This window comes from Artibeus jamaicensis, unplaced genomic scaffold (assembly GCF_021234435.1).
Source record: "Artibeus jamaicensis isolate MK-2021 breed Jamaican fruit bat unplaced genomic scaffold, CSHL_Jam_final contig_402, whole genome shotgun sequence".
Lineage (NCBI taxonomy): Eukaryota > Metazoa > Chordata > Mammalia > Chiroptera > Phyllostomidae > Artibeus > Artibeus jamaicensis.
The window spans coordinates 4,511,819-4,583,907 of NW_026521818.1; the positions used below are offsets into that span (position 1 = coordinate 4,511,819).

A 72,089-nucleotide genomic window follows, 5' to 3' on the forward strand; every position below is an offset into this window, starting at 1 on the left:
AGGAATCAAGAGCAAAGCCTTGTTTCCAGTGTGTGGGGGCAACTTTGTCTGCAAAGTCCCCCCGTCCACCACGGATAAAAGTGAAACTACCAAGATGTGATCTGCTTGGGGAGGAAAGGTGGCCGATCCCTAAAAGGAGAAGGGCCAAGAACCTTTTCCTCAATGGGCTTTTACTGGGTTAGGTTGCACAAGAATACAGGTAAGGATCAAACAATAGATAGCATTCAGAGAACTATGAGGGCTTATTCTCAGTCAGAGTCAGATAGCTAAAGAGCCATAAAACTTTGAGGAACAAACTTCTTGCTTGGACCCTTATTGTTTAAATGAGAGCATTCTAAACAAAGCAGGTTTCACAGGATTTTACATCTTCTTTCTCAGGCCTGATCACCCCTGAACCCGCTCTAGCTGGCAAAGGGCTGCACCACCTCCCCGTCATAGGTTTTTAGATTTAAGTGGATTAGAGCCAGGAAGCGCTTCTCCCAGATGGAAATGGGGACTCGGGCTATGTCAGAATAGCCAGGGGGCAGGGTCCATCACTCCCTCTTTGTTGCAGCCCCCCCAAGTCCTTCCATGATGGCCTCCCAAGTGATCATGTCTGGCCTAGGTTGCCCCCCTCCGAGGGGTCGTACCCATCATAGACTAACTGACCAAGCATCGGGGGCAGGAGACAAGCTTTGTCTCCTTAGTGGCTCATATTCTGGAGGTCGCTCACTCAGCCTGAGCCATGGGAGGCAGTTACAACTCCTGGAACCAGGCAGAGCGGTTCCCAGCACCGGAGTGCGTCGCTGATACACGCTGTGTGGAGACACTGGGCATGAGTCCCACTCTGATACTGAGATTATTAGCTGCTTGACTTCAGACAAATCACTTAACCACATTGTCTTAGTTTCCCCATATGTGAAAAGGTGGAAGAAACACTATGTTATACAGCCTGCAGGGTTGTCTTTACCAAAGAGAAAAGGATGAAAGTGATTAATACATTTCAGGTGGAGAAATGCACAGCAAGGGTCCAAATGAGAGCTGTGAGATAGAAAAAGAAAGAGAGGTGGGTTCTGAGGACATTTGCAAGTAACGAGCAAAGGGGCCAAACGTAGTGATGAGACTGAGGGGGGTGGGCTGAAAGAGGAGCCTCAGTGAGTCTGAGTGGAGAGGAGCTGGCAGGAGCATGGATAAGAAGACACTGTGGCAATGGGACCGTGGAAGCACCAGAGGGAGGTGGGTGGAGTTTTTACCTCCACTGTCTTTGCAGTGTCTACCCTCAGCTGACTGTCCCTGCTCTGTAGGCAGAGACCGTGGACTTTGTCCAGCATCCTCCTGTGGTCAGGGCCAGGGAGAGAATCAGTGCTAGTAAGAGTATTGTGTTGATGGCTGAGTCCCTGGACTGAGTTCCCTGACAAGCCTGCTACCTGGGAACAGCCCAAGTAGTGGCTGAGAGTAATGAGATGATAATTGAAGAGACAGAGTAAAAGGCACAGAAAACCACTGGTTTTTCAGTGCTCAGAGCTCCTCAGCATGCTAATCTATCCCCAAAGAAAAAAGGATAGACAGAAGTGATTGGCTGATGGTCTTTCATTTGTAGATGTACTTGCTGAGCTGCCAATAAGAGAGGCTGCTTGCAGGTAAGTTGCCAAAGTGAATAAACGTGAGTTATGTTAAGAAATTAACAAAAGATGAATTTCAGGCAACTTTCTGGAAAACACAATTTGGTGATAAGGTACACTGGAATGTGAAATAGTCTTTCAGTGGAAAGAGGAGAGAATGCCATCATTTAAGATATTTAAAAGAAAACCAGCAAAAGCATAGGCTGAAATCTTATCCAGAAGGGAAAATCCAGCCTTGGCAAGAGAAGAGCTAGCTGATGTCTGAGAGCTCTCACACCTCTCATTCTTGATTTTGAAAAGTTGTGATCAAATCCCTGAACGTTTTCACAGGCACATTTCAAACTGGGGGCCACGTGATTCATTAGTCATTCTGGTAAATTCTAGGATTCGGCGCCAGCTGTGGAATTTCATGCAGATGTGGCAAAACAGCGAAGACTACCATTCAGATTCATATCCTCTTTGTCTCTCACTCTGGATTTATCCCTGGAAGAATCTGAGCGTATTTTAAAAGGGCAAGTTAGGTGGTAGCAGAAATGGAGAGGAGGGAGGAAGAAAAATCTGTTTAAGAGGGAAAGCTTCCAGCTTCATAGTTTATATCAAGGGGAGAAGAATTACAAATGCCCAGATTTAAGTACTGTAGACTGTGCCTTGGTCTGGCCATGCTGGGACTGTGCCCAACCCAGAACAATTGTCACTGTTAATTATGCATTTGAGCATCAGGCCCAACAAATTGGTAATTCCAGGCCATCTTTCCTCTGCTGTCTAATATGTTTCTAGTCTGTCCCCTGGCTGTTTGCTAGCAGAATAAACTTTATCCTTGATAAGACTACCATTTGAGAGGAAATGCATCTGGAAGGACTGGCAGAAGAGAAGGGATAAGAGTGCTCCCTTGATAAGTCGTTACGGACCATCTGTCAGCTCTGAGTCTCTGGGTGAGGCTGATTGGGGAAGAGACAGGTGCAGATCAAAGTGGAGAACACTCATTTTAAATGAATTTGTCAAAAGTTTGCCTTACTTAATTTGCACAAGATATTAAACCAGTGGCTTTAAGTTTGCTCCTGAGAGTGGCATGTCCGTTGCATGTCACTGATGCACATGCACTGTAGAAAAGCAGAAAGGACCACGGTGGGGCCCCAGAGTCTTGGAGTGTGAGTCCTCCTGGCTCTGATACTGGTATTAGCTGTCTGAGTTCAGACAAGTTGCTTTGCCATATTGTCTCAGCTTCCTGCTATGTGAAAGGGGAAAGAAATAATACCTATTTTCAATAGATAACCCACAGGGTTGTGTTTATCAGAAAAGAAAAAATGGAAGGATTTAGTACATTTATTCCAAAAGAAAGCACTTAGTTTTGACAAATTGGTCCTATTGAAGGGATTATCCATAGCGACTCCTCTACCTGTCTAGGAACTGGAACCTGTCCTCTTTACATAAACTCCAGCAATTCTTCATTTTCCGTCCTGCATTGTTGTAGTCAGTTTGAGTTGCTATAACAAAAATACCGTAGACTGGGTGACTTAAACAACAGACATTGGTTTCTCACGATCTGGAAACTGGAATGTCCAAGGTCAAGGTGCCTGCAGATTTGGTTCCTGCCGAGAGCTGTTTTCCTGGTTTGCAGATGGATGCCTTGCTGTGTCCTCATATGGCTGAGACAGATCACTTCTATTCTCCCTCTCTTTTTACTTTTATTGGTCTTTAGTTTATGCTGAATTTACCCCCAGGTCACAAATGTAAGTTTTGTTTCTTCAGTTTCGTCCGGGACATCTTTTTCTTCTGAGCAATCTTCTCTGGTTTGGGAACAATCTGCTCTTTTTCAGTAAGGATCATGTCTGTGTGGCAGGGAGAGCTCGTGCCTGGGTTACCCAGCCCATGAGCTCCGTCAGTTCTAAGCCGAATCTTGGGAGCTTTGTTCACCTGGATGTTCTTAATGACCAGAGAGTCGACATCTAAACCTTTAAGTTCAGCATTACTCTCTACATTTTTCAGCACGTGCAGCAAAAATTCAGCACTGTTTCTAGGCTACCAATTCTGTTTCCAGCCCCACTGTTTGTCCTGGGCACACCTACCAACTCCACCATTGTAATGACAGAATGGCGCATACTGCTTCTGTAAAGTGACATCCTTTAGGTACTTGGTGGCTTTTCAAATATGCATACTCTTGATGCTCGGGATTGTTCTTAAAGAGAACATGAAAATTTGAACCTCTTGATTTGCATGACATTGTGGGGTTTACTGGGTCAAATGAATAGCAAACAATTCTCATAGGTTACCTCTGGCTGCTTTCAGGAAGAGGAAACTCATGTCTCCTCTTTCAAGGGCACTAATCCCATTCATATGAGCTCTATCCTCATGACTTAATCACCTCCCAGAGGGCCCACCTCCCAATACTATCACATCGGGAATTAGGGCTGCAACACTGGGAGATAGACATTCAGTCCATAGCATCTATTAATTTTCTCCTGTCTACCAGATCGAGGGCATATATACTCAATATTTTTCATCTTAAAACAAATTACAAATACAAAAAACTTCTTTGACCCCAAGTCTTTTGTCTCCCCCCACATGTTGTCTACTTTCACTGTCCATCTTAACAACAAAACACCCCAGTAAAGTTGTCTGTACCCTGTTTCTACGTGCTCACCTCTGGATCTCTTTTTAACTTGTTCCCTTGGGTTTTGTCCTCACCACTCCTTTGAAACCATCCTGGTAAAAATCAATTACTTCCCTATTGGCAAATCTAGTGACCACCTTACAGACCTCATCTTTCATGAATTCGCAACATCATTTGACATAAATTTTCACTTCTTGTTTTTGAAATGTTCTTCGCGTGGCTTCTGGGTCATCACAACTTTCTGATATTCATTCTATGTCCTCATTACTTCTTGGGTTCTCTGCTGGTTTCACCTCTTCTTTCTGACCACTATTTTAGGGTGCTCTGGGGTTCACTATCGGATCTTCATCTTCTCTACATCCTCAGGTGACACCACCTAGTTTCATGTCTTTAAACGTTATGTGTATCCCATGTGTCCAGACTCAATACCTCTTCTGCACATCAAAGCATCTTGTTGCATTTCCAACATCTAATACATTTCTCCAACTTAGCATATTAAATAAATCTACTCAAAATTTATGTTATTTATGTCAAAATTATAGAAGTTACTTTTAAATTTTTGCTTCATTCATATCCTAGATCTTATCCATCAACAAATCCTATCCATCCTTCAAACTACACTTCGAATTTGATGAGTTCTCAATACTGTTGTATCACCATCATTTCTCTTCAGGATTAGTGCAAACGCCTCCTCACGAATCTTCTTGCTTCTGCTTAAAACTGCCCCAGATCCAATCTCCACGTAAGAGCCTCACTAATCTTTTAAAAACCTTAATTGGATCTTGTTTCTTCTCATTCAAAATCTTCCAATATATTCCTATCACACCTATAGTAAAATTCAACTCCTTTATTAGAACGACTCCTAAGTAATTTAGCTTCTACCTACCTCTCTAATCTAGTTTCTTGTTTCCCTTTCTAGTTTTTTGTTCCCATTGCACACTCTGTTCTGGTCACATGAGCTTTCTTAGGTTCTGTGAACAGGCAGGCTATTACCTCCTCAGAATCCTTTCAACGACTCCCCCTCAGTCTGAAGTATCTCTTCCGGATCTTCCAAGGACTTTGCATGAGGAGTCTTTCCCCAGCCATTCTGTCTAAAACAGTCCATTCCCCCTGCTCTCTCACTGCAGCCCCTTAACCTGATATTTTCTGTGGAGCATTTATTAGTATCTGAAGTTACATCTTTTATTTTTTTATTATTTTTATTTTAAAAAATATTTTATTTATTTATTTTTCAGGGAGATGGAAAGGGAAGGAGAAAGAGTGGGAGAGAAACATCGATGTGTGGTTGCCTCTCATGTGTCCCCTACTGGGGACCTGGCCTGCAACCCAGGCATGTGCCCTGACTGGGAATTGAACCTGTGATCCTTTGCTTCACAGGCCCATGCTCAATCCACTGAGCTACACCAGCCAGGTGTTTGAAGTTACATCTTTTATTTTAATTTTTTTCTTTTTACCTGCTTTTCTTTGTCTTCCTAAATAAATATAAGGTTCTGAAAAGCAAGAGCTTTGTAAGTTTACTGTTGTATCTTCAATACCTAGAATAATGCTAGCATATAGGCACTCTACGATGGTCTGATTGGGTCTCTGCCACCTCCCCATATTTATAGGTTGATATCCTGACCCCCAAAGGTGATTGCATTAGTGAGTGAGGCCTTTGAGAGGTAATTGGGCCATGAGGGTGGAGCCCTTCTGGATAGGATAATGGGAATACCCTTATCTTAAGAGTTCCCACAGAGCTCCTTCACCCCTTCTGCCCTATGAGGACATAACAAGAAGATGCTGGCCATAAACCAGGATGAGGGCTTTCACCAGAATGTGACTGCACCAGTGCTTTGATCTTAGATTTCTAGCCTTCAGATCTGTGAGGAAAAAAAATTCTGTTGTGTATAAACCACACAGTCTATGGCATTTTGGAAAGTACTGAGACATGCTCCGTAATGCTTTTTCTGTATCTTAGTAACCCACCATGCCTTTTAAATTTCTTTAGTGTGCTTATATTTTGGCGCATAAGGACACCAGGTCTTCTTTATGGAGTAGGAGAATGTCAGCTGTACTGGCTAACTCCAGTGTGCTATTTATTCTCATAGTGAGGCTGAGTACCAGTGTTTGTTTAGTGGCTGATTCGTTATAACTCCCTAAGGAGTCCTGGATGTGTCAGTGTATCATAGATATCGAGGGAAATTAACTATTTGAATGTGCTCTGGAACTGGCTTTTGGTAAAACCATAAAAAAAATCTTGTTTCTTCTTTTTTGTTAAGCTTTTTGAAACACAGATGTGTCAGTCTAGGGACCTGAAGGTATTGAGCCTGAGAATGGAGGAAAGTGAGCTGGCAAAAGGGTGAGCCAGGTGAGGGGATGGTCCCAGAACATTGAGGAAAGCAAAACTGGGAGCCTGGTGCACAGACTGATAAGATATCTCCAGGCAGAGTGGAGAGGCCCACTGGCTGGAAGGTGGGAGACTACTGATGGCCAATGGAAAGATAAGGGAAATGGTCACAGGGCTGAGCCACGGGAGTACATGTCCTTGTGCAGGAGAGAGGGCACAGTGGTAACAGAGAGACGAACTGTCACTTAGAGAGACCCTCAGGTAATTCCATCTGGAGCATTAACCACACTCTTTATTCAACTTAATTGATTATTTAGGAACTGTTAAGTGTCACATCCTCCGAGCTTTCTTCCAGGAAGCAAAAGTCCCACCCCCTGAGCTCCCCGTGCGCACAGACCAGTGTGCTGTCTGTGCTCAATACACTTAAGTGCACAAGAAATCTTTTTTAAACCAAATGAACTTGGTTTGACTTCAGGAAAGATAAGATGAGGGAAAGTGGTTGAGGTTAGGGGACAAAAGGAAGGTAGGTTGAACAGAAAAGACAAGACTTCAGGAGGTAAGCTGTCTCCTTGAAAATGAAGAATTCTTGTTTTTTCATTATTATTTTAATATTTATCAAAGCCTTCATCCATCAGTCTTACTAGTGCTTTACTGACAATAGGGGATTTATTTTCTTTTTCTCTTTGGCCTATGTAAGCCTAGAAGCATGGATGATGAAATAGGAAATCTGAAGTCAGTTGAAGAAGCATATTATTTCCTAAAGTGTCTGAAAACTTTTACACAGGGTATTTGAGTGTACGCAAACATTTACAAACGCTGTTCTTATCTTCTATGCTCTTCTTTTTTTTTTACTACGACTCCTTGGAGAAGTTTGCTTGACATTCTGTTTGATATAAAATCAGCATGTGTCCCAAGTAAATCAACAGCAGCTGTTTTAAATATCAGATTGTGTCCAAAAATATCACAGGAACCAGGGGAAGAATTTCTTGGATGCTTGTGATTTCAGATTGAGCTGATGGAACCTAGCATCTGGGCACTGTGGCCACGGGCAGACAGAATTGGAGTTGGCCGAGAGATGGGGGCCTGTTTAACAGAGCCGTGACTCTTGGGGGACATTTCAGGGAGATGTGAGAGATGCCAACAAAGAAAGAAACCAGGCTACATTCAAAGAAATCATGCTTCTGTTGGTTGAAGCTTTCACTCAGAATCCTAGTGATTTCTCCAATCGGGCCAGAAAAGCAGTTTAATACCAATTCACCCCCTTCACACAACACTCACAGAGGTGTTCTAATCAGTGATCAGTACCTTCCTCTCTTTAAGGGTTTGTAGTACAATATGATGGACTCATTGTATTATTCAGTGCCACTAAGAAAGTTTTGGTTCTGTGACCTGCAGATTATTTTAGGCTGAGGCTAGAAGCAGCTCACCTGCAGTCACTGGCTGAGATTTCTTTGGCAATACCTGTGGCACTGCCCTCTGCTTGGATAGCAGGCCTCAGGGGAGGGTTTTGGTACTTCCTTCACCTCCTAACAACTGCTTCTTTGAGCAATATGCTCCCCTTCCACAATGTGGCTAACTGCATACCAGTTGAAACTATTCCACTGAGTTGTAAGGCGACAGCTTCAGACTCCAGGTGGCACTTGCATATTTCAGGAGCTTCAGCGTGGACCTGTTGTGCCTGTTCCTTCCCTGGGGAGCCCCCCTTCTGCCTTCGTTTTCAGGTTTGCTGAGGAGCATCATTATTTTAGGGAACTAAAACAGCACCATTTCTCACGTCTAATAACACCCTCCTTTCCCAGGCATGTTTGTCCACCGTATTCAGTATAAGTCCCTATGCTACCTTATACACATTAGGATGGCCACTTTCAAGAGGCAGAAAATAACAAGTGGCAGAATGTAGAGAAATTACAACATTTTTGCACTGTTGGTGGTAATGTCAAGTGGTGCCATTGCTATGGAAAACAGTATGGTCATTCCTCAAAAAATTAAAAATAGAATTACTGTATGTCCAGTAATTCCACTTCTGCAATATACTCAAAATAATTGAAATCAGGGTCTCGAACCAACCTCAGACATACTTTGGTCATGAAACATTCCTTAGCTCCATCAGGCATTCCCTTACGCTCCCCTCTATTGCTTCATAACATCTAAACAATCAATTGTTCGACCTGGCCTGTGAGTCTGGTTCCCCCATTATGCCATGAGCTTATACATAAGGACTATGTCCAAATTAGCTCAAACTTTCTTTACACTGCAAATGAAGGAAACCTATTTAAACTAACATCAACAACAACAAATTTGGGGCCTTGAAGAGACAACTGTACATTCATGTTTGTGGCAGCATTATTCACAATAGACAAAAAGTGGAAGCAACCCAAGTGTCCATCTACAAATGAATGGATAAACAATATCTGGCACTATATACAATGGAATACTACTCAGCCTTAAGAAGAAAGGAAATTCTGACATAAGCTATAGCATGGATGAAACTTGAAGACATTATGCTAAGTAAAATAAGTCAGTCACAAGAAGGACAAATGACGTATGATTCCCCTCCCATGAGGTACTTAGAGTAGTCAAATATATCCAGACAGAAAGAGGAGGGTGACTGCCAGGGGCTGAGGGTAGGCAGGCAATGGGGAGCTGTGGCTTAACGGGTATAAAGTTTGTTTGGCAAGATGAGTAGAGTTGTGGAGATCAGTTGTATAATAATGTGAATGTGTGTAACACAGGTGAACTATACATTAAAAATAATCAGGATGGGAAATTTTATGTTTGTATATTTTGCCACAACTAGAAATTAGAAAAAAAAAAGTCCCTGTGACCCATTTCAGTATCTCAAGGACCTGCCAGATTTGACCTTGTGCCCCAGATGCTAGTGTGACAACACACCTACTAGTTCTGTACTGACAGCTCTGGAAAGCTGGACTGTTGGCCATGGCTAGTTGACCTTTCCTGCGTATACTATCAGCCCGAGGGCAGTCCCTCCCCAGGCCCCCACTCCTATCCATAGTCAGGGCTTTGGGCTTCCTACTACTCTGGGGAAGGAATTTGAACTTACCTCCATTGGTTATATTGGATTGGCCACTACGTTCATTTTTTTTTTCTGTACCATGGCTCCAGTAGCACTTAGTTGTCTCTAACTTCATTCGAAGCAATTTTGTTAGGTTGTGCTGTGACAGCTGTCATATCAGTGTGCATTAAAAAAAAAAACTTATCTGTCTACAGCCATACTACTCTGAACATGCCTTATCTCATCTAAAAAAAACTTATCAAAATTGGTGAAATTTTGTGTAGCCATTTTAATATTGAGGATGGAAGAAAATACCACATTTTTTGACATACTATTTTTGTTATTTCAAGAAAAGTGGAAACACAGCTGAAACGCAAAAAAGGACTTGGGCAGTATGTGGAGAAGGTGCTGTGACTGATTGAACATGTCAAAGTGGTTTGTGAAGTTTTGTGCTGGAGATTTCTCGGTGGACAAAGCTCCATGGTTGGGTAGACATTTGAAGTTGATAGCGATCAAATTGAGACATTACTTGAAAACAAGCAACATTATACCATGTGGGAGATAGCTGACATACTCAAAATATCCAAATCAATAAAGTCATTGGTGATGATGAAAGATGTGTCTTTGGTTTTATGGAAAAAACTATACAGACTTTTTGGCCAACCCAACACATCCCCCGGAGGCATTACGGAGGACATCTATTTCTATCACTTGTACACAGTTTTACATGGTGCAAATAAAAGTGTGAATACAGATGTTTGTTCGGTGCCCTTTTCTTTGAAGTGTTTTGTGTAATACATCAAATACTTGTTTGTCCCAGACCTCTCTTGCCATAGAAAAATTTTATCTGAAAAACAAAATCACTTATTTATTTTTAAATATTTACTGTTAAAAATACAGGAAAACAGCTTTCAAATTTCAGTGCCTTCAAAATGTTTTTCAGGTAGGTCCAAATCATACCTTCCCTTTAAGACACAGCTCAAATGCCAAATTATTCTCTGAGTCAGAAGTGATCAATAACTTCCTCTTTTGAATTTCTATAGCATTTATATCTAAAAGTCTCTGAAGACATTTATAATTTTTATCCTAGATTATGGTTATCAATACATATCTCTAGTAATGCCTGTACATGAAGGATGTTTAATATATGTTGGCTGAACACAGAATAGCAAACTCCCTGAAAACGTTAAGCTAACTCTGCAAAAATCAAATTGAACATGGGAAAATTTCTGGCCCTGCAGCTCCTGGGTAGTGCAGGTATCTTTGGACAGGAGTAGTGGGTCCTTTCTGGTTCTTCTCAGATTACCATCCCCAGGTAGCTGTGACTCACAGGAAGCCTGACTCCAAGTGTGAGATTGTTAATGAAACAAATGCAAAGTGATTTTGACTACTCACACAAGGCACCATGGAATCTAATTAACAAGTGTGGTCTTGACCAACATGTGCGAATAAGAGTTCACAAGCATGCTAACATTGCCAGGGAGACCTTCCTGAGGACAAAGGAGTGTCATTGAGGGGCAAAAATAGTCATTTCACAGACAGAAGCAGCCTGGCTGTTTTATGGAGCCCAGGCCGGGAGATCTGTTCTGCCCGGGAGATCCAGACTTAACTCTTTCAAGTGAACAACAAAGGACTCTCCAGCTTTTAAAATGCATCTCTTTTGTCTGCTGCTTTCTCCTTCTAACTCATGCCAAAGGTCAGAGAGCAGATGAAGTACAAATGAAGTTAAGAAATAAAAGTATTACCAATGCTGCTACTTTCTCCCCGAGGTTAATTTCTGTTCAGTATCCTTTTCACCTAGAGAGAAGGCAAAATAAAATCAATGGAAACAACATTCAAAATTGCTCTTTCTCTGGAAAGAGATCTTGACAAACCCTCCATAGGACACTCCACTGAGCAAAGCACTCTTTCTCTTCATGCTTCGTAATTAACACGGTTACGCTCCCCTGAACTCTTAGAACCAGGCATCTTACCCCACACTTTTACCCAGATCCTGAAGTTATTTCTCAGTGCTTACCAGAAACAATGACTATGGAGAGCAGTTTGTCTGCACCTTCTGGTTTATTGTAATTACTGTGTAACCTCTCACAGCCAGGGAGTATGTGATGAATCCCCATAACTGTACCTCATAAGTCCTGTTCCGTGTGGCACGTATGTCTCCCCCTTATTAGCCAACTGTATGGTGATTTTATAGGAATAACTTTGATCATTATTCAATATTAATTTGAGAGCCATCAAAAACCAAAGTACAGAACATAAATATGTTTAGATAATATTTTTCCCCACAGGGACATGCATAGTGAGTGTAGAATGAAATGATTAATAAAGTAACGCAGTACTTAGAGGGTGAGGGCGCGTACCTGGGTCCGCCCTATTTCCCTTTCCCTAGAGGAACCTGGCAGAAGGCTTCTTCTCACTTGGTCTCCTCCACTTCCCACCCTTCCAGTCCAGCCCAGCTTCTGCTCTCACATCACACTGGCCTACAGACGTGGGGACTGGCTCTGGCTCTTCGGAATTGCCGAACCATATGTCTAATTCCTTTCTTTCGAAAGGTGTTTGGGTTGTTCTACCAGAGATACTGACACACACCCAGACCTGAGAGTAAGTTCTCCCTGCTTTGGGAGTAGAAACAATGATGTTAAGAGAGATTAAATGTCACCTGAGTGTAAACTGATCATGTCATCGTCGCAGAGCTGGAAAGGTGTGTTCAGGTATGTCCTATGATCGAACACATAGGGGGTGATTAAAAGGGTCTTGGGGCTTTCTCTATGGAAAATATAGAAGCTTTGGACCAGATTTATGTGAGAACTTCTATTTCTCCTTTTCAAGTCCCTTTCCCCTCAAAATTTGATCTGTTTCCCAAAAGTAAGACAGTAATCCTGGATGCTTCATTCATAAATGCATATTTTAAGTAACATTCATTGAGCATCTGTTAAGTTCAAGTATGGAAATTAATAGGGATATATGTATGTATATAATAAGGTACTAATATGGGATAGACAGTACTAATAGATAACTAAGAGAATCTATCATCTATCACTCTACACACACGTGCTTGCTATAAGGAATTGGTTCACATGGTCGTGGAGGCTGGGAATTCCTACCACATGCTGCATGCAAACTGGAGACCCAGGAAAGCCAGTGGTGTGAATTGGAGCCTGAGGCCAAAGGTCTGAGAACCAGGAGCTTCCTGATGGAGTAAGTCTCACTCTGAGAAGACTGGTATCTCAGTTCAAGCTGCCAGGCAGAGAGTGAATTCAACTCCCTCCTGCCTTTTTGTCCTTTTGGGGCCCTCGAAGGGTTTGTGGGTGCCCACCCATATAGGGAGGGCAATCTGCCTTACTCAGTCCACCAGTTAAAATGCTAATCTATTCTAGAAATATGCAGGCACAACCCAAACCAATGTTTAATCAGATATCAGGGCATCTTGTGGCCCAGTCAAGTTGACACACGAAATTAATCATCACAGCAGGCCTCCGTGCTGGGGCAAACAGGTAAGAGCTGGGACTGTCCTCGAATTGCAAAACTGCTAAAACTGTTTCTTCCTTACGGAGAGCCAACAGTGGTCTCTCGTCATCCAGATCTTACTTGCACCCTCACTGCTACTTTTCCTTCTCACCAGGTAGGGGCACCAGCTTGAAGTTCCCCCAGTGAGCGGTGCTCTCCCAAGCCTCCGCCTGGAGCACAAGCTGTAGTCTCTGAAGGGAGTGGCTTCTCAGCGTTTGTATCTCTTAACACACACTTACCTTCAAATCCGAGCTCCACTTCCCTCCACTGTGAAGCCTTCCTTCATTAATGCAGACAAATTTGGATGCTCTTTCTTCAATACTCTTGTAACACTTGGCTTGCAGTTCTATAAACTTGCTAAGAAATAGGCTGTACCCCATAATTTATATGTGCTTTGAGGGCAAAACACATGTTTTTATTTTTCTCTCCCCATTAACTTTCCCAAGACTGGATTGGTGCTCGACAAATATCTGGTGATTGAGTGAAGAGACAAATAATTAAATGTAGAAAATGATTATTACCCAAACAGAGGTATTGTATGTGGCAGCTGTCATTTCCTGAGGGCTGACTCTGTACTGGGCACCGTGCTGCGCTTTCCATATTTGTTATCTCACTGTGAGTTCTCCTGTCTCGGATGAGGAAACTGCACTTGGACAGATTAACCAACTTGTCTGATCTGACGTGGCTAGAAGGGATGGAGTAAGATTTGGATCCAGGCCTGGCGGGTTGCCCTTAACCGACTACCATGGTGCTGTCCTCACTGAGCCCGAGCTGCCCTAGGAAAGCGAGCCTGTAACTTAGAATGTTATGGCTCTTTTCCAAGTGTGTTATTGTAAATGTGTTGCCCATTACTTCTGAGTCTGACCTATCACCTCAGCTGATGGTTTTAGGGCAAACAAAACCCTGGAGCTGAACAGGCACCGAGGAGGCAGAGCCTCTTCTTCAGAATTTCGATCACCGGGAAGCACGCAGTGTTTAATTGATGCCCGATCAAATCCAAATCTCATTTGAATGTGGAAATTAAAGTTCTCTACAGTGAACTCTGAGGGATTTGTCAACATGAGATAACTCTCTTCCAAGATAGTGACTGAATTTAATCTCACGTAAACCTGATAACGGGCAGTTCTCTCGACAGCCACGGAGCTGCTGGGCTGGTGTGGGAGCAGTGAGGAGCTGAGCCTCCGCAGAAGCCCTGGAGTGTGGTGTGGAGGGAGGGAAGTGACAGCACAGAACAGGACATTCCAAGAAAATGCAGAAGGCCCGAGTCAGAGGGGTGTGGCTCCGCCTCTGAGGGCAAATGTCGCTCAGTGGGAGGCGTGCACACACACAAAGGTGTAACCTGAAGCCTTAGAGGCATTTCTGGGTGTACTCATTTCTGTCTTCTTCTACCTTGTTTTTAAATACCCCCACCCAAGGGTATGTTTCTTGAGTTTAGAGAGAGAAAAACACTGACATCAGAGAGAAACTTTTGGTTTGCAGGACGGCACTCTAACTGACTGAGCCACCTGGCCAGGGCTACCTCAGTTTCCTTTTTTTTTTTTTTTAATTAATGATTACGCTCTTTTTCCTCAACAATGCTGGCCTTAGGAATTGGTTTCTCCCCCTCAGGGCAAAATAAAAGAAATACTATTTTTCTTACCTCATACCCCGATCGAGGGACATTTGAGACAAAACATTTATTGTCCATGGTGGCCTGGGTACAGAGAAGTGAGCCAAGGAGTAAGCTCTTAGATCTTCCTACGTGGACTTTTAAAAGAGTTGAAATCCTCTTACAGCACAGGTGGCAACACAAGGCCTGAGGGTCGAATCCAGCCCTCCGCCGTGTTTTATCTGGCCCGGCCCCTTGTTTCTACTGGGTGGCGCTGAGCTCTTGCTCAACTATTGAGGAGTAGTTACATTTATACAGTCCTAAAATTACATTTGGCCCTTTGAAGGCAACCTCGAGGCTGATGTGGCCCCTGGTGAAAATGAGTTTGACACCCGTCTTCTATGGACTCCGCTAGAACTTGACTTTGAATGGATTTGGGGGAATAACCAGGGTCTCCGAGGCCTATGTGGGCCCCTGCCCCTTGCTTCCCGGGCCATGTGGAAGGTGGAACTGTTGGTAGGCCATTGCCAGGGCATGTCTGTGTGGGACCTGGAAATGTGGCAGGTATGGGGATTGCTGTCGCTCCTTTGTTTAGGGCTTTTTACCTGTGAGGGTGCGTGGAGCCAGCTTTACTTAGTTTGCAAAGCCTCAGTTCCAATTTCCCCAACTCCTCTCTCCACCAGATCTGGTTCTCCAAGAACACTCAACGTGAACCAAGCAGGCTGAGTACTTGTGGTCAGTTCTGGTGGTTATGGGTCACCTGTGGTTTGTCCCTGCAGCTGCAGGAGGCTCAGGGTCCTGTCACCACCTCTTGTAGTAGGTGGGGGCTGGATAAGGCCTTTGGCTGTCAGACTGGGACCCAGTAGCACACCACACTTGGGACCAAAGAAAAGATGCTGCACTTATGAACTGGAAGCCACCACCACCGACTTCGCTGACTCCCTCCCTGAGGGGTGGAGTACACAGAAACAGACAGCGGGGACATCCAGATGGACATGGCTTGCCAGACCTTCATAGACTGACCATGGTCACCGTTTTCCGACCTTTGGAAATTACAGAATGCTGTGCTCTCTCGACTCATAGTCTGAATGCTAAGGCGGAGTAGCTGGGAAACCATGACTGGTGTGCGCATTGTCAGTGTTTGGTTATTTTTTTTCTTCTAATCAATCACACATTTCAAGGGTGTGCTAAAGTGGCCTAGGCTCCAGGAACTCATGATATTGAGGGAAATAATATTCACACAGACATAATAATTGAGAAAAATGGGAAGGTGTCTAGATGACTAAAGAATTGCGGTGGGACCATTGGAAGGGGTTGTAGAACGAGCCTGAGGGCGGGGGTAGGTAGCCAAGAAAGGCTTTGAGAGAGAGTAGTAACTAAAGCTGGGTCTTAGAGAATGTGCCAGATTTGAGTGGGGGTGGGAGGGGTAAGGGGAGCCAAGAACAAACGAAGTGGCTACAGGACATTTCTGTTCAATGTTAAAGAAAAGCAGTATAAAACGAAACTGGGGAAGGACAGGATGCCAGGAACTTTAACTGCACACTGTGTTCCCGACGGTACCTGTGTTTGAGACAAATCACTGTGACTCTCTCACATGTCCAGGACCTACTAGGTGACCCCCTCAAGGTCACGAAGCAGCCACGGTGCCAGAATGCTGTGATGTACACGTGTAATCGTAGGCTCAAAGCACTTCTCTCTTAACCACGTTGCATTTGCTCCCACTCATTAAGCCCTTTGAAGCTTGCCAAAACACAGGTGTGCGTTTGTTTTGATTACAAATTCAGAGACCTGCTGGTGAGACTTTCTGAATGGTGAAGTTGCTGTTGCTTCTGCATCTGCTCATGTTCTTCAAATTGCTGTGGCCTGAGAAGTAGGGGGAGGGGAGCCCTTGACTTCAGAGTTTTGGGTCGAGGTGCCTTTTTCCCTATTGCTCCCTGCTCGCCCTTTGGAAGCGGAGGGGGCTGGCCTCTGTCAGAGTTTCCTCCTTGTCACCAATGCCCCACAGTGCCAAGTGCTGACAGGAGGTCCTGGCTGCTTTCAGCTGAACATTAGCTCGAATGGGTTTGGCAGGACTTTACAATATTCAAAACAAAGAAATTTTTTTGTGTGTGTGTGGTGGGGAGCGATGTGGTGACTGCCGGAGCTCAGGTCACAGGACATGCAGACAATGTGGCACAGCCCTACCCGTAACCGCTCCGAGGCCTGATGCCAGGGCCTGTCTGACCTGAATAGAATCCGGATTGGCTTTATCACAGAAATTAGTGCGTGATTAGAGCTGAAAAGAAGCATGAGTTTTAACTTGTATTTAGCACTCCAAGGATAAGCTGTCCCTAGTGTTACTAAGTTATTCCCTCTGGCTCAGCCGGTCTGTAGAATGAACGGGGAGGTGCAGCAGGGAAGCATGAACAGGGCAGCCGGGGTGGTGGGGGTGGGAAGGGCTGTGGGTGGACAGGCAGTGGCTTTGTCTGAGGAGAGGGGAGACTGTCTGAGCACTGATTTCAGTCCGATAATCACTAGGGCATGTGCTAGAGCTAAGAAGACAGAACTTTGACCAGGTTGGATATTGAGTTTTTAGTTAATTGGCATAGTGGACAAAATATCTTTGAAAAAAAAGGCCAGGGTTTCGATGGGGTGGAGAGAAAGGGCGTTACCCACCTCCCTTTCCTTCTGGCTTCATGGCCGGAGGACTGTGTTCCAGCTGTAGCCACTCCAGCATGTGGCTTTCCTGTGTGACTAACTGCCCATTGTAGTGAGCTCGCTCCTTTGTCCCCAGCCCCAGGGCGGGATTCAGTGGCAGTGACCGTTGTCAAAAGCTACCCTGGGTTTTGCTCTCGGTTCTGCCAGAGCCTGCCTTCCTTCTCAGAGGCGCCTTCCTTTATCTTTGGTGCCTTTGTCTGCTGCCTCCACCTGCTTGTGATTGGGACAGAGCTGCTGGAAAGATTTTTTCAGAGCCGTCTCGGGAAGATCTGGATCTGGACCAGGCCAGGCTCGGTCAGGCCAGGCTCGGTCAGGCCAGGCTCGGTCAGGCCAGGCAGTGGGCGTGCCCCCAGCCCAGCATGGGTTTGCTGAGGGCCGGCCCTGAAGCCTGGGCTGGCTCCTGCCCCCATTGGGTTATTCCAATGGGTTCCCTGAGTTCTTTTTGATTGTATACAAGCCGAGCAGAATGGAGAAGTGATGCCAAGAAAATGGAGCTATTGACTGAAACCCAAGGGAGGAACATGTCCCAGGCTTGGGCCTGTGGCTGGCTGGGCCCAGCACCTGGGAAATGTTCAAAGAGCACACAGTTTCTGTCTCTGTCTTGCTCTGGGACTTGCCAGGCTCTGACTCTCACTTGTGTATCTGCTTTGTTTTCTCTCACTGCCCCGACTGACTATTTCTTCAAGCACATGGTGGAAGATGCACTCCTCTTAGCTCCCAATTTTACAAAGCCCTCAGTTCAGGCAAACAGTCCGGCTGGTCCTCTCAGTGACAATTCCAAAGTCACAGAAAGAAATCTGATTAGTTAAGATTAAGTCAGAGCAGAGAGTAAGGGGATGGGAGGGAGACATGTGCTGATTTCCTGAGTTCCTAGTACGTACCAGCAGCCTGGGTCCAGAGAAGCAACAAGGCTATGGCAGCCGGGTGGCAGGGAAGGAAAGAAGAGTGGGTAATGGAGGGAAGGTCATAGAGTATTAACAAGGCTGCCTGAAGTGTGTGTGGGGGGGGGCTGGAGGGGCTTAAGGTTGGGTCTGCACCGTCAGCTAGATAGCCAGAGAGAGGAAAGTTGGATTCACCCTTTATCTAGAAAAATGTCGTTTGAAGGCACCTCCCTATTGTGTACTTCAGCAAAATTCCTCATTAACATGGCCCTCATGAATCCAGAGATTTGGTCCTAGATTATCGAATCATCCTGTGGCTTCCCAGAGCGGATAAACTGATATATGCATGGGAGCCTTTTGTGAATTTACATTCCTTTAATATGCATTGGGCACAGATGGCTACCAGGTTGTCTCTGATCCATAAGTTTCATCAAGGGCTGATCAAAATTTAGTGGAAGACAGGTTAAAGGGACCAGCTTTTAGGTTTGGAAGTGTGCATATAAATAAACATGTTGCTGTAGCAGCTCCATTGTTAATGAAAGAAAAATGATCCATGCCCTCTTCCGGGATAACGGAGTCACTGAATATATTTATTTCAAGATTTAGGTGCAGGGGGAGCAGGCCACAAATCACAGAGCAACCATTAATGAGCCTCTGTCCCTACCTGTTAAGCTTATTAACTGCCTGTTACCTAGAGTTCTATATCCCACCTGGGGAAACAAAATGAATGCTTTGGCAACGCAAAGGCTGAAAAATACAGAAGTTAATCAAAAGTGCGGGGGCGGGGGGACCGGGAAATGCAATCAGAAGACATGTGCTGGCTGAGATTATTGGGGGACTGGGAGGTGTTTGAGAGGAAGAATCGGATGCTGTCTGATCTGAGATTTAGCTAATCAAATTCACCAGTCCTTTCGTTGATATCTTCTCTGTGTGTGTGGAGGACATGAAAGGCACAGTCCCTGCCTTCAAGGAACCTGCATGCTAACTGGGTGGACAAACTCAACGTACCAAAATGGACGGATTCTGCTGGAAAGCAAATTCAGGGCAGTTATGCAGAGGCTTTTCTAATAAGTGCTAAAGCAGTCAAAATAGGAGGGTGTGATCTGGTGGAAAGAGACCCTAGCTGGAAGAGAGGAGACCTTGGCTTTTGCTCCAGTTCCCACATATGACAGTGGCTGTGCAATTCATTCTTTCCCAGTTTCAGCTTTCTCATTGATGAGTTTAAACTTCATCAGTGCTAAAGAATAGCCATAAAATACACCTTTTGTGTCCATGAAAGAGGACTAGGGACAGAAAATTGCTTAGCGGAAGGAAGCCTTGATTTGGGTATTTAGCAAAGTACAGGATTTAATTCATGGAGCAGAAGGAGGGGACCACTCTTTTTTTTTAATTTTTTTTATTGATTATGCTGTTACAGTTGTTCTATTCCCCCTTTCATTCCCCTCCACCCTACCCCCCCATCCCCACCATTACCCCCCCTTTAGTTTATGACCATGTGTCTCAAGTCCTTTAGATTCTATATTTCCCATCTCTTGGCGGAGGTCCTCGCAACGCACTGGGCCTAGAGGTGGGTGCCTGTATGCAGAGGAGGGGCTGCCTGTGGGCAGGGAGCCAAGGGAGGGGGGTGTGGACACAGATTATAGACAAAGAGATGGACAGAACCAGGTAGGGCACGGGCAACACAAAGTTCAACACCCGAACCTGCAGCTACGTTCTTTAACCCAAATATATCAGGAATCTTCCCCATGGCTTCTCCACTAAGGTGGGGAAGCTTCTCTCTACTGGAAGCAGCAGCAGCTTCCAAAAGTAATTTGAAGGCAGAGACACTGAAAGCTAAAAAGCCTTGGCTCTATGATTAATTAAAGGAATCATCTCAAATTTAGAAAATTGCTTAAATAAAAGGAGATACAAAATTGCATCAATGTGCCTCCATATGTTAATTACGGCTATTTTTCCTTGTTTTTCTGCTGTTGCTGCAGCTCTGTCCCATCTATCACTCGGTTCGAGGCGTCACGATCAATTGACTGTACCATAAACAACATGTTGTACATGTGGCAAATGATAACATCATTTAACTCGACACAGGGAAAAAAAAAAAAACACTCTGTTTTTAATCCTTCCAGTCTCTCAGGAGAGAAAAAGGACAGCCTTGAATTCATTTCTTACTGAGTCACGCAGACATTTTTTGTGGACTGTAGAAGCAGAGAAGCAGGATCCAGCCCAGAGGCAGACCCTGCCTGATGCAAGCTCACGGGGCAATCTGACCCCAGTGCCCAGAACAGAGCCCGGCCCAGGTAGGTGCTCACCTGCCAAATGTTAGTAAACCGAGTCAGCTTTGCTGGTTTTATTTTCTCTTGTAGGTGGTAAACTACGTTGAGAATTGAGGTTCATAACCACAAGGGATATTTTTACAGTTGGAGAATAGCAAATCTCTTCTGGTGGCTAGAAATAGGTAAATACAGAGGATCTCATAATGACCTCTACTTAACAGATACCTAACTCCATGTGGAATTAACCGGTGCTCTCTCATTTCTTCTCTAATGCACAGGACTGAAGCTTACGGCACACCGGGTGCACATGGCCAGTGGGCCACCCAGCATCGCCCATGGTCTGCACCTGTTTGCCTGTCCTTACAGTTGTAATCATAGACTTAAATATCACACAAATTGATAATAGATGGAAGAAAAGAGAGCTTTTTCTATGCAAAATAAGTTTATTGCTGCTAAAGAACTGAATAAAATCAGGTGCTTAAAACGTCTATGTTCAATTAGTGGGTGAAACACCCGTAAATTATTGAAAAGAAGTAAACACCTAAAAGCAATGCACTTTCAACTTTGAAGAAACTAAATCTGGAAGTAATTGGTGATGGATGGGTTGTTTGAGTGCGCTTAATGCAAGAAAGACAATATGCAACTCCAATTGGCAAACGTCCACTTAGAGAAAGTACACTTAATGTTTCAAAAGGAAAGAAATATTTAGGCCATTTATGTATAATTTTTGAGAAATGACTTGTTTTCATAAACTTTTTACAATTAGCCAGTAAACTATTTTTTTTTCTGATTGGTAGGTAGCATAAGAGGGGTTCTATGAAAAACACATTTAGGAAACTATAAAAGAATTAAGGTCACACAAAATCAGCATTATCGATTTCTAATGAAAGCACATGACTGATGGCCACATCTCTGGAATGTGCCACAGTGTGAGAGCTGAGACAGATGCTCTGTGCCCAGGAGGTGTGCCTGTCGTAGAAGGGAATGGCGTCTTCCGCAACACACCCACCCGGCAACCAGCTAGCTGTTTCTCCTACTCTTAGCTCTTGCTGTCTCTTTTCCTCTTTTTGATAATGTTTTACAGAAAGTTTTATTTTGAACAAATTTCAATCTTTTTAAAAAAAATACTTTATTTATTTTTAGAGAGAGGGGAAGGGAAGGAGAAAGACTGGGAGAGAAACATCAGCGTGCGGTTGCCTCTCATGTGCCTCCTACTGGGAAACTGGCCTGCAACCCAGGCATGTGTCCTGACTGGGAATGAAACCGGCAATCCTTTGCTTCACAGGCCCATGCTCAATCCACTGAGCTACACCAGCCAGCGCCAAATTTCAATCTTCTAGAAAGTCACAAGTATAATGTAATGAACTTCCATATAGTCTTTACCTAGATTTACCAATGTCAGTTTTTCAGTGGTTGGTTTGTTTCTCTCTCTCTCTCTTTATACTATATACACTATACTATATACACATATTCTCTTCTTCTTCCCCCTTCCCTTCTTCTCTTCTTCCTTCTTTTTATTATACCTTCTGAATGATTTGAGAGTAAGTTGCAGATATTATGACTTTTGCCCCTAAATACCTGTGTGGGCATCTCTCTTTTTTTTTAAAGATTTTATTTATTTTTAGAGAGAGGGAAAGGGAAGGAGAAACAGAGGGAGAGAAACATTGTTGTAGGAAAAAAACATTGACTGGTGTCCTCTCACACACCCCCAGTGGGGGACCTGGCCCACCACCCAGGCATGTGCCCTGACCAGGAATCAGACCAGCAACCTTTTGGTTCTCAGGGTGGCACCCAAACCACTGAGCCACACCAGCCATGGAAGGTGTGTGTGCATCTCTTGAAAACCAAAATAGACCCTGGAAGCAACTCTGGATCAAGGCCCAAGTTCAGGACCTGGCTCCAGGGAGAACTTGTGGCATGAGGAGGTTTGCGCATACTCCATTTCTCCATCCCAATTCTGGTCTCCCATGGGCAACACATGTAAGTAAAGGTCACACACTGCATCCGGAGGTCCCCAGTCCTATGCAAGCCAATTAAATATATTGTAGAAAGGTTAACCTTCCCTGCTTGAAGGCTCTGCTCCCTCTGTGAGCCTGGCCTCCTGTGTAGCAACTACAGGTGGCTTCCCTCATCTTGGCCCTGGGATTTGGAAGCAGGTGGACACCCTGAGACACTGGACCCCTATCTTCTCCCCTCTGGGCCCGTAGATGGTGGTGGGATGCTAGGGGCCCCTTGGTCTCTGCACAGTTTATGGGCATGCTGTGTGACTTTGCTCCTTCCCCTACATCTCATCTTGGGTGCACAGTGTCCCATTGTCACATGGTGACTGCATACCCAGTCACGTCCTGCTCCCTTCCTCAGAAGGGGACTGGAGTACCCTTGAGCAGGCCATTCTCTCTCCCTGAGCAGGCAGGTGTGTGGCCCTTGGTGGCCTCTCTGCTCCCCCCGTGCACGTCCACCCTCAGACCAGGTAGTGCTATCCCAGTCCTTGCTGCTACTCCAGACCTCAAGAAAGGCAGAAGGAGGGACACTGAGAGCAGAGCTCACAGGGGTTGTCTGGTCCTTCCCCATCCCAACTTTGTGAGAAAGAGAAGCACTCCCTGGGCAGACATCACCTAGCCTCGCCCAGAGATCCAGAGAAGATCTCTCCCACCTCAGGACTCACAGTCAACTTCTCTCACAAAGTCCCCTCCCCACTGTGAGACACTTCCTGGAGGCTGAGGGTATTTCAGCCTCTGCAAACCCCTCATCTACAGCCCACAAGTTCATGGCAGTGAGCAAGCAGGAGAGGACAGACTGAGCTAGACTGTAGAGTGTTGCTCGTCTTGACAGCTCCTGAATGTTGGTGGCATAATCTTGAAGGAGGATGTCAGTGTGACAGTCTTGAAGGGGCAAGCCAGTGGCATAGTCTTGGAGCTCGTTCTCTGACTCTACCGTCCCTTGGAGCTCACTCTTACTAGCAATCTTTGTTTTAAGGCATGGTTTTTCTGCAGCTTGGGCAACTGCCTTTGTCAGTGGTGAGGAGCTTTTCACTGGGCCTTGGAGACCCTGGTCTCCTCATATGCATACTGATGGTTTGGAGACCGGCCAGCACACTGGGTCCCACAATGACTTCCCAAGCAGAGGTCTCCTCAGCTTGCACTGCCTCCCTGGCCTCTTCAGCCCTAAGTTCCTTGCCGGTACTGCTACACTATGGTAGGGCTCTCCGGAAGCCTGTGTCTCATTCCTGGCTACTGCTAAACTTGGATTTGGATCCAGGCTCCTTTTCTTAATCCCCATGAGGATCCCAATTTGCCTGGTTTTCCCATGAGGTGGAGTGTGAGGGACTGAGAGGGTGGGCTGCCCTCCCATCCACTCAGAGGCCCCTGGCCGTAGCCAGAAGGTGTTTCTCCCAGGGCCTTCTGGGTTTCCTCAGACACAGGTGAGGTGGTGGGGAGGGGACCTGCTAGGGTAAGAAATGACTTTTTTTGTAAGCACTTTCTCTTCCAAAAAGGGCTGAGGAGGTTTTCTCAAGACCTTTGTGAACTTGGCTTTGAGTGGTCCCCGGATACTCAAACAGCTGAAGGGAGGGAAGGGGTTTGTGGAAGGGACTCGCTGTGCAGGGAGGCAAAACCCCAGAAAAGCTGGCTGCATTTCTACTGCACATGGCCCCCCAAGAACTGGAGCTGTGAGAACTGCTGAGGCCCAGGCACCTACTCTTATCTATCCTTCATGCTCCAGAAGGGGTGAGGGGGGTGTGGGGTCCTCTCAGCACCCAGTGATTCCACATGTTGCCACATTCAGGTGGTAGTGCAAGCTCTTCCATATTGAAATTGACACATTCTTTTCCCGCTCCTTCCACCTCTTCAGTCCTGCTCTCTTGGTGATCAGTATCTCCAGCAGCTTCTGATCATCAGGGTTGATAAATGAGGGGCTACCTGCCTGTCTGTGGGGTCTCCCCAGAACGAGGCATCAGGTAGGTGGTGGGACAGGGGCTCTTGCTGAGACTCACGATGTGATGAGGTGGGGAAGAACGAGGCCTTGGTAGGGTCACCCACTGCCAGGACAGGAATTTAATGGGGTAGCTTGCGCAGCCAAAGGCCGAGGTGGCTGGGATGGGGTACGCCAGAAAGGAGTTACCTGGAACTGAGCTCTTTACAATGGCACCCAGTGGGATTCTCTTCTGGTCTTGATGTTCTACTGACAGGATGGAGGCCACAGGTAGAGGTCACAGGGTCAGAGGAGCTGGGGAAGCTGAGGTGGACGTGGCAGGAGCAGCATCTTCCACAGGCACCTGGCAGGACCGGTGGACTGCAGTGGGTACAGCTTAGCACACCTCACTAGGAGGGTCTTGACATGAACTGGCAGCTGGTAGCTGATGCAAGCTACCCCCATCTGAGCATCCTCCCAGGTGGCTGCAGGAGACAAAGGCACAGGTGCAGCCAGGAGCAGACAGGCAGGCTGGGGGGGTGGGCACTTGTGGCCCAGGGCTCTCCGTGACTCCCATGCTGACTTCCCAGGGCCCTACTGACCCCTCACCCAGCACTGTTGCTACACTCTGTCCCCATGGCCCCTGCTCCCAGGTCAGTCCAGGGCAGTGTGTGGTCTTGGGGTCACATCATAGTTCCAGAGGGAGGAGAACCCAGGTGAAAATGGAACAATTCTTCACCTTTGCAGGAGAGAAATCAGTTCCCGAGCTCTTTGTATTTCTCGCAGGCAGTCTCTGAAAGCTGGAAATCAGGAGGCAGGTCACATGGTGCAGCAGGGCACGGGGGTCTTACAGGAGGCTGAGGACAGTGGCGCTTTAGGGGAGACACCTGGGAGAGTGGACTCTGGAGCCTGAGCATCAGGGCCAAGGTTGCATGATCCCTGACGGTGATGGCAAAGCTCTTGACAGGCAACACTTTGTCATTTACAAAGTACTTCCACATCCACTACCCCTGCAACCCTCACGGTTTCCCTGTGGGGGCGCCTAACAGATGGATCTGAGCAAAGGTAAACACTCTGTCCACAGGTGGACCCACAGGTCCCACCTCCTACTCAGGCACCTTCGGTCCAGCACAGCCCAAAGGCCCCTGCTGGGACACCCCTGCCTGGGAAACGCCCATTTCCGAGCCCTCCAGGCTTCATTCCAAGAGCACTCTAAGAAGTGTCTGGGTTCTGACCTCCTTCCCAGGAACCTTTCTAGGGCTCTGTTTTCTGAGGGAGGGCTCTGTGCCAGCATCCTCAGGGACCTGGCCCCGGGCCCTCAGGGAGAGGGCAGATGGGGGCAAACTCTCGTGCTTCGGGCTGAGAGGCGGAAGCTCACCTTTCAAAGCTCTGCTTTTCTTTCTGCTCCTCCACCTCAGCTCCACTGGACACTGACAGACAAGACAAAATGAGGGGCTGGGACCCCGTTCTCACTCTCCTCTCTTAGACGAGCTGCAGACACTCAGCGTTCGTGAACAATACGACTGTCTACATGTAACTAACGGGGCTCTCTGGTTCTTCCCCTTTTATTTTTGAAGCGGTTAAAAATTATCTCTGGTTTTTCTCCTTTAAAAAATGTAAAGAAAGATTTTCTGTAAGAGACCGACCATGGATTCCTTTCGTCACTGTTCCTCTGCTCAAGAAACACACACATTCTCCGACCGGCAGGCCCGTCTGAGCGCCGACAGGTTGGACTCTGCTTTTCTGAGGCCTCAGCCCAGCTGGCCTCCGCTCAGAGGCTCTCGGGCTTCCCGCACTGCCTGGGACGGGGCCGAAAGACCAGAGGCTCTCGCCTGAGACACCTGCCATGGAAAGGCGGCTGGTGAACCAGAGCTCTGGGCTTGTGCCCCCATAAGATCCAGCTCTTAGTAACCAGACCTTGGCCACGGGGCACTGCATTTGGGCCTGTGTCCTAGAGCCACGACACCTGGACCTCTGGGTCAGAGGTCTCGTGATAGAAATCACTGTGTCTGCTCCAGCTCCTGCCCAGCTTGGCTGCCTCCTGGAAGGATAATAATGTTCTATTCTTTCCCATCTCAGGTGTCTCTGTAGGTGATCCAGAAAAGTGGAAATAGGAATGGAAAAAAGATGATCTTTTTTGAGTCTGGGCCAAGGGTTCCTTACCTTCCTGATGTTTCTACGTTCCCTAGGTAGTGGTAAGGTTTGGTTACTCTCCAAACAGGACAGTAATAGGAAGAAGAGCAACATTCCACATGAGATGGTGAAGATGACACCAATCGCCAAGGAAGGGCTGGAGCTCCACCAGGCAGCAACAATACTTTCCAGAGCAAAGAGAGAGTTCTCCATCATGTGAATTGCACGGCTGATTGCAGGCAACTGAGCACTGGGAGTGGCTTGTGGACTGGGGGCCAGGCTCCCATCACAGAGCTGTGGTCTGGTCACAAAGGGCTCCTGAGGGCAGACAGTGGGCAATAAGAGGAGGAGGCTGAACCACTGCCCCTCCCCCCACCCAGCCTAGCAGGCTCCATCCTCCACTCTCCTGGACCCTCTAGACCTTCATTGATTTTCTACTTATTCCACTCGGAAGCCTGCTAACCTAGTTGCTGTATCTTTTGGAGAGCTTGGCTTGAATTCACCAATTTCCGATTGCATAAATTTTGAAAGTGAAGGACTCTCAGGACTTTTGTCTATTTCGTAGGGACTGATAACTCGCAGAATCTCCTCTGTCCTCAACTTCATTTTTTTCAGCTCACATATTTACTTTCATTTTTCTTTCTTTCCTTCCTTCTTCCTTCCTTCCTTCCTTCCTTCCTTCCTTCCTTCCTTCCTTTCTTTATTTATTTTGTAAGAACATTTAAGTTCTACTCTGCGCATTTCAGATACAATAAAGCTGTCAACTGTGAGTCACTGGGACACTCTAGATCCTCGGGTCTTCGTCTTACAACTGAACGTCTGTATCTGCTACCAGCCACTGCCCTCTATTTCTACCAACCTCAGACCCTGCTCAGACCCTGTGGGTTGCTTCTTACTTTTTCTGTGTGTCCGCTTTTTGTTTAGATTCCCCATGTAAGTGATAACATGCAGTATTTGTCTTTGTCTGGTTTACTTCACTTAGCATAATGCCCTTCAGTTTTAGCTGCATTGTTGCAAATCTCAACATATTTTTCTACATAATAAGTTTTTTACTTTCACAGATGCAGAGATAGAGCTTAATTTTATACTTATTAAATTTTGACTATTTATTTATTTTTAAATTTTTTATTCTCACCTGAGGACACACTTATTGATTTTAAAGAGAAGGGAAGGGAGGGAGAGAAACATTGATATGAGAAAGAAATATTGATAAGTTGCCTCCCATTTGCATCCTGAACAGGATCAAACCTGCAACCTTGGTATGTACCTGGACCAGGAATTGAACCCATGACCCTTTGGTTTATGAAACAACGCTCCAACCAACTAAACCACACTGGCCAGGGCAAATTTTGACCATTTAATTTATTGTTTTCATCAATCTTTGCATATTCACTCAGAACGCCTCAGTAAATTAATGATTAATTAATTAACTATTATTATTTAATCCCCAAAACATAATAAGTGAAATAAAATATAAAAATTAAACCTAAAAAAATACCAAGAATATTCTTTCACATACCCAGGCAAGTTAGTATTGATATAATATGTTCTGTAACATACAGTTTGTATTTAGATATCATTTAAAAAAATTTTATTGATTATGCCATTGCAATTGTTCTAGTCCCCCCTTCATTCCCCTCCACCCTGCACACCCCTCCCCCACTATTCCCTCCCTTTAGTTTATGACCACCTGTCTCAAGTTCTTTAGATTCTATATTTCCCCTACTATTCTTGCCCTCCCCCTTATCTATTTTCTACCTACCGTCTATGCTACTTATTTTCTGTACCTTTTCAAATACATTTCAATACATCATTTGTATCTTTTTTTTTCTTGACCCAGGATCAGGCCAAGGCTCACTTATTGTAACTCTCTTTTCACCTAGAACAGTTCCTCACCACTTGGTTGTCTTACGTGGCATTGCCATTTGGAAAGAATACCTGTTCGGCTATTTTATAAAATGCCCCTCAGTTTGTGTGTGCCTCGCTCTTTCCTCATGACATCACTGTCAGGTTATATGTTTGTGGCAGGAACACTAACTACCTAAGTAATATTGTGCCCGTCACAAAGCATCACACTCGCGGCATGAAACATCAGTTTGTCCCCTTACTGGTGATGGTAGCTTAGCTTATGTGATTATGGGCATCCACTGTAAAGTCGCCACTTTCTCTTTTGTAATTAATATTTGGAAACTGTCCAAGTATCCTGCTTCCCATCACATTTTCATCCAACACTTTTATCGCCCTTTGATAACCTTTTCTGAATTAGTTATTACTATTATGATTGTCAAATGCTGCACCTGTTTCTCTCTACTTCCCTACTTCCAAATGGGGAAATCCAAGCGTTAGCTAGAATTAGAGATGGGGATGGGTAGAAAGCACACGCATCTCCTCCTGTCCCCCTACCTGTCCCTGAAGCAGAAATGGATTCCTTAGTCTATTCAGTTTGCCCACAAGTTATATTCTAAATTCCTGGGGCTTTCATATTCCTGGGTGTCCTTCCTCCCTCCTTCCTCATGCCAACCCCTGGAGAGTCCAAGTGCTTTTAACTTCTTTGCTCCCTGTCCCTCGTATTTCTTCTTTTTCCTTTGTCAGACTTCAAACCTGGGAGCTCAGTCATTTCCTGATCTACCTGCCTTTTTTCCCCCTCTCTGAATGGAGCATATGTGGGGAAAGAGGGCACCTGTGATCATATAAAGTTGTAAGAACAGAGGGGCATTGGGATCAGAAGCCCCTCGGAGATCTGTCCTCAGAGTGGAACATCTGAAACACACCATCAGATGCCTTGCATTACAAAGGCTAATCTCCTGATAGTGTGGCGTCTCCTTTCTCCTTTTGCTACCTTATTGTGCTGAGTGTCTTTTACTCCTCAGCAGTGAGATCCTTCTTTTGCTTTATTTAATGCCTACACATACTAGTGTTTTACTTGGTTATCTCATTTGCATCTTGCAGTAACCATATGTCATAGGTACTATTGTTGGAGTCTCCAGTTCACATATGAGGAAACTGTGGCTTAGAGAGTTTGGCCTAAGATCACACAACTGTTTCCCAAGGCAGTCTACTTTCAGAGGACACTCCTTTGCCATCTTGCTTCTGAGAAGTGAGATAAAAAGATGGCATAAAGCTCGTGAACTTAAGGATAGAAATATCTTCTCGCCTTCCAGGTAGAGTTTACTGACTAAGTTTTGAATTAAATTATGCTTTCCAATGTAATAATCTTGCTGATTGGCTTCCCCTGATGGGTGGCAACTCTTCTCAAATCACAGCTGATTCTCATGGGAAATAACAATGGTCACACTGACAGGCAGCAGCTGGATAACCAGGAAGAAATCAACAGAGGATCCCAAAAGGCCCACTACAGAGCAACTGTGCTGGACACGCTGACACACCCAGCCCCTGAGACAACGGTTTGGAGCAACAAAGGATGCTCACACACTGATCAACTGAAAAAAGAAGAAAATCCTGCATAGTGTTCCACTGATCTTATTCTTGTTTTTTGCATATATATATATGTACACACACACACATATATACATATATGTATATATACTTCCTTATTTCTACTAATATATATGATATACACATACATGCCTATATAATATATGTGTATCCATATATATTAAATATATGCATGTATATATAATATATAGTTTCCTACTTTCTACTAATATATTATATATACATATACATGTATATGTAATATATACATACATACTAAAATATATATATTACAGCATCCCCAGCCTTGGTTAGGGCAATATGAAGGTTAGGGCAATGCTTCAACCCCCTATACCTATTTTATATAGATAGATAGATAGATAGATATAGATATTTAATTCTCACCTGAGGGTATGTTTATTGATTTAGAGAGAGGACAGGAGAGAGAGAGAAACATCAATCGGTTGGCTCCCACACATGCCCTGACGGGATCAAACACACAATCTAGGTATGTGCCCTAACCAGGGATTGAACCTGCAACCTTTTGGTGTAACGGACGATGTTCCAACCAACTGAGCCACCAGACCAGGGCAATCTCTTTCTTTCAAAATTTTAAATTTGGGGCATCTTCTCTTACTGTAGTAAGAATAGGGTCAGGGTAGTTTGACTGAAGTCCATTTATCTCAGCTGCAAGATAAGGAAGCAGATTCAGTGATCTCTGAAAGGTCCTCCTCTAGGTTCATGAATCTAAATGTGAGTTGTTATTATAATCATTTAGTTCTAGAATATCAGTAGTATCTTTGTTTATGTGACACAGAAACATGACCTGCACTGAAGTTAATCCTGATGTTCAAACCACAGTAAAATTCTTTAAGACAGTGATCTCCTAATTGCTTCCTGAAGCCAGACACTTTTGGTGAATAAATTCTCCCAAGACAAAGAAGAACTAACTCTGAGATCATTACCATATTCAGAAGACAAATGCATCACCTCATGAAAATGTTAATAGGCCACATTAATTGGAAGCAGAGGTCAAGCTGGGAGTTCTCTGCAGATCCTGGGAGCCCCAGAGGACGCTGGGCACAGATAGAGTTCATCTTTCTAGAACCGGGCAGGAAGTGTTTTAAGCCCCTTCTGCTTTCTGATCCTTTCTTCTCTTTTGCTCAATGTCTGCCTTTGTTCTTAGTTTTCACCTCGACACGCTCCCCCCTCTTCCCTTTAGCAGGGTGCTCCTTATTTCTTCTATACATTTCTGTCATGCGCCTTCCAGATCAGTGATGCAAAGAAGGAGAACAAAACGAGGGAAGACACATTGACTTCAAAGGAAGCAATAATGAGACGTCAACCTGAAAATTATTTGAGAATAGACTGTAATGTCTATGAGGTATATTACACGTGAGGATCCACCTTCCCCAAGTCTTTTTGTAGTTATTGTTTATCCTTTGCAGAGGTCAGTTCACAATAAAAAAATATACAAACAATCAACGTCCTTGCTTAATTTTAACTTCACCCTTGCCTTTTTTTTTTTTTTTTTTGCTTTTGCTTTCACTCGAAAATCATGCTATCCTACTTTATTTTATTTGTTTTTGTTGGGACCGTATTTTACTTTTTTTTTTTACTGCCTCACATTTTTTTCAGAACGGGGGATTCAAACAACAGCAAGCATGAACCATTTGTCCAACTGTGAAAAAGCAATCAATGTGTTTCTATTATCCATAATGATCATCTGCATTTATGCACACTGTGCCATTTGCCAGGCCCGGTTCTATCATACCACATACATTGACTCGCTGCTCTAATACCCACTTCGTACTTTTCGTAGGAGAGAAAATTGAAATCTAGGGTGATTAAGTAGCCCCTGAAAATGTACACATTTAAGGAGTGAATTGGGGCTTGTAATCATGAACTCTAAGTGTGGACTCCAGGCCTTTCGGGTGTGATGTTGCCTTCTTCTGGTGCACTGTTATGGGTGTAATGAGTGAAAGCATATGAAAAAAAACCATCAGTGCTCAGTGAACTGCAACCAGCTTGTTCTGGAGATGAGATAGTGACTGCACACTGCTACTCGTCAGGCACTAGAATACAGATAGGTTTAAATACAACGCAATCAATGTCCTGAGTCCCAGGAGATCCTACTAAAAGATTCCAGCTTTAATGTGGAGTATTGGTTTTGATTCTGCAAAAGACTTTTGCAAGACTAGTAATTTTGAACTCTGATATGAAATATGCTCACCTGAAACTCTTACTTTCTTTGGGCATTTTGGATGTCTCGTCTTCTTCTTTATTTCCTATGGCTGTCATTTGTCACAGTTTCAGCTTTTTATACGTGGTAGGCAGTGGTTGATTCGCCTCTAAAGCAATACCATCTGAGACTTTTCAGCCTGCAACTTTATTTGGCTCTTTTGCTAGAGACTAAAGCCCACTGGGCTCAGAGGCCATGACTGGGGGCAGCCGATCAATCAATCCTACATTCGTTTGAGGACTGGGCATTGGAGGGTTTCTTTGAGATACCCATTTACTTCAAAGCTGACCTGTGCTTTTTCTGTAATAGCCCAGACTTACAGCATACTCAGCCTTCGTTAGGGTAATACAAAGGGGCACTTTGACTTTTATATTTGTGGATAGTGTCCTGGCTTAACTTAAGGTCCTAGCTGATTCCAGGCCCTTTGATGTCCTGATGAGAGTGTCCAGGTAGAAGAAAGCTGCAAGTTTTCCTTTGAAATTTAACCATTGGCTTGGGCCTCTCTTTAGCTCTTGCCAATAGAGCCAGCAATGTGTTTAAATTGTTTTTCACCTGAGCCCACAATGCATTTAGCCAAGAATGATGGGGAGGAGAAGGAAGCGAATACAACTGTTGCATTGGTCACATTTCATTTGTACAAAAGAATTGGTTTGCTAGCACTTAAATCTTAACTAGGAAATAGCTTTACAAGACAGGGGCTTCTATGCTTCGTGGAAACCTGCTCTTCTGTTTGGAAATCATTAAAAGTCAATTTCAGAATTTTCTGTCTTTAATGATATCCCAACAGTGTGATTTCCCTTCCACTGTGATTATTTTGAATGGCTTCACTGGTTGAATTGTCTCTGCCCATGTTCTCTTAGGAATGATTTCTCGGGACACAAAAATGGCTCAGTGACTTCCATTTAGCTGACATTTTATTTGTTTTTCAGGTTGTGACACATGCCTCGTGCACACGGCTGTGAGTGTGATGGACTGTAGGAGGCCCTCGACTATACCTTGTATCTCTCCCAACTTAGTTAGGGTTAATGATCCCCCAGTTCTCCCTGGCTGGTCCAAATTAATGTCTGTTGTCTCAGCATCGTGACGAACAATGCTTCTTTCCCTCTAAAAATTGCCCCACTTTGGGCGGCCAATTATGTAGTTATAGTATTTCTAGGGAGCCTGGAACAGATGTTATCCAGCGGGCATCTGCTGCTGTGTAGTAGAACAACTGAGTTGAGAACCAGAAAGCTTCTCGTAAGCTCCTGCTTGTCCATGGGTGATGGGGCAAGTTAATTTAAAATCTCCCAGAGCTATGTAGTTTTCTCCTCCAGAGAATAAATGTAACAACACCTTATAGAGTTTTTGTGAGAATTAAGTGGGTCAATATTTTGTGAAAACACCCAGAAGTGGGCATAGAACCCAACAGAGAGTTATGAGGTTTGTTTAAAGACAAAGTCTTTTCACCTGAGGTGGGAGCCGGGGTGGGTTGTAACCAGCTGCAGTTTCAGTGAACTTTTGTGATGAAAACACGGCAGAGAATTAAGTGAAAGAAGAGAGTTAGAGGGCAAAGAAGGAAGTTCTTTAAAAGTAATTGTAGAGCAAAACGCAGAAGTGCTGATTTTAAACTTTGCATGGAAATTGATTCCACTCGGGCTGTGTAATAATTACCCTTGGATCCTCCCAGGGCATATTTGAGGGTTCTCACTGTAGTCCATGTCCTGAGTCTTTAACACTTTCTGTGTTCTGACTCCTCTCTCATGTTGTTTTGAAGCAGGCTCAGCATCCCCTGAAAACATGGGCTTTCTGTGGAAGGGCTTGTGGGTGGGTCTCCAGTAACAGAAGGAAAGTAATCGGTGGTGTGGAGGGAATGGGGAAAGAAAAGGCCAAGCCAGGCCAGATTGCCATGCTGGCAGGGCCAGGGGAAAAATTAATCCAGATACAGCCATTCTCAGGCAGTTGGGTTCAGCTGGTTAAACACAAATGACAATAAAGTGACAGGTGTCATGCATCTGCAGGATGAAAAGGTCCAGAAACGGCCATATCCTCCTTTTTATTCTATCTGTGATCCATTTACTACTTCACCTGGAATAAAAATAATTACACGAGAAGTTAAAGCCTTCAACATGTTTTTACTTAATAGTCCTCATCATCAAGGTAGTGCGTATTTATTATGGGAAATAGCCATGTTGCTACCATTCAACTGCAACCACTGTATTGGCTTGTTTTATTTGATCATATTTTTACAATTTTGCATTTCCTTTCCTCCCTCACGTTATGTTATTTTTTTTACCATGTTGAAATTCCAATGGATGAATTTTCCAAAACTCACCTAATTATTTTCCAACTGTTAGATTTTATTTGTTTCAAATTTATGAAATACCAACTTTTCTGTAGAAACCCTTGTCTACATTTGGAGTTACAGTTAACCCCTGGACAATGTGGAGATTCAGGGTTTCAAACCCTATGCAGTTGAAAATCAAAAGTTGCAAATGTGTAACTTCTGACTCTGTAGGTTGTCATTTGCACCTGCTGTTTCAACCAGCCTTGCATCTGGACCTAAAGCAGTATTTCTAGTTTGTGGCTGGGGTCCTGGGGTCAGGAGTACGAACACACTGTTTTCGATTCCGGGTTTGTTGCATTTGCCGACGCGAAACCAGCAAATACAAACGGCCGACTGCGTTTGTTGAAGAGAATCTGCGCCTGCGTGGGCCCGTGCGGTTCAAGTCCGTGTTGTTCAGGAGTCAACCGTACTTCCTTAGCATGAAAATTAAGGAAGAGGAGTCAGAGTCACAGGTATGAAACTTTTAAAGTTATTTATACATATTCAAAAGCTAAAAAGCTATTTTAAAGTACTGCTGTACGTTCGCAACTAATTTAATGTTATTTCTTTTCATCGTCACTTTAATGATATGCAGTAGGCACTAATAATCACCACAGTTAATCCTCACATTGCTCTGTAACATATTCTGGTCAAGCCGGCACGCAGGTGAATCTGAAGTTTCAGTGTAAAAATTCGGACTCCTCCTGTACTCAGTACCGATGGTGTGGTTTGACCCTATTACTGGGTCAAACCCAGTAATTTATATCGTGGTTTCCAAGGTCCGGTGTTTTACTGGGAGTCTTGATAGTCCCTTTCCTCGCTCATTGTTGTACTGAAATTACTTTAAAAACCAGGCGAGCAGCAGGAAGGGAGGGAAGGCGGGAATTTCTTCCTTTAGAAGTAGCTCAAGGAGTCTCAGGTGGGCACACTTTGGGTACTTGCAGGGCGTTTTGGCACAAATTGTGGAAAAGACGTTTTCATTTTAAATAGAATGATTTTTGTATCCGGTCAGCTTCTTTGAGTGAGTGTTGTAAAAACTGGGCGGAAGTCTTGGAATGGATTTCCATGTGTGGGGGGCTCAGGAGCTGCAGTCGCTTTGTGTGGATTTGAGGTGAAAGTTCAGGTCCGAAAGGCCAGCCCCTGCCTTTCTGAGGCTCTCTCGGAACTTGTCCCTGCAGAGGAGAATAGTCCTCCGAACTGCCCTCCTCCTTCTCTGGTGAAAAAATAGAAGCACTGGGCCAACAGAGAAAGGCTCCCTCAGAACCCAGACCAGGACCCCCCTCCGATGAGGATGCCACACCCGAGAGCCAGGAGCCCTCAGACCGCCCCCACCCCCACCCCGGCCCTGCGCTGGGACTGAGCAGTGCAGATGGGATGGCTGCCAACTAATTTGCTTCGGGAAAATGTAACATGGAAGTTTCTACTCTGTTACATAAGGAGATGACAGTGTTCATTTTGAGTTCACATAATTTTAGGTCAAGATGGATATATTTGGGATTTTAATGTTTTCTAAAATTTCAATAGCATTTCCACCAACTTTGTAAACTTCTCTTCTTTTGGCTGAATCATCCTCAGTTCCTTCCATGGTTATTCTGATATGGTTGTTTCTAGAACATTCCCACTGTTCCGCCCTCCTCTACATCTCCACCAAGCTTCTTGGTCTTGTCTGGAATGTCTATGGTCAGCTAATGTTTTTCCTGAACTGTTGAGTCTGCATTAACATAGTACTTTGTGTGCCATCTAGTGTGGCTAACCCGCATTCTAATAGGACAATATATTTATGTGCTCGGTATAATGCTGCTGAGACAGTGCCAAGTTAAATTGTCTTCCCCTACCCTGCACATCAGACTGTTTGCTTGTAATAAATCTGTTGTCTGCTGTGACCTTGAGAGCTACTGCCCAGACAACCTCAGGTCTCTGCAATATAAACTTGTAAAATTTTCTTGTGTTTTCTCTCTTTATTTGGATATAGGACTTTATATCTATTTCATTTAAAAACTTCTAATTTAAGTCTAAAATTTCAGCATCATACTATGTACCTAGCAAGTGCTTAATAAATGCTTGCTAACAAAATGCTTAATATATATTTTTAAAATAATTGCCCTGGCTGATGTAGCTCAGTGGATTGAGCACGGTCCTGTGAAGCAAAGGGTTGCTGGTTCAATTCCCAGTCAGGGCACATGCCTGGGTTGCAGGCCAGGTCCCAGCAGGGGATGCACGAGAGGCAACCACACATTGATGTTTCTCTCCCACTCTTTCTCTTTCCCTTCCCCTCTCTCTAAAAAATAAATAAACATTAAATAATTAGGTGACCATGGAGTCTGCTAGCATTAGAAGTAGCTTTAATTGCTCTCATTTTTTTCTTTTCCTTTTTTACTCTATTTTAAATTCTTCCTGAAGTCAGTGTAGAAATCTTTTTCTCTTTCATCTCCTTACTTGCATTAATGGAATACCAGAATCTGACTCTAATGATCTTAGTGCCACATTTTAAAAGAAAGGGAAAAAAAAGAGGAAAAAGAAGGGAGTTAAGCATGCAGTGCCCTCCTTAATAATATATGTTCTCTGTCCTCGGGATAGTTTATTATTTGGAAATTGTGGGCTCTAGTATCTTTCCTATAGCAAACGAAAACAGCATGGGATAAATCAGAATGATTAGTATGCAAGGGGCTGATTCTGGGATATTCACTATAGCTTGTCCTTTCAATGTGTCTTCTTTTGACATCTTCACCCTGGGTATCCTGGCAACAGAGTACTTCATGAAAACAAAAGTCCCATAGACACTGTTTGCTGAATTCCATCAGAATAATAAAAAGACTTTTTTAGTCGAGAATTTGCTTGAAGACAGTAATTTAGAAAAATAGCAAGAAGGCAGCTAAATGTACTTGATTCAACAGTGACTGACACTAGAGGAAACCCAGACCAAGGATGTTGTCTCTGGGTCATATAATTTCTCAACCGTTACAGGAAGACAGGAGAGTGAAAAAGAGATGATTAATGGGCTAAAATGGGCAAGAGAACTACATGAATGTACTGGAGTAAGAAATCGGGAAAAGGGCCTGTTTATATCACGTAGGGCACATGTCTCCGTACAAGCTAGAGCTGTGTCTTCGCTGCCTGTGTGCATGACCTTGGAAGAGACCTCTTCTAGCTGTAGTCGGAGCCGCCTCCTCCTCAGTGCTCCCAGGAGAGTAGCAAGCTGGGTACTCAGGGCAGCACACTGTCGCTTTCTAGGCCTTTGGGGACCCAATAAGCTTAGTAAGACATTTGGAAGTTCTGATCCACTTAGTGCAGTGATAATGTTGTCAATGATCCCCTCAGGGCCTTAGCAGGGGAAGTACCTCCCCCAGATTGCAGCTATCTCCTTGCTTAGGCTCTGCAGAGAGGAGGGCGCAGCGGGTAAGACAATGGTTAACGTGATCTGTTTCCTATTTTTTCCAGACTTGTCTTATGATTCTGCATCTCCTTTGTCACCAAGGGGCTGACAGGGACTATTTACTCTTCCTGAGGGAAGAGTTAGGATATGTTATCTTAGTGCAAGGATTTACTGAACAGAACTCAAGACTCTGGGAAGAGGATTTTAGGGACTAGAAGTTTAAGCTCCTCAAAGAATTGAACTTCAGGAAGCCTCCATGGTGGAGTAGGTGCATTTTTGACAATGTGCCTCATCCCCAAGCCCCCCTGAAGACTTCCCCCTCCCCACCTCCTTCTCCAGTTCTCAGAGATTGCTGCCGAAAGCCCTCTTTGTGCTGTACCCTGACTCCCACCCCAGCCCCTTTTCCAGTCCATAGCTGATTGGAAGTGGCATCAGGCCACTGACCTCATCTAACTAATCACAGTCTCACACCTGGGAGTTTGGAAATCAGATTCAGCAATACTTGTCAGTTTAGATGGTTTTGGAACTGAGGACTTTTGCACTTCAAGGGCCTACATCTGTGGCCATGCAGAAGCCGAGGCAGAAATGATATAACCATACACAGCAGAACTAGATGAGAACCCTTTAGGATAAAGAGAGAGAGAGAGAGAAAAACTGTCCTAGTTATTAGTGGCTTTCTAGTTTTTAGTGCCAGTTTTGTTTTGTGTTGTCATTTGGTCCAACTCTGCTTCTATCCAAGACCTACACTAGAGAGCCTGTTTGGTCTAAGCTAATTAGAGTAGGTTTTGCTTAATTATAAGAAATAAACAAAATAAATTAAAATAAATTTTGATTTAATAAAATAAATAAATTTTATTTTAATAAATAATTAATTTAATAAATAAAAATAAAAAAAACCAAAATAAAACCTTGACCAAGACAAACTGATCAAAAAGCTACAGGACTGGAATCCAGGCCTCCTGTCTCCAAGCCATGTTTTGTCCACATTGCTAGACCTTCTGCCTCTTAGCTCAAGTCCGGACTCAGGAGAAGAATCTCTTTCCTGTGGCAGCTCTGCTGTGTCCTGGTGCGCCCAGAGGAGCACACGACAGATGTTACTCACTGAGTGGTCCAATCCTCCAGCCCTTTCCCCCAGATAGTTCCCAAACTGGATAATCTACTGATGCCCATTGCTACTCCTCGTTTAGACTAGAACAGAAATCCAGAAATCGGTTCTGTGTCTCCCTCCACATGCCCATCTGAATGGCACGTCTGAAAGACCCTTGGACCCTTGCGTTCTTGCTTTCTGCATGACCGCTAGGCACCTCAGGGTCAATTTCTGAGAGTCCCTACCTGAGAGGCCTCAGGTGATGAAGGTGATGCCTCTGCCCTTTTGGAAGGGTCACATGAAAATCATTGGAGGAAAAGAACCTCAGACAGGCCCTCACTTCTGCTGTAAGATGCCAGCTCTTGTTGTTTTGCGATCATTTGCCATTAGGTAAGGGCAAGCTGATGTTCTGAATGAGGCTGTTTGTTGGAGGCAGGAGGGAAAAGGGGGATTCCATTCAAGTCACCAGTGTGTCTGTAGCTCCTGCTGTGGGAGACCCCCGCTCTTTGGGACGAGACGCACTGCTTGCTTTGACATGGACAAAAGCTTTTGGTGGTCCAGGCTTTGTGGCGGTCCAGGCATAATCTCTACACAGAACTTCCTGCCTGGTTTATGATTTTACAATGGGCAGTGACAGATTTTTGGGTGGAAAAGGAACCTAACATGTTCCTGTGAAGCAAAGATAGAATTAGTAGGATAAATACAGGGGTGGGCAAAAGTAGGTTTACAGATGCTCATATAGAAAATGATGCACTCATTAATAAGTAATACTAGAGGAATAAACTACGTTGCACATACTTGTGACTGTAAACCTACTTTTTCCCACCGCTGTAGTCCTTGAGAAGCTCCTGACCATTCCCACAGTAGTCAGAAAAAATATCTAAATGATGCTGATCCTACTTCAGATAATTTCTTTGGGGTGTAATTTAGCCTGTCTAAATCCAGGGGCTCGCTGCTGTCTCTTGGAGGGCATGACACCTGGTTAAGAGGGACAGCTGTAGTCCTTATGTGACCATTGTCACAGCAACACTTCCCTTCATCCTGAAAAAATAAGCAAATCCTGTTTGCAGGAGCCAGTGCGTTGCTAGGGAGAGAGAGCCAGGACACATCAACATCAAAACAGGCTGGAGTCTTTGAAATTATTCTTTTTTTCTTACCAATGGGTCACCTTCCTGGCCTCCCCTGTAAAACACACACACAGGCAGGCACATGCAAACAAACACTCGTGTTCACACTCAGAGACAAGTTCCGTACTCACACGACAATAATAGTCCCTCTGATAAAATAAATTCTCAAACCAATGTACTCATAGGATGGGAAGGGGCTTTAAAGGCTGTGCTGATTATCTATTGTGCAAATGATTGTGTTACAAATTCCCCCAAACCTCAGTGCTAAAAGGAACAAGCATTTGTTATCTCACAGTATGAAGGTCTGGGTGCTGACATGGCTTGGGTGCCTCTGGCTCAGGGTGTCTCACAAGTTTTCGATCAGTGTCATCTAAGACTGTCGTGATCTCAAAGCTCCACTGGGGTAAGGATCTGCTCCTAATCTCATGTATGAGGCTGTTGGCAGATCCCAGGTGCTAAAGGGCTGCTGGCCAGTGTCAGTTTCTCCCACAAGAGTTCCATAGAGATACTCACAATATGGCAACTGGCTTCCTCTGAGTAAGTGAGCAAGTAAACAAGAGGTCAAGAAAGGGAGAGGGGTGCTTAAGAAGGAAGCCAGCTAATCTCATTAGTGACTTTCCATCCCCTCTGATGCACCGTATTCTCTGGAAGTGAGTCAACAAATGCAGCCCATGGTCAAGAGGAAGGGATTACCCAAGGGCATGAACACTAACTAGGAGGAAGGAGTCACTGGGGATTCTTCTAAAACCGAGGACCCCCGAGGACCCCAGTTCAACCCTGTAGACAGCGACATCTCTGCTCTGCATGTGAACCTCCTGTACAGGAAGCCTAGTGGTTTTTGAAGCAGCTCTTTCCATTCTATTTTAAGAATCGCTATGCTGTGTGTGACTGCCCAGCTTCCATTTTCTTTCTGTACGTCACTCCACTTTTCCACTGAAGGCCCAGACCTCCCCATCCTTAGCTTGGTTTGGGGGTGGGTGTGGGACACAGTCGTGGACAATACCCCAGCATTTCGTATCTTCCTGGTCACAGTGATGGGTTAAGAAATGGCGCGTGCTTCAGGCTGATGCAGTTTGCTACCCTGAGGTCTCTTTTTACCATTTCTGTGAATCTCCTCCCCTCTCTGTGCCTGTACCTTCACTGTGTTTCCGAGGACCAGCTATGGTAATTGTTCTTTTAAACGACCACTGCTGTGCTACTCCAGCCCCTTTGCCCCCACTGCAGAGACCTGGAAGCAGCCTGGAATGTACATTACCCTCCTGTTTTTTTAAAGAATTAATTTTGACCAGTGTTTGTCTAAAAAGAATTTCATGAAGCCATAATTCACATACCAGGTACTTCACCCATTTAAATGTACAGTACGATGGTTGTCAGTGTACTGACGGATGTGTGCGGCTGTCATTGCAGTCTGTTCTAGAACATTGTTGTTACCTCAAAGAGAACCCCTCCAACTGTTAGCAATCGCCCCTCCGTCCCCGCAGTCTTCACCCCAGCCCTAAGCCATTGCTCATCAACTTTCGGTCTCTATAGATTTGCCTATTCTAGACATTTTCTATAAATTGGATCATACATGGTATCTTGAAACGAGATTCTTTCACTTAGCATAATGTCTTCAAGGTTTGTTCATGGGTGGCATGTACCACTGCTTCATTCCTTTCGGTGGCTAAATACCATTTCTTTATGTGGCTGTTCTGCATTTTTCTTTTTTTTATTCATATGCTGGTGGGCATTCGGGTCATTTCTACCTTTTGGCTGCTATGAACAATGCTGTTATAAACATCCACCAGGTGTTTTTGAGTAGACGTATGTTTTCATTTCTCTTAGGTATACACCCAGGGAGGGGTAGGATTGGCTGGGTTATAAAGAAACTCTTTTTCATAGTTTGAGGAAGTACTAGGCCATTTTTCCAAAGTGCCTGCATCATTTAGATTCCCACCAGTATTGTGTGATGGCTCTGATTTCTCCACATCCTCGCCAACACTATTACCTTACTTTTTTATTCTCACCATCTTAGTGACTATGACATGGGATCTTATTGTGGTTTTAATTTACATTTTCTTGATGACTAATGATGTGAAACAATTTTTTATGTGCTTATTGCCTATTTACATATATTCGTTGGAAACATTCTTTTGGTGTTTTATTTTTATTTTTTAATTTAATATATTTTTAAAGCTTTTATTTATTTATTTTTAAAAACAGGGAAGGGAGGGAGAAAGAGGAGATAAATATCAATGTGTGGTTGCCTCTCATACACCCCCACCGGGGACCTGGCCTGTAACCCAGGCATGTGCCCTGACTGGGAATCAAACCGGTAACCCTTTGGTTCACAGGCTGGCACTCAGTTCACTGAGCCACACCAGCCAGGGCTAGTTTTGTTTATTTTTAAATTTGGTTTACCCTCCTTGTTGGCCTTTTTGATGTGAAAACATAAAAGTCTGGCCATATTCCCTTAGGTTGGGACAACCCCAAAGCATAACTTTCTTTCCAGAGTTCCTCGGAAGAATCACGTAGAAGCCAATGTGGGGATATTTTTGCCTCTTTCTTTCCTTATCAGATTCATCTGCGAGTGTACGGTAGCTTGTCGTGAAAACTAGCTTCCTTCAAGTTCTTCCCTGCCTCCAGGCATAGATTCCTCTACTGCCCCACTGACAGGCAGTGTCTTCGCCTCCATACTCTTGAGTCTGGGCTGACTTGCGCAGGCTTTGTCTAATACAACACAGCAGGAGTGATGTTGCCCAGTTCTGGACCTACACCGAAGAGTTGAGACAGTTTCAACATTCTCTCTTTTAAGTAACTATGTAAGAAGTCCAGAGAATCTAATCCAGCCTCTTGGTTTTCAAAGTTTCTTAGACCAATTCAGCATTATTTTAACACAAACATTTTGTTTCTCATTGAAAAGTACAGTTTCTCATTGTAAAAAAACTGGAAAATTATAGAATATGGGGGCATAGTAGGTGGAGCACAGAGGATTTTTAGGGCAGTGAAATACTCTGTGTACCAGGGTTAGGGTAATATGTCATTGCAGGCTTGTCCTGTCCATAGAATGGCAACAGCAAGTGTAAATCCTACAGTGATCTATGGTCTTCGAATGGTTATAATGTGTCATGTAGGTTCATCAGTTGTACCAAATGTGTCACTGGTGGGGTGTGGGTAAGGAGGGAAGCTATGTGTGTGTTAGGGCAGGGGCTCTGTGTATGGGAAGTCTCTGCACCTTCCTTTCAATTTTGCTGTGAACCTAAAATGCTTTAAAAATAAGGTCTTTTTTAAAGAAACATAAATAAGATTATAAGATATGATAATATACTGCTCAGTGATAAGTATTGCTAACATTTTGGAATATATCCTTGCAGTTTTGCCTATGCTAATGAATCCATTTCTAGCTATCATTTGTATACCAATCAATTTATCTTTATTTATTTTTTAATCAAAAATGTTTGGCTTGATTTATATGTACTTTTTCAAATTCTGCCAAGTTTCTGACCAGGGTCATTCTTCTCCTGGTCGTAGAAGCCTAGGACACTCTGAAAAAGTATTAGAAGATACTTGATTTCAAGAGCTAAAATTAAGAAAGCAGGGAGAGGGGACTGTGAGAGGGAGAGGGAGGAGCCGTGGTTTTCCTCGTAGGTAACACTGCACTCTCTGATCCTTAGCATACCCAGTATCCTCATCTTTTTATTCTCAAAACCGTTTTTTCCCACCTTCAAAGAATCCATTTTCGTTAAGGAAATGGAATGCATGAGCTGCAGAACTTCTCCACGTGAAAGCACTTACTCAGCAGATGCCCCATTGCCTAAAACACTTAGTCTAAATAAACAAACAGACAACTAACATATATCTGCAAGTTTTAGATGATGAAACTTTAAGATAATGAGTTCTGCTTCAGGTAGCACAGGGTGAAGTAAAATCACAGAAGCCTCTTTGAAAACACCGACTGCAGGGCCTGGGGGTTAATTGCATGGATGGGAATGGAGGTACTGGGGATAATAGGTTAGAATGCAATGGCTTGTGTGGCTGCTGGATGTCCGGCCACGGGCCCCACGCAGGAGAGCAGCTAGTTCATCAGCAGCATGTCCTAAGTGAAGCCCATGAATCTGTAGCTCCAGAGTTACACAAAATAGAACATTGGTTAAAACATCTGTTAGGATGACAAGGATGTGAGCACAAACCAGGGAAAAGAATGTACTGACAAGTGCAAACTATTGTAGCTATGAAGAATCAACAGAAAGTTGATTCAGTTATATCTGCAGTGGGGAATCTATGTAAAATTCAAAAAAATCTGTTTTGCCACCTTCTTGCAACAGCATACACACAGCAAATGACTTACAGGTAAAGACTCATTTCGGGAATGCATTAGTTAGCTTCCTCACCTTGCGAATATTGAAAGTATCATTTGTTACGCCTAAGCTTGGAGGAGCGGAGGCATGGGGCTCTCAGTGAAACAGCTGCTTTCCTTCCTTGTTCTCTTCTGGCAGGAGACGCCTGGTCTCTTTTTCGTGGTTGGAGGATGCGGGCTCTGAGGCTTGCCAGCATTCCTACGCTCCCATGTCTGCTCAATGGTAGTGTCATGTTTTATGGGTTCTCACTACTTCCATCCAAGTTTCCTGTTGTTAGTCACCAAAGGCTACCATCTTCACATTTCTGAAATATAATGTAAGGAATTTACATCCACTGAAAGAAATTCTTTTTTCCTGGCTGCCATAATGCTGTAAAAAAATACACAATTCTGGCAAGTTTTATGATCATATGCAATTTCACTGAGAAAGAATAACCGTCTCAATTCTAGCATCCCCTTTTTGCAGGGGGCAGGGGGTGGACAGCATTCTCGCAAATCTGTGATTGTTGTAGCATTAATTAGAAAGACTTTGACTTTACCAGATAGCAACTATTGACCTTGGCTGGCTTCCCAAGCCGAATGGAGGTGAAAGGCTGCTTGACAGGCTGGGTATTTTGACCATGCTGGCTTCGCCTCAAATAATGTTAACATTTAGACAAAACAATGTCCAAACCCCGTTACCTGCAAAGGTAACAAATGCAGATTAGAAAATAGTAAAATAGAGACTCATACCAAATTTAAGGCTTTTTTTTTTAAGAGAATGCATCCCAATTATAATCTAATATTTATATATTAGAACTTACTGATTCTATGTTAGGGTGATAAAATACATTGGGTAGGAAAATACATGGTTCTTTACCTCCTTGCTATTGGATATTCATCCTAGATGTCTGCCATAGTGTCTTAATTAAGATAATTTTAGCAGAGATTAGCACAGTTCTGAATAGGACTGTGGCTGTGGGGCAGAGGAGGGGAGAGATCGGAATGATATTTCCAACACACAATTCCCAGGAAAGTGATTCCACATGGAGGAGAAAGAAGGATTTGGGTAACTGTGAGCTTTTCCTCTTGGGAGACATGATTAACTGAGTTCTGGGGAGGATTGATTCAAGGTTCTGTGACATGAAGAAAATGAAAAATGAACTATTTAACATGGTAAACCTTAGTGAATTAAGATATCTGTCTAAAGACAGCCCCTGCTCCCCAGCAGGTGAGCAGCAGTGAGCTCTCCAGCCGAGCTTGGGCGTGGAATCACGGTGCCAGTTGCCGGCAATGCCTGGGGTCTGACCCGTGTCTCAGGTGGCCTTAAGGGATAGCATCTGGGGGAAAGCATATGGAAAATTGGGAGGACAGTCTAAAGCTGTATTGGAATCTCATTCCAATACACTCTGCTGTAGAAGAAACATCCTTTTGTTTTCTGAAGAGCATCTTGATTTAGGACTCCGAGTGCCCAGTCCTAACTAATTGGTATCACATTCCATCTCTATCATTTGAGCTCCTTCTCCCTCATGGGACAGCACCAAGCCCTGGGGTGTGGGGAGGGCTTATGTGATGCCTTCAAAAAAGAAGTGTCTCTAATTTTAAGTCACCTGTGCTCACTGTTGGCATCTTCACTATCCAAACGCTCAGTGTCTCTGGACATCTGCTGGTTGTCTGTTTTCACATCACATGAGGCATGGGCAGGTTTGACGAAGCCAGGACCCTCTGTGCTGAGGGTCCCCTCCTCTTGCGTGGGAGGGGACCCTCAGAACCATCATCTCTTTGTGTCCTAAGGCACTACTACACAGCAAAACCAGGGAGCTCTGCTACTGCTCCGAGCACCCCCAGCTCTCTCTCCTCCCCCAGCACAGGGGAATCCCCCCCTGCACTCGCCACTTCTCCAAGCCCCTCTGTGTCTTCTGTCAAACCCTCCTCAGTGGGTTTAAAGCGAAGGAAACGCAAACCAGAAAATCTAGCAGGCTTCCTGTTTTGCACTCTGCCACATAGCTGCCCTAAGGCAATGAATCAAAGAGCTGGCTACCTGCTTTGATGAGGGAAGAAAAGGGGAAAGCACAGGCAGGAAATCTACTTAAATTAATACCTCAAAACGTAAAGTGGCTGCTTTAGTCATGAACCAACAGCGGGTGAACAGAGAGGGAAATTCTTGGGTTTGAAACCAGTGTAATGAAAAGTGTGGTGAGCCCATAGATTACAGCCTTGGAAAAGTAAGTGGGAGATGGAGCCTGAAATAGTTTCTTCAGCTGGGGTGGAAAGTGTCTAGCTATCACATCTCCTCGCAGGGGATTCTGGGTTCCGTGGAAGCGGGGGAGGGGAGGAGAGGAAGCGGCTTCACCTTTTTCTGCATTTCCTTTTGAAAGAGCCGAGAGAGGTTTACCTTACTTTCTGCAGATTGACTGATCTTGTGCCTTTCTGCTTCCTGGTGTATGTTGCCCTTCCCAGGCACTGGAGCTCGATGTGCTCAAAACTCAGGGTGAGGCAGAGGTGGGGGGCTGGGGGGAGCAGAAGAGGAATATTATTTGATCCACTGCTGGGCTGGACTGAGTTATTGATTAACTTATGGAGCAGAGAAGACACAGATGATGGTGCTTTTTCAAAGTAAATCAGTATTCCAGGCACTGAAAGGAAAACCAAGCTTGAGGGAATTGCAAAGACAGGCTGAGAAAAGATCAAACCACAGAAGGTCAGGTACCACCAAGAGGTTTTTGGCAGAATGAGGTAGCCTTTTTATTGATGAATGTAGGCAGCTGGGGAAAGGCATCAAAGGAGATTATCTATTCACAAGTCCCTCATGCTGATGTGGCCTGCATCTTTGAGTTCTCCCAGAAAAAAAAAATAAGAAAAAAGATCACTGGGTGTGGGGAGAAAGCGGTGGCTCAGCTGACACTGATGTGACTGAGGAGTGGTCCTCAGACGCGGACTTCACTCTGGGGCGGTGTGCAAGGCGGCAGAGGCGCCCCGGGAGGGCTTTGCCTTTCCCTGCCAGGAGGTGCCAACTGCTGGGCTGGTGCAGGTGTCCCTTCATTCGGTCGTCTGGGGTTGGAGGTGGGAGGTATGGAGCCCAGCGCAGACGGGACTGCTCTTGTGATTAAGACCACAGGAGGGGACACAGCCCACCTGGGCCCGATCATTTCCTTCTTTTCCTCGCTCAGCCTTTGTTTCCTCACCCATGTCACGAGAATGCACTTACAGTTTTGTGAATATTAAATGAGGGCAAACATTGTTTATTCGTTTATTCATTCAACTGTTTTTTTTTTTTTCTGGGTAGTGAGGCCATCAGTGCAAAAATAAAGTCCCTGTCTTGAGGGAGAGCACAGACAGTAAACAAGTCAACACAGAAACATAGTGTCCAGGCCAAGCCGTGGGAGAAGCAGGAGGGGGTGGGGTGAGTAGATGAGTGACGGAAGGTGCAGCTGTAGAAAGAGCATTGGAAGGCCTGGCGAGGGGCATCTAGGAGACACAGAGGAGCCATGGGAACAAACCCCAGAATGACAAAGAAAACCCTGAGACTAGAATAGGTTTGGTGTTGTGGGGAAATGGCTGGGAGCCCAGTGATACTGGAGAGTCATGGGAAATGAGGTTGGAGCAGTCAGATCATGTAGGGCCGTGGAAGGAAGGGGAGAGACTTAAGATTGAAGTGTGTTGCAAAACTCTGACCTTTCATTAAAGCATGCAGGAAGCACTTACTGGAGGTCAGGCCCTGTTCTCATTACTTCGCTAATTCAGTCTTCACACAATCCTCTGATGGGCCTGGAAGATTAAGTGAGTCGCCCAAGGTCACATGGCTGGCAAGAGGCAGAGCAAAGATTTGAACCCAGACAGGCTGCCTTCAGAGCACTGCTCTTGCATTCCTTCCTTTGCACAATGTCAGCACACAGGAAGTGCTCAGTATATGATCACGCTGTTGATGTGGAACCCTTTTATGGCGTCTCATGTTCCTAGGAAAAGGTGTAGACTCTTCCGTAAGGTCTGAGAGCTCTGCCTGCTGTGGCTCCGTCCACCTCTGTGATTTCTTGCCATGCTGCTCCCTTCCTCAGTCACGTCTTCCGCTTACACATGACCTTGTGGTTTCTTGAGCATTCCTATCCTTTACCCACCCTGGGGCATTTGCAGAGGGCAGTGCTTCTGCCTGGAATGCTCTTCTTCCTCAGGGTCTGAGGCTAGTGTTGCGCATCTTCCTCCCAGGTAGGACTACTGGCCACACACCTAATGGTCATTATACCCACCCTGTGATTTGTTGGTTCTTTGTTTCTTCATGCCCTTGCTATATTTCACTTGTTTATTTGCTTGTTGTTTTTTGTGTTTATATTGCCTGTCCACTCAGCTTTTATAGGGAATTTTAAATGCTTTTCTTTTTAAAGAATACATTCATCGCAGATGGCATGATTGATGGCATGCTCATAATTTTTCTTTTCAATAGATAAAAAGGCTTTGAGTTTTGCACAGTTGCAGAACAAACAGAACTTTGACTTACCTTTCATAATTGATATCACTAATTTCATGTATTATTGCCAGTTCTTTTATGTTGTTACCCAATGTAATTTGTTTTTTTTTCTCATGGGAAATATTCTAAAGCCAAGAGGCATCGAAATAATAACGTTTTTAGCCCAAGTGAGTAATATTCACCTACAAATATTAAAAATATAAAATTATACATATTTATAATTCTTCCATTCATAATTAAGATATTAACCAATTTATTCAAATATTAATTGAGTACATCTATGAAATAAGCATTGTGCTAGATTATGGAGCAAAAAGATAAATGTGTCAAAGCCCTTCTTCTTGAAGAGTTTACAACTAAACATAATCACAACCTAGTTTGGTAAATTCTATGCTAGAAAGAAGCCCAAGATATCTTATGTGTATGAGAGAACAGGAACCTAATGCTGGGTAAAGGGAACGTATCAAGAAAGTATCCATGGCCGTGCTGCCAGAGATGAACACTGAAGATAAAGAAAGCGAGGTCAGAAGTAGCATTCCTGGCTCGGGGAATAGTGTATTTGAAGGTGCAGGGGTTTGAGAAAGCCTGGAACATCCTGGGAGCTGTAGACACCGTACTTAGAACAAATCCTACATGTAGATCCCTAAAGTACTCCATATTGGTGACTATTAAATGCATAAGCTCTGTTGCTTGGCTCTCAAATTTCTCTGCATGTTAACCCCATCCTTCCTCTAATGGCTCTTTTCTCCACTAGTCAGTGTTATGAAAACTACATGTATTCTAACCTATAAACCTGTGTTTGTGATGTTTCTAATTCATAATACCGTCCTAGTTTCTTATCATATTTGGAATTTTCTCATCCCTTCATCGCCTGTATCAACTACTACCTCTTCCAGGAAGACTTCTTTGACTACAACTGTCCATACTGATTTCTTGCAGCAGTGAATCAATTTTGTCCTTAAAACCAATACCCTTAAAAATCTACTCCAGAAAATATTGGCTTGCAACCAAGGTGGAGGTGTAGGCAGATATGCTTTGCTTCCTCACACAGCCAAAAGATGGATAAAAACCAATTTAAACACAAAAACCCAGAACTTCCAGACAACCAAGGAGTTAAAGAAGAAACATCCATCCAGACTGGTAGAAAGGGTGGAGACAGGCAGTCAGGGTGGAGGGGACACAAGGCAAGGCAGTGACTGCAGATTGGGTGGTCACATACTTGCATATGGATAAACTGGGGAGTGAGACAGACCACACAACCTAGGTCTCCAGGATAGCAAAAGAGAACTTCAAAACCCTTGGTTGTCAAAATCTGTGGGGGTTGCAATGGTGAGGGGAGAAACTGCCAGTCTCACAGTAGAGTTCGTTGGAGGGGCCCCTGGGGTCCTAGAATGTACACAAGCCTACTCACCTGGGAATCAGCACCCGATGGGCTCAATTTGCCTGTGGGTAGTGGGGGAAGTGACTGAAAGCCAACCGAGAGCCCAGCAAGCATTGTTGCCGCTCTGACCCTTCCCCCACATTCGGTGCCACAATGCAGCCAAGTGGGTTGCCCTGCCCTGGTGAATACCTGTGGCTCTACTCCTTACAATGTAACAGGTGCACTGAGACAAAGAAATCTGGCCCAAATGAAAGAACAGACCAAAGCTCCAGAAAAAGAACTAAGCCACAAAGAGATAGCCAACATACCAGATGAAGAGTTCAAAACACTTATAATCAGGATGTTGAAAGAAATGACTGAGTATGGCCACAAAATAAAGGAAAAGTGAAGGCTATATAAAATAAAATAAAGAAAAATATACAGGGGACCAACTGTAGAGGGAAGGAAACCAGGATTCAAATCAACGATTTGGAACAAAGGGAAGAAATAAGCATTCAACCAGAATAGAACAAAGAAACAAGAATACAGAAAAAAATGAGGAGAGGCTTAGGAACCTCTGGGACAACTTTAAACCTTCCAACATCATAGGGGTGCCAGAAGGAGAAGAGGAAGAGCAAGAAATCTAAAACTTATTTAAACAAATGATGAAAAAAAACTTTTCAAGCCTGGTGAAAGAAATAGACATGCAAGTTCAGGAAGCTGAGAGACTCCCAAAGAAGTTGGACCCAAAGAAGAACATGCCAAGACACATCATAATTAAGTTAGACCCAAGACTAAAGATAAGGAGAGAATCTTAAAAGCAGCAAGGGAAAAGGAGACAGTTACCTACAAAGGAGTTCCCATTAGACTAGCAGCTGATTTCTCAAAAGAGACCTTACAGGCAAGAAGGGTCTGGAAAGAAGTACTCAGAGTTATGAAAGGCAAGGACTTACATCCAAGATTACTCTATCCAGCAAAGCTATAATATAGAATGGGAGGGCTGATAAAGTGCTTCCCAGATAAAGTCAAGTTAAAGGAATTCATCATCAACAAACCCTTATTATATAAAATGTTAAAGGGACTTATCTAAGAAAAAGAAGATCAAAATTAGGAACAGTAAAATGACAACAAATTCTCAACTATCAACAACTGAACATAAAACAAAAAAACAAGCTAAGCAAACAACTAGAACAGGAAAAGAATCACAGAACTGGAGATCACATGGAGGGATATAAGTGGGGAGGATAAGGGGAGATGAATGGAGGAAAAGGTACAGAGAATAAGAAACACAAATGGTAGGTACAAAATGCACAGGAGGAGGTTAAGAATAGTATAAGAAGTGGAGAAGCCAAAGAACTTATATGTACGACCCATGGACATGAACTAAGGGGGGCAATGCTGGAGGGAAGGTGGGTATGGGGCACAGAGGCATAAAGGGGAGAAAAGGGGACAACTGTAATAGCATAATCAATAAAATATACTTAAAGAGAATCCACTCCATTATCTTTTAATTATTTTGAGTGTTAAATTTGCATTTTTAAATCATTTGTAAATTTAGTAACGGTAGATACCTCTTCGTAAGATTAATTTGTCCAGCTCAGTGTAGGGCATGATGAACACTCTCAGTTAGTGCCACAATTTTATAAATATTAATTGAACCCAATTATCAAGGGGACTGTTGCATGCTGATTAGAGTTTGGAGCTCCTAATCTCCTGTACAGTTGGGTGGTAAAATGGGCAGGTTTTATTTCTCCTATACTAATTTATTTTGTGACCTGGGGAAATTAAAAAGGTCTGTGTATATCAACATGTATATGTTGCCAAACATAATGTTGAATGGCAAATGCAACTTACAAAATGATACAACACAACACAATTTATGCAAATTTTTCAAAGGTATATACTATACTATATTTTTAATTGGCATATATATGTTAAAGTGTAAAAATGAACTAGAAGTATACCCATGCAATTCATGCTAATGGGTGTCTCTGGATTTGGAGAGGATAGTCAAAGAATATTACATCATGATCTATTTTAATTTCACAAAATAAAAAATCCAAAGCAAACAAGGCAAAACATTTTCTTTTCTTTTTAAATTTTTAAATTATATTTTATTGATTATGCTATTACAGTTATCCTGATTTTTCCTGTTTGCCCCACTGCACTCAGCACACCCTACTCTCTCAGGCAATTCCCAGCTGGGTGCTCGAGGTGCACCCTTCGTGTGGGCTGAGCACACTCTCCTCTTGCAGTTGAGCTTTGGTTGCAGTTGGCAGGTCAATGGGAGGGATTTACCCAGGTCAGTCAGCTATAAGGATTGGCTGTGACCACTGACCACCAACCTCTGCCCTCCTTAGAGGATCAGCAGTGTGCGGACAGGGTGGTGGTGTTCCAAGGTGAGGCTGTCTGTATCTGTCCTCTGGGTGTGCTTGCCCTGGGCTTTCCTGGATGGTGCAGGCCAAGGTCAGCCCCAACCTGTAATATTTTGCCTTGGGCAAACCCTGACTGAGCTATAAAGCAATCTGAGATGGCTGCTAATTGTTCTGGGCTTGGAGATCTCCAGGCAAAGCCAAGCTGGGAATCTAGGCTGCTAGTGCTGGACTTGCGGCTCACTGAGGGAAGCTGCTTATTTGAGAGGATTCAGGACCTTGTGAGGCACGAGTAAAGACCAGCCATTCTTGTGGAAATGTAGCTTGGGTGGGCCAGTAAGTTTGGTGGGATCTCCAAGGCAGGTCAAACAGTGTTAGCCAGATCAGTGGAATGTTAGACAGTACCAGTCTGCAAATAAGAAATATTTTCAGTGGTCAATACTATTTTTCTAATAGTTAATACTACTTCTCTAGGGTTGTGGGATTGTTACAGAATTCGTTACATTTTTTCTATTTAAATATTTTTTTCAAACACACAAACATGGATACACAGACATTGCCTGTGTATTCAAGAGCTAGAACATTTAGGTGGAAACAGGGACAAGGATCTTGAACAGATCAATTATTCTGACTAGAAATTTTTTCTTGTAAAATATTCAATACCATGCTATTATCCCATTATAGCTCCTTATAGCTCAGGAGACAGTTCTAATAAAAATACATTCTTTGGCCTTTGCATGGTCTTTGGTTTTACTGTAGGCTCCATGAGATAGTGTGGGAGCTGCCCTGGAGAACTGCAGCTAACTCTCTCTGAATGAACCGGAGCTTCCTTGCTGCCTTTCCGAACTGTATGATTTCAGGTGAGGTTAATGGGCATTAGTTATACCAGCAGTTGGAGTAATTGGGGCCTGAATTCTAATGCCTGAGCCCCTGCCATTCTAAGATCGATACTGACTCAGGGGAATTACAAGTAGACAGATAACATCCAGGGGTTGATCGTTAACATTCCCAGAAAAGCTGAGCAGGTGGGGCAGGTCGAGAGGTTCCCCTGTGATCTAGGGCCCTCGGGACCTAAGGACATCTCCAGCTTATGAGGTCTGCATTGCGCTCTCTTAAACTCACGACAGTGGAAAAGATGGGAAGACTTTCAATGAGCAAATTGAGCTGATTCAACAAGATTGTGTGACCTTACAACCAAGTGCAGCCTGAGGAGATAATAAAGAGACAATTGAATCCAAAAAGGAGAGCCCAGTTGTTTTAATACTAACTCACAGAGAAGGAAGTTTCCTGAAGTGCAAGTCTGTCTAGGTTCCAGAGAACAGGTAATGAGGCAAACATTTATAAATCTTTTTAAATTAAGTGTATGTGCATGTATGCATGTGTATATGTGTGTATACGTGCACACATAAAAATAAACACAAACATGTACATGATATACACATATATCATGATAACCTATGTATATATAATATATATAATATGATAGATTATATGTATATAGATCCCAACAAAGGAGTACCTCTGATCAATAAGTGAATGGCAAATGAATGAGCATCAAGGATATAAAAAAGCTTAGTAAGAGTGATAGTTTCCCCTTTAAATTTCTTATTCTTGTTGGAGATTTGCTAACCCTCCTGAATTGGACTGAAGTTTCAGGACACGTGATAACAGCTAGGACAGCCGGGCTTGTTGGTGGGGACAGGGGAAAGCTAGGGCATGCTAACTGTCCTTCCACATCTGGGAGGGCCCACGTCTGGGAGGAGAGGAGCGAACCAGCATGTTGGTTCGCTCCTCTCCTACTGGCTATGCGTGCAGTTACTATCCCCAATTCATGGAGCAATTATTCTGTGCTAGGCACTTGTCATAGATCTCATGTAATCCTCACTACAACACCTACGAGGTACCAGTATCCCCACTTTCAGATGTGAAAGCTTAGACTAAGTAGCTTTGATCAGAGATGGTAGTGGAGAGGTGACAGAGCTGGGATTTAAACCTGGGTGTGGCTGACTTCCAAACACCTGCTTTAGTAATGGCCGGTAGGAACGCTTCTGATCATACTCAGTGGGGGATAGAAGGAGTTTTCTCTCTAGTGCAAACCTGCGGGACAATTTAGGCTGTAGCTAAAGGCACGTGCAGTAAAGATACCTACCCCAACAGTTGTGAGAGCCACAGGATGCTCTTCAACCACACACGAGGTGGACAGTGAGACCTTTAGAGTACCAGCTCTGTGCCAGGAACAAAAGCAAACTAAGAGGACAGCTAGATCAGGAGCAGAACCATAGAAATGAAGATCACATGGAGGGTTTAGCAATAGGGGAGTGGGAGAAGGAGAAGGGGGGAGAAGGTACAGAGAATAAGTAGCATAGATGGTAGGTAGAAAATAGATAGGGGGGAGAGCAAGAATAGTAGGGGAAATGTAGAATCTAAAGAACTTGAGACACATGGTCATAAATTAAAGGGGGGGAATGGTAGGGGTGGGGGGTGTGCAGGGTGGAGGGGAATGAAGGGGGAATAGAACAATTGTAATGGCATAATCAATAAAATAAATAGATAGATAGATAGATAGATAGATAGATAAATAAATAAATAAATAAATAAAATGGAAGGGGAAAAAAAAAGGAAGGAGGCGCATAACTTGGGGAAAGAGCATGGGCCTTGGAGCCAGCTGAACTTGCGATCAAGTCCCAGACCTGCCACTTAATAGTTTGCAGCCTTGGGAAAGTGACCTAACCTCACTGGGACTTTCCAGAACTCTAACATGCTGATAGTCGTGCCTACCTTGCAGGGTTAGTGTTAGTAATGGAGGAAAGCAGCAAGCAGCAGGTAGCTATTACTATTAATAACACTAGTTTAAAAAATGTGTTGGCCATCAAACCTAAACCTTGGACAAGCATACAGTGGTCTATGTAGAGGTACAAAATAGACCTCATTGAATCTCTGACTCCAGGTTAGCAGCACAGACGTCCCAGTGGAAAAGGCCTCCCCTTTGCTGTCGAGCAAGGGTGCTGAGGCTCCAGGAGAGAGCACACAGTCCCCCCACCCATATTTTGCAATGTGGTTGACCCAGAGAACTCTGAATGGTGCTCAAGAAGACTCCAGCAAAGCAGCTGGCGGGATTCTGCACTGGCTCTGGGGGCGTGGTCTGTCTTTGGACACTTCTCCATTTTGGTCAATTTTTTTGTGTGTCCCAAAGGTACACATCCCCTCAAGGGGATGGCAGCAGTCACTGGCATTCACAGCCCCATGGACTTCCTTCCACAGCGCTAGGGTTGCACACAGAGCAACATGGCAGCTGGCAGAAAGAGTCCCACTACCTCAGCAACCCAGAGTTAGAGACATGTGGCTTCTCCAATTGTGTCACTGGCGTCTAATTTTAGAGCAGTTAGATAGCAGCAGGGATTCTAACCTATATTTACTGAAATCAAATGCAATGTCTGCTCATTTTGTTATCTTGGAAATATACCTTGCTTTAATGATATGCTAAGTGGGTGCAATGTCAGAGCAAGATGACAGAGTCTACAGTTCTTTGTGACCTCTGTTTAGGCTGGCATTCAGGATGGTTATTTTTGCGTAAACGTATGTTTTTGGTTGTCTAATTTAGGCATATTCCAACTACTTTGATGTACTACATTTTGCTTGTTTTCAGTTCACAAATTTGCCTTGCTCATAACCTAGAGTGTATTTTGGGTTTAAATGGATACGATAGCCTAGGACATTCCAGGCCCTAGGAGCTCTGAAATATTCGAGGGCTTTCCAGTCAGAAAGAAAGAAACAAATAGCAAGGTAATAAGCACTTGGGAGAACACACAGCTACTAAATTTCATTCTGCTTGTTCTCATTTTGTAGCATAGACACAGGGCTCTGTAATGTTGAACTCCTGTCTGTACACAGAGAATGGCTGGGTCCTGGAGTTTCAGCCTTGGTTGCAGAGAACATTGGCCTAGTCATTTCTCCCAAATAGTTGGTGGCACATGGCCCTGCTGACACAATACCATTCTCTGTTATATAGTTGTTATCTGTAAAACATCCGGGAAATTACATGAGTTTGGGGAGTACCATCTTTTAGTAGACAAATCTGAATCCATGGATCCACAATTTGGATTCATTTGGTTCCTTTGCATTCCAGAATTTGGTACTTAAGATCAAGACCCGGCTTTGCCCACTGGGGAGAAGGCCTTGGTAGATGCGTAGATGAGCCCAGACCTAAGCGGAATAGGGATGCTGGTGAACCCTCAGCGCTGAGCCTTCCAACCAGCATGTCCTTTTCCTGCCGGGAAGACGGCACAGCTCTCCCTGGTGATTCACACTTGTGCCTTCATCTTTTTCCTGCCAACAGATCTGGGGCTTATGAAATAATTTGATAAAATCACTTGCAGTAATAAGTAATTGACTGATAAGGTTTAATTTTTTTCACTATATTCTAGGATATTTGCATTTTAATAGAACTTCAGTCTTCATCCAAAGCAATGAGTGCATCCTAGAAGTAAGGAGCTGGTCAAGCAAGTATATTTTTTGAAATGAAGCATTTCTTTTTGGTGCCCATAAACACATAAATGGCTGCTTTTATTGTCTACTTGAAGGGCCGGCCTTGCATATTAAATATTCACTTGTTGAGGAAAGTAAACCATGTGCCAAGGTTCTTTGTTGGCTTTGTTAAAGGCAAATAATGAGAGTAATTATAAATGGTTCTTAACCCTGGAGCACCAATATGGTTTGATAATACATGCATTCATACAAACTAGAAGAAGTTATTTTACATATAAACTTAATATTGAAATAAGCATCTCCATAATTCAAACTTTGCACTATTGTCACTTATAATAATAAAGCTTCAAGGGGTCGTGCAGATTAGTGTTTGTTAAGTTTTCCAGCAGCACCAGCAGCACCTGGAAGCTTGTTGGACACACACATTCCTGGGCTCCACCTGAGAGCTGAGAACTGTGGCCTCAGCAGCTCTGGGGGACGGGCCCAGCAGTCTGTGCTGAACCAGCTCTCTGGGTAATTTCAGTGCACCCTGCAGTTTGAAAACAGGTTTGTAGATGGTTATGCTCACACTCATCCCAATTTATAGATGAGTAAATTGAGGCTCAGAAAGATTAAGAGACTGAGCAGAGCTGCTGATTTTTAGTAGTGTTTTTTTTACTGTCCTGAACTAAGTCCTCTGGCCCATCAGTCTAAATGCAAGAGGTTTGCTCAGGCACCCTTGATTGACGAGATGGTCAAATCACTCCCTGGTGGTGTGGCTTTACCCCGAGAAGGCTCGGGGGTAAGACTTGAACAGCTTCAATCTCTTGGAGCCACTCGGGGATCGGGCTGCTCCATATCCACTGTCTTTAGAAAGATCAGCGTCCATTTTCCTTTAAAGTTGGGGTTAGTTGGCCTGAGTTGCATACAAATAAGATGAATGAATTCATTACCAAAAGCTAGATTAAGTTTTGCAGCTGTTCTGCCTGGGGATCTAGTAGAGAGAGAGGGAGAGCGGCCAGCACAACCGAAAATCCTTTACTGATCAAGGCAGTCTGAAAATGCAATCTTACATGGTAAGTAGCATTCAGAAATACTGGAATGAAGTGAAAAATTAAAATGACTTTTGCCTAAACATGTGGGGATTGGGGCAATCCCGGGGTGCCCTCGAACATAAATCAGAGCTGTGAACTGCAGATGCCGCCTTTTCAGCTGGCTCCCCTCGAGGGGAGTGCCGCTTGTGGGTTTGGAGTGAGACTTCAGTTCCCGATTTCAAAGGGGCCGCATTCGTTTTAGGACAAACACTGATGTTCGCCACTTTAGCAACTTCGTTTATCCATTTCGCTCTCATCACAGCTCTAAAGGAGGCAGCATCTGGGAGGTGATTTTTGTCTGGTGTCCCCAGTACGGGTGTGTCACCCTGTGAGTCCGTCCATTTTCCCCCCATGAACACCGCCATGTAGCCTGGTGATATTTAAAACTATGTGCTCTGAGCCAGGATTGTTCTAGGAGTGTCTTTTCTCTTGCTTCTTCCTATTATTCTCAATGGAATGAGTGATTTGTATCTTCTTTTTCCCCCTCTACTAGTTTGGAAGTTACATGAGCTGTTTCTTCCTTTCAGTGGTTACCTTTGAAGTTTTATCAGATATACTTAAATTATTGAAGTGTAAAATCAACCAAAACCTTGAACCTCATTCCAATAATATAAGTTCTTCTCAGAGTTTAATTCCATTTATCCCCTGCTTGACTTTTGTTACTGTGTTGTATTTTTAAGTCTACTAATGTTATTCTGATTTTATACAATGTTGGTTAATATCAGTTTATTTTATTCTATCTTGCATCTCAGATCTTACATTTAGAATTACTTTCCTTCCACCTGAAGTGCCTCCTTTAGATTATCTTTTAACGGGGTTGTGTTAGTGATGGACTCCCATAGGCCTATACATTTCTTTATTTTTACTCTACTTGTGAAAGATGTTTCATGTGATAAGACTCTTAGATTGGCAGTCATTTTCTCTGAGTACTTTGAAGGAATCATCCTACTATTATCAGGACTCCACTGACATATTGAAAAGTCAGCTAACTTACTGCTTTTCAGATGACCTGGCTTTTTCTTCTGGCTTCATTTAAAATTTTTCTCCTTGTTGATTTTCAGCAATTTTACTGTAATGTATTTAGTTTGCAATGAAAAAAAATTACTTTGGGGTGCACTAGGTTCCTTGAATCTCTGGATTGCCATCCTTAAAAATTTTCAAATACCATCTTTTCAAATATTAGCCTGGCCTATTTTGTCTCTTTCCTAATTTTAGCTCTCCAGTATTTATAACTTCTTGTATTTTCCCCATCCCTTTTTCTTTCTTCTGTGTTTTCTGCCTTTTTTTCCTCTTCCTGCTGCATGTAGGGTTATGTGCTGTGTCTTATTTTCCTAGTACAGAGTAAGCCTTCAGTAAATCCTTGTTGAATGAAGTGAAATATTGAACTTAAAAGTTTTTATTATATGAAACTAGTTTTCTGTGAGACATATAACTCTAAAAACTGCTATGATACAATATTTTCAATTTTCTGTTGCAAAAACTGAAGTCTGTAGGTTCAATGTCGTGGCTAAACCTATAGAGCTAGATAGTGGCATATCTGGCCTGAAAACTCATTACATAATTTTTAATTCAAATTCAAAATATTACAATGAGGCATTGAAAATACAGATAAGCTGTCTCTGTAATTTTCCCTCAAGAGAGGTTACATTATTATTTTAACAATAGTCTATGTTTTTTTAAAATTAATGACCAGTAAGGAATTTGAGAGGGACAATGGGTGCTTTAAAAACTAATCAAGAAAATCTTTGATAACTTTACTTGTGGAAAGCCCTCAGGTAGAGAAGCCCCTTCTCACTCATTGGTTTAGCAAAAGCCTTCCACAGTATAACAGGTAAAAGTACATGGTTTACAACAAAGTCTTGTCTATGGTAGAATGATTGAAAATGTTTAGAAAAGGATGGCATATAATAATGCCCAAATCATTAGCCCTAAGATACGACTCTCTTATCACAATTCTTTGAACAGTTTTATGCTAAAAATGGACCCTTTTACATGAGCGAGAACACAGCTGAAATTAGTTAAACAATATCTGTGAGTGCAGCCATGGGGAAACGTAAATGGGGGGCGGGGGAGAAATGCAGAGAAAATGCAAGATGAACTGAAACACCTGCAACACAACATGTGTGTGGGAGGGAGGAGATGAAAGAAAAACCAATTCTTTTCAGTTATTTAAAAAAACTACAAAATAGTATATTTGTATATGGATTAATCAATGTAATAGCCTAAAAGCCTTTTATGAAAACTGGGACTAAATTCATCAAGTGTCCTAGAGTATAGTTTTGAGAGATTGCATATTTTGTATTCTTTTGCTTTTGGCTACTTGAATACATTTTTGAAAATAATATTTACTTATATATTTGCTCAGTTCTCCCCAGTTGTGTTAGTTCCCAATACAAAATTATGGGATAATAAAAAAGGAGAAAGCTGTTAACTCTGTGTCCTCACCTACTCACACTCTCCCCAATTATGGCTTTGCAGCAATAATTGCTACCATGTATGCCTGCTTAGTTCCTCCCAATTGTCCTGTACAGGACATTGCTTCACAGACATAATGCACAGCCATCTGATGATAAAAAAGAGAAAAAAGACACTTTCATGTTTATCTCTCCTTCTAGCTTTGAAACAGTAATCACTTCCATAATTTCCATCCTTCCTCCCTGTCAAGACAAACTTGCTCTTCCAAGCTTCTGTGTAATGTGTAATGTGGCTCTAAGAGCGGCTCTCCAGAGAGCAGCGACAGCCCCCCACTTGTGGAGCAAAGAAGAATGACTGATAGCGGGTGGGGAGGAGGGGGCAGCATCCAAGCCTAAACCACAAAGCACAGATACACGGGCCACGTGCTTTCTGCCTCCATCTTCACAGGGGAAGAGCAATGGATTCAGACCAATACATTCCCTTCCTCCTTTCACCCCAATAAAGCATGTCATCCTACCTCAAAATGATGAGCTCCGACGTGTTCTCTGAAGACCATGCCTTTTCCAGCAGCCATCTGCATTAAAGCCATCTGTTAGCTTCTCTTGCTTGTTAGTCACATCCCCGAGAAACTAATTGTAGTGCCTGCTAATCCTTAAAAGCCATGAAATATTATTGATCAGAAATGGGAAAGGATGACACTTAGTTGCAGACGGTTACCATCCTTACAGAGCAACATAAAGCACTAAAAATCTGTTTAATTTTTATCAGTATGAAAAGCCAAACAAAAACACGTATCCTCAATGTGTATTTTTTTTCTGCCTGCTTCCTTTTATTTTCATTAGTTGGTTGAAATTTAATCTTTCTTGTGTGCTGAAATGGGTCAGAGTAACATTTTTTGTCCTGATTTTTTTCTCCTGCTTGCTTGTCATAATTGATGGGAGTAAAGAGGTGATTATTCACTCAACACATATAATCCTAATCCTTTTACAAACTTTAATTAGGGGAAGTTTTACAATTAGCAGCATAGAAGGAGAACTGACTCATTTGTTGTACATCCTAGCATCTAGCCCTGTTCGCATAGATGGTAGCCCTGAAAACTGGGTAGGTTATTTGGCATGATTTATTTTTTAAAATATATAATGTAAAACTAATAATGTCTTTCTAAAACAACTAATAAAGTTGCTTTTAAAAGACAAAATCTATTTTATTCACTGAGGAACACACAACTAGAAGCCTGATGACACTGAATTCTTGGGGGTGGGAAGGAAGTGATGGGCAGAGGTGACTGAATGACCACCCCTTGCCAGCTTTCAAGATTCTTACACCTTTACACAGGGAGGTAGACCTGAAGGTTGATAACCACAACAGGAGGCAGAGTAGGCTATTTTATCTTTATTTTTATTTTAAAGGGGAGGGGAGGAGGGAGAAAGAGAGGGAAACACCAATGTGCAATAGAAACATCAGTCGGTCACCTCTTGTATGTGCTCTGCCCAGGGACTGAGCCCACAACCCAGAAATGTGCCCTGACCAGGAATCAAACCAGCAACTGTTTGTTTTGTGGGACGATGGCCAACCCACTAAGACATATTGGTCAGGGCCACAGTGTCATTTCCAATCAGAATTTCCCCTTGGAATAGAAATACGTAGTCCTCCAGTTGGTTCAAGCTTTTAATTGTTTGTTTGACCTTCAGATTAGGCACAGTCAATACCATACCTCATGTGATTATAGTCTCTTTCCAGACACCATTAGAGATAAAGCGGAAGAGAATTCTCTGGCCCTGCACATACTTGCAAACCATATTTTGATTTTCTCTTTCAAAGAAGTCTCAAGCGAAATCACATCCTCCTGCTGTTATCTGACCTTCACCTTCTTGTTCTACCTATTTTTTTTGTCTAATCTTTTTGCCTGAAGCTGGGAATTGTGCAGATTAAGGTGTCTTTCCCCGAATGCTAACACACATTAAGAAGCCATATTGCCATTATGCATAATTATCAGTGATTTGATAAACATCCTATGAGTTTCTAGAGCAATGTCTTTCTAAGACTGATTTTGAATGAAATTAAGGAGTATAAGAATAATTGTTGAGTCAATTTAAAATCAATGCCGAGGAATACACGAACACCTATAAGAATTAAAGTAATTTTGTTTGGATGGTAGATTATAGGTGTTTATACTTTTTCAATGTTTTTATTATTTAAAAATACACAGGAAAGAACCATTGTCATTGTACTATATTGGCTTGATATAGTGTGTTTAACTATTTGACTTTTAACAACAATGTTTAACAACAATTTTTCTTCTGACCTGCGTTGTAAAGCTAGTGTCCTGTGTGTTTTGCTACATGCCATCTTCCCCTTGTTTATTACCATGCCCCTGGTTCAGGTGAACTAACAGTGAGAGTAAAGAACAGTACTTGTCCTAACAGACAACAGCGGGACCTTCAGCCCCTCATCGGGCTTCTGTGAGTACTCTGCTCACCTCAGTTTCCTCTGGGGAGAGCCTTAGATGCACAGTGGGAGGAAGTGTGGAGCCTCAGGCAGAGACAGACAGACAGAGTGGTTGGTGTGTATGGACCAGTGAGAGTGGGGTACAATAGAATAATTGTTCATGTTGGAATAAAAGTTTCACAGACATTCTTTTTGATCACAATTTCATCTCTCGGAACCTCCAGGAAAAGAATTAGTAGTAAAACTTGGGCATGAGTAGAAATAAAAATGTACCTTTTTAGTTTTCTGGGGATCTGTCTTATGGATTTTGAAGCTTAAGGTTTTAGAGATTTTCCCTCTGGCTTTGCATAATGCTTAGAAGACAACTTTGACTTTGTAGACCAAGCCTGTCTTTGAGCTTGCTGAAGACAGAGAGATGATGGAGCTGGCCATCTAAGACTTGCTCCAGGCTCAGAGAAGTAGTAGGTGGAGTGAAGAACTGTTGTTGGTTTCCATGTAGCATCTCCTTTTCTTTCTTATCACAGCACATACCTCCCTAGGAACTGGTCCTCCTCCATTCAAATAGATTTTGTAAGAATTGGCAACAATAGACTGTTACCTCTATGGCCTATTGGGTGGGCCTGTAAACCAAGCTTAAATAATCAGGGCTCTTCACTGAAGTTAAGAGGGAGAGTTCTCTAGTTCTCCTTGGACCATGAGCTGCAAAAATATGACTTCAAAGCTGCCAGATTCCCTCAGAATTTGGAGAATCGATGAGGGAATGAAGTCGATAAAGACAGAAGCCAAGAGGAGAAATAAGTAGAAGTAGAGTGGATGCGATGGGGAGTGAGAGTGAGACAGAGACAGAGTGTGTAAGTCCCATGTTCCTGGGGCCATCCTATGTCCATCAAACCTGTGGACACTGCTTTTCCTTTTCCATGCTTTGGTTCTGGGATCTAGTCAATCATCTTTAAAAAAAGAATTAAAAGTCTTTGAATTTTGTTCTGTTATTTTCAACTAAATAATACAGATAAATATAGAGTAATGCATGCTTTCTTTTAGAAGTTCTAGTCCAGGTTTCCAACATAAGCAAGTAGACAGGTGGGAGAGAGAGAGACTGTGTATATGGCTAGAGATTTTCTGTCCTCCCTCCCTCCCTCCCTCCCTCCCTCCCTCCCCTCCCCTCCCCTCCCTTCCCCCCTCCCCCTCCCCTCCCCTCCCCTCCCCTCCCCTCCCCTCCCCTCCCTTCCCTTCCCTTCCCTCCCTTCCTCCATCTGCCAGTGAGCTTAACAGGGCAGAAGGGGACAAAGAGCCCCCACACAACCAGAGGAGAAATGGCAATTAACTGAGTGTATCACACTTACTGAAATAACTAATAACTATTTAAAATATGATGTTCAATTTAAGTGGAGATTTCTTAAGATAAAAATAGTTGGGAGAGAAAGAGAGCTAATGCTAAATTGTGCCCATTGTATCTTCAATATATGCTAGATACTTTATATCTTTTATCTTGTTTAGTATTTATGAGAGCCTTGTAAATGTTTAAATTACACATATTTTATGACATAGCATAAATAAATAAATAAATAAATAAATAAATAAATAAGTACCCTTTCTGGCTCCCATAGTTGACTAGGTCCAAGACTAGAACTTTTTTTTGGAGAGACTTGATTCAGTGCTAAGTGGGGTCATCAGGACCCATTTATGGGTCAGGACCACTGTGTTGCAGAACTCCTGTTACATGGAAAACTGGATGAGTAGTGCTTCTTGGAATTGTATAGCTACTTCTCCTCTTTTTTTCTTATACTTCCCTATTCTCAGGCTTACTTGGGGGACCCTGGCACCTGGAACATATTATACTACCACCCTCGATAGTGTCTGTTTCCATGAGAATACAAACGTCCCAGAATTGAGTCTTATCAGTTCTATGTAATTGTGAAGACAAGGGAAGTTCAGGGGAGTCAGATCATGCTGCCATTAAATCCTGGGCCTGCCGTTCCACTGGCTATATAACCTTAGGCACATCCCTGACTTCTCTGAACCTCAGAGATGGCCAGTAGCTTCCTGCTAAAATTTAGTGACAGAAATTTGCTATCAGAAAATAGAAGTTGTATAAGAGATTTGCTTATTCTATATTTTTTGGATTCTGGAAGCCAATACTTTGGTTCAGGAACTGCAACATACTTAATAATATTAGTGCCTTTATTCTTTTGCTTAACTCAGATGGATTCTATTTTTTCGTCCTAAGTTTTCTTTGAGATTTATTTTTAGCAGTAGTCAGAAGACAATCTTATTGAAAGAGAGATGTTATGGTCACCTAACTTTTGCCCGAGGAACTCCCTTCCGATGGTTCTTTCCAAGTACCATAGAAAGCAGCTTCTACTAATTCATTCTAAACTTTTCTCCTTTCATTAAGGTCCTAAAATTTATATATAATTAGAGCTCTCATGAATTGTTCTAACATTTATTTCTATTGAAAGGGTCACTGTCCTTTTTTTAAACTGATTTTGAACTTCCTAAAGCAACAATTTTTTAACTGGTGTACAGTGGCACACTAATGTGCCACAATAATTTTCGAAAACATGCAGTACCTGACTGTTTAGTCAGGGGCATGGACCTCTTTCCCCTAGATTGTCAAATAGAAAAAATGACAACAGTCGACACAAGAAAAGCCCATGATGTGAATGAATCAAAATTATACCTATTTTTTATTAGATTGGCAAAAAATATACTTTTTGGTGTGCTGCAGAAGTTTAGTAATTAGTTGTGTGTGCCATGAGATGAAAAGGTTGAAAATTGCTATCTAAATGATACTTAAATAATTATTATATATTAAAAACTAGACATATTACCATATGTGAAATTATACTCATGAAAGTTTCGTAACTGTCTCCTTGCCCCTCTAACCTCTTTAATCTTCTCCTGCTGCCCGTAGACAGCCTGACCTGGGTGTCTCTGATGCTCCTGGTCTGTCTGGGGAGTATCATAATGTCTGGTAATACCCCTTTTGATACAACTACCACAAACAGATTTTAGCACAGACACATGTGCTCTTGGAATTCATTTCTGGACAATTAGAGGTAACTTACAATTTGTCATCTTACATACCTGAGGAACTAAGTTGGGTTATGTGAACACATACTTATCAACAAGGTGAAAAAATATCCTAATCACTTTGGGAAACAAAATTTGCAGAACATTTATGTAGTTCAGAGGTTAAGACACAGTTTTAGCCCATCAAGGCCCACCGAGGTTAGTGTGTGACACCGCCCCGGGGAAGCCACTGCTATGAGCTTGGAAGGTTACCTTTCATCACCAGAAATTTCATGATCTTGAGGTACAGTCATATTAAAAGAGGAGCTCTGTAGGCATCAACCCTCCCTTCTGATAGGGTTCTACATCTCTTGCCATGTCTCAGAACTTTGAAAGTATGCTCATCCCTCTGTGGGAAACACAGAAGCTTCTTGTAGGAACTATTGGGCGCCGAAGGCTTAGAGGAGACATGAAAACTGTCTCCAAATAGTTGATAAGTTGTCAGGTGAAGTCTCCCCAGGACTGAAGTGGAAGTAGAACCGTGGATGGCAGATTTTATAGGGGGCCACATTTGTACTCAATTTAATGAGAAGCTTCCTAAAAAAATGCAGCTATCATTAAAAAACAGATTTCCCTGAGGTGCTTTCACAAAGGCTATATGATATTTTCTCAGGTTACTGAGTAAGGGCAAGAGGTTTAACCTCATGTTCCAACTACTCAGGCCCAAGGACGCTCAGAAGTCCTAAAAAGAAAGAAACGAAAATGATTTCTTGGTCCCGTTAGACACACTGACATTCTGAATCATTAAGACAATTGTTTTTCCTGTCCCCGCCTCAAAACCACCTACACGATTTATCTCAGAGTGGAGTATAAAGACCCTACAGGGCGTGGGGGCTACGCAGGGAGGAGGTGTAAATGAGCGAGGTGGGCTAGGCTGGCCCCCTGGTGAAACAGAGCCAAGCTCTGTTTAAAAATATACATCCCTACTTCTTCCCTTTGCCATGTGGAATCAAGGCCTAATGTTACCAAACCTGCTGAATTTTCCAGGAAAGCAGAAAATCGACTTTTTTTATATGTGAAAGATCTTGATTTTTTAAAACGTTGGCAACTAAAAACATTAAAACATGCAGAATTGAGGTTGGGGGTGAGTTCAAACAAAACATGTCTGCAAATAAAATTTGGTCCTTGGGTCACCTGTGACATTTGGAACAAGCCGTGAGATAATAAAATGAGCAAATAAATAACTAGCCTTGTCTCAGATGAGAGCATGATTTCTGAGCCATGAATCTCTCACTTTGTCATCATTTGTGCCATAGGAAGTCTTGATTAGGAGGCTTGGGTCTACTAATCATATTTATTGTCTTCCCAGCAGTTCAGATAGCCTGAGAGGCAGCAGAGCCGCGGAAGAACAGCCAGCCAGGGCGCTTCTCTGTGCCCTCATCAAGAACCACCCAGTGAAGTGCCGCAAGGCAGTAGAGTCAGGGAGACCGGAGGCAGGGTTCCTAATGTCCCTGGGTGACCTTGGGAAGATCACATAACCTACCTGAGTCCCAAATTCTGGGTCTAAATAATGGGAAAACTGACACCTGTGTCATAAGGTGGGTGAGGCTGTGAGTGGAAGAAAACATAGGAAATACCTTGCAGAGGGCTGAGCACGAAGCTAGACCTCAAGGAAACTAATTCCCCGTTTTTTTTCTAGGGTCTCCCCTCACTCATTTAAGAAGATTTTTCTATTGAAAAATATGAGCAGTTGTCTGGGTTTATTCAGAAGTAACAAATAGATGAATAAAGAAAAACAACAGCATAACCACCATAATTGATGTGATGGTTAATTTTAGATGTCAGCTTGGCTGGGCCACAGTGCCTATATTCGGCCAAAAATTATTCTGACGTTTCTGTGAATGTGGTTTTTTAGATAAGATTAACATTTAAATCCGTAGACTTTGAGTACAGCAAATTACTTCTCTCTATATACCCTCCTTTCTACCCCCCCGCCCCCATGCACACACACACGCTGTGGGTTCTGCTTCTCTGGGGAATCCTACTTACTGAGATGACCCACAACATTGGATCCACAGTAAAAGATGTTGAAAAGGGAAATTAATTTATGTGAAAAGCGGCAACAAGTTGTGCAGAAGCCTTTGTGATATTTTGAGTCACGAGCTGTGTACCCCTCATGGCCTGCAGTTCTAGAGGCAGGGCCAGGCTTGTCCAGAACCAAGTGCTTCTTTAGCCTGACTCCGCTGAAAATCCCAGGTGCGTGCCCACCCGAAAGGAAGCACACAGGCCAGGGCTGCTGCCATCGGATGCCTTATGTTTCAAATTCTCCTTTTGCACTCTGGGGAAGAAGAAAAGATCCTGCTACCCCATGCTTCTGACACTTCATATCCTGCCATTTCATGAACTGCTCTTAACATGGTAAGGAGAGTCCGCATGGAGCTTAGCTGATGGGGACCGCACTGGCTCGAGACGTCTCTGTGCAACCGTGGGGGGGAGAAATTTTATTACTGCGGCAGTTGCATCTGGGATCCTTTGGGGCCCACGCTGTCATGCTTTGTGTTTAACAGCCCTGTGCCACCTCTCAGCTGTTATTGAGCATCTTTTGCTGACCTTCTCCTGTCTCTAGAGGTAAGGTTCAGACCTGCATGCCTCCTCCTCCTAGTCCCTGATGCGGGAACCAGCTGTCAGCTGAACTCCCAACCTGAGCGATCAGAATGCAGGTGCTCACAAGGTTGCCACTGGATGCATAGCTGCCTTGGATGCTTTGGGAATTGTTATTCTGTGCAGTCCATTCCCTCTCAACACAGTCTGTGTGGATCCTTGAGGATTGTTTAAGATACACTCTCTCTCGCTGCACTGCCCACTTTTTAAATAAGATCCTAAAATTCATTCAGTGCATTAAACAAATCACCTCAGGAAATGACAGCCATGCTAGTGGAATCTGGCTTATTCTGATTGTATGCAAAGTAAAAATAGGCGCAAGCACACAGTTGTCTAGAAAGTGCCTCATTTATAAGCTGCTGTGACATCAGAGGGAGAAAAATACAGCAATTTTATGCGCATCAACAAATACATCATATGTGTCCCATGTCCACGCACAGAAGTCACAGCTGGTGCTGTTTCACACCATATTATCTAAACCAGGTATGAACAATAAGACAGAGCACTGTTCTCACCCTGAAAAGGGCTGCAGCAGTCAATATTTATTCTGTAATTTATGGAGATGTGAATGTCTATTGTTTGGAAGCTGGGCGGAGATGAAGTTAAGAGTTGAGACAAATTAATTACTTTTGTAAAACTAGATCAGTCTTTATGGAGAAGGTAGATATGTATACACTCTTCAGAATGAAATAAGAGACAATAATGCCTGACTAAAATTTTTAAAAATTAGAAAACGGTGTGAAAAGAAAATTACGATGTGGTCATCACTTGGTGCATCTTACTGGTTCTACTGGTTGAGAGAGGGTCAGTTAATACTCAATGGGAAGCAGAACTTCAGAGCCAGCCCCTAGGTTTCCATTTTGAAAGTTACTTAAAATCTAGTGGGATCAAGACTCCCTTAATATGACAACGCAGAGCCTTCAGCTCCCAATGTAACAGCTGCTGGGTTTTTCTGAGCAGGGGACACCCTAATTGGGCTTCAGACCTCTATTAACTCAGAAGACCTGGCAAGTTGCTCCTGCTGACAGTTTGACAGCACCCATTAACTTGAAGCAATGCTTAGTCACCAGTTTTAGGTGAAAGTGTTGTTAAATAGATTCTTCACTCGTTCTTCCTTGTGATGTTTCCTTCACAGAAATTTCATCTCACATTTATGATTCATTTCTCCTGAATTTCTTCCCATTATGTTAAGATTTTTCAAATGTTTGTCTTGGTTTTGGAAAAAATTCTTCTACTTGTTCCATATTAGCATGGTATTTCTTTTACTTCCAGTATTGCTCACTATTTTAAAATGTATGTATCAGAACCTTATATCCATGGGGAGCAATGATCTACATTCAAAGGCCTTCTCACATTTTATTTCTTTATACGCCTGTAAAAGAAGTAAGAAAATAATCAAATCTGATATTGTCTTCCCTCTCTCAGCATCACAGGGCGGAGACCCTTTTTCATAGGTGCCTGCTTCCTTATTGGTTTCTCCCAGGCTCAGTGACTACCACACCCCATTCACCAAGTCACCCAGACAGAATCGCCCAGGATTGACACCTCTCCCTTATTTCCCCAGTCCTGTGTACTCCAAAGTCAGGACTTCTCCTCGTGAGCTCCTCCACATCTTCTGTACCCAGCCCACCCCTGCTCCACCGCCCCAGCTCACAGATCCTAATGATCTCCCACCTGGACTACTTCAGTTGCCTTCTGCTTCTGATCTCGCCTCTTTCATTTATTCCATAAATATTTTTAAGATCCTACTACCTTAAACTGTTGGGTGTTCATCATGTTGAGCAAGACTGATATGATCAGTATCCTCATGGGCCTGACACTTTACTAGGGGAGAGAAATGTGAATCAAAAATATGTGAGAACAGAATCTCAGCTGCCACAGTAATTTTCCCAAATGCAACTTTCTCTCCCCACCCCCCCACAGTGCTTAAATCCCTTCCAAATCTTCCATTTCCTTTAGGATAAAAATTCTAAACCTAGTGAGTCATACCAGGTCTTCCACATTCTGGTCCCTAACGGGTCCGTCCCAGTCCTTTCCCCTGACATGGCCATCTCCCCTCCCTCCCCCAGCACCACGACCATTTGCCAAGTCAGGTCACAGCACAGCCACCTGCTTTGGCTTGGACTCTTTCTTTCGCTGGAATATTCTCTGCCTTCCACTTCTCCTGTCTAGGACCCTCATCCTCTCTGCTAGGCGAAAACTCATTTATTTTCCCAGACTCAACTCAGGTATCAACTGTATTTTTAAAAAAACATACAGTTGCCCTCCTCGTAGCTTCTCGTTCTTCCACAGGTGACGTGATCCACTTTTGTGTCACTCTGTACCGTATAGATTTGAGTTTCGGCCTTACTCATGTCCTTCCCCTTGTGCATCCATATGAGCATCTGTCTTCCCCACTTGATTAAAAATAACTGGAGGCTGCAGACCCTGTTTCATTCCTCATCTCTGAAACCTAGCAGCCAGTTCTCATGGCTGGCATGGGGTCAAATAGTTCATTACCTATGAATAGGTGAATGAGTAAATATAGACTCACCAAGGTATACTGAGTGCTTGTTGAGCAACTGTTCTAAATGTTTTATGTAGTTTTCATCCTGTCAGCAACCTAAAAGGAAGATAGTATTATTTTTTCCCATTTACAGATGGGGCAATCAAATTTTATAAAACTTGGCTAATTAGCCCAAGTTTATTCAAGTTATAATGGATGATTGAGAGAATGAATGATTGAATGAATTAATTCATAAAATTTAAAATAACAGCATGACATTCGATGGTTCCTCTTTTGTCACCTTTGAGAAAATGATTTACAGTTAGGACTGTTGTGACTCTGACTGACTAGAAATGCGGGCAAGGCCTTTGGTTGTAATTCGCCTATGAGGGGATTGTGGCACACCACCAGGGGTTTGCAGTGAGGATTAAATATGATAATTCATGTAAAGTGCTTCACACGGTGTCAGGCACCTAGTGCTCAATAAATGATTGCAATTGCTCTCCTTCTTAATCACACTAGGAATTCTTTTTCTTCCTTTTTCTTAACCTTCAAAGTAGTACAGAACATTTTAAATAGAAGAGTACTGAAAATAACACAAACCCCCATGTACCTAACACCCAAATTTAATACAAATTGACAAATTTCAAAGCCCTGGTACAGGCAAAGTCGTAACATCATAACATTTCCCAGTTATTGTTAAAGCCTCTTACAATGACTCCCTTCCCAAGGTAATGACTATATAGTCATTTGAGCTTATTCTTCCTACTCAATATTTTTATACTTTTATTCCATATGTATTTATTTAAAAGCCATTTATACAATTGCTTTGTATGCTATTAAAATTTGCATAAAAGTACTATATTCTGTGTACTTTTTTGCAACTTTTTTTTAATGTA

At 43.3% G+C, this 72,089-nt stretch overlaps 1 long non-coding RNA gene and 2 pseudogenes across 2 annotated transcripts; all 3 read right to left on the reverse strand.

Annotated features, from left to right (window-relative positions):
- Window positions 1-3,323: 3,323 nt before the first annotated feature.
- Window positions 3,324-3,852, reverse strand: LOC119065121 (60S ribosomal protein L17-like; annotated as a pseudogene).
- A 19,309-nt stretch (window positions 3,853-23,161) lies between these two features.
- Window positions 23,162-26,752, reverse strand: LOC119065122 (spermatogenesis-associated protein 31E1-like; annotated as a pseudogene).
- A 15,531-nt stretch (window positions 26,753-42,283) lies between these two features.
- Window positions 42,284-46,950, reverse strand: LOC119065131 (uncharacterized). 2 transcript variants are annotated; one of them, XR_005085548.2, is made up of 5 exons: window positions 46,813-46,950; window positions 46,028-46,217; window positions 44,996-45,119; window positions 44,473-44,743; window positions 42,284-42,852 (listed from the first exon to the last, which is right to left on the reverse strand). It is a non-coding gene; the product is annotated as an uncharacterized LOC119065131 (long non-coding RNA). The 2 variants fall into 2 exon arrangements; XR_005085549.2 differs by lacking the exon at window positions 46,028-46,217.
- Window positions 46,951-72,089: the final 25,139 nt, after the last annotated feature.